This window comes from Equus caballus, chromosome 2, assembly GCF_041296265.1.
Source record: "Equus caballus isolate H_3958 breed thoroughbred chromosome 2, TB-T2T, whole genome shotgun sequence".
Classification (NCBI taxonomy): Eukaryota; Metazoa; Chordata; class Mammalia; order Perissodactyla; family Equidae; genus Equus; species Equus caballus.
This window is the reverse complement of record NC_091685.1, coordinates 120829991-120902079: the sequence shown is the minus strand read 5'-3', so window position 1 is coordinate 120902079 and position 72089 is coordinate 120829991. Positions and strand designations below refer to the sequence as shown.

Below are 72089 nucleotides of genomic sequence, written 5' to 3'. Positions count from 1 at the left end.
GAAAGAAAGAAAGAAAGAAAGAAAGAAAACAAACAAACTTTGGGTTTGGTTAGATATCATTTCTAAGGATGTAACTTGTATTTATGTAATGGGTATGAAATTATGAAATAAATAAAACTGAGCGGCAAGAAAACTATCTGGGTGAGTTTCATGTCCTCTAAATGGGTTTGTTTAAAAATGCTCTCTATTATGGTTGCTTTAAATTAGGTTTGCTTTTTGGGCTTCAAAGAATGGTTTCATATATGAGGACTCTAGTTTTTATTTTGCATATTCTGTAGTAATATCATTTATATCAATATAAACATCATGTGGTTCTCAAAATCAATAGTTAACTTCTTCATACTGATTTGTAATTTCAGAAAACAATGCATCGGAGTTAATGTATACACAAGGTTTTAGGCTTAAAATATATGCATAATGCTTAGTATGAAAAGACTGGTTTCCACCACAATCGGTAAGAAAAGAGTTCAATGGAAAAAATAGAACTGTTTGAAAAATGAGCAAAATACTCATTCACCATAAATAATATGCATTTTTTAAGATAAGCTCAAATATTTATGTTTGGTAGTTTTGACATCTGTGAGAGAGACTATATGAAGATTGCCAGGGCAGTAATTTTCAGGCTATGGGTAATTACTTTTTTTACACTTTGTTTTAACATGTTTGTCTTATTTCGGGATGATTTTCTATTTCTGAAATTATTGATGAGTGTTATTATTACAGTCATTAAATGGGCTGCAGGTATTTTCTTGATTAAAAAAATACAGTGACGGGTTTTTGTAGTACAGCCTGTTCTTTAAGGGATAAAGATATTTATATGTTACTTTCTGCCAACATAACCTTTTCTACACTGAGTTCCGTTGTATCCCATTACAAGTTCATTCAAAAGCAAGAAAACCTCAGCAAATCTGTCTAAAAGAGCATCTGTTGGCTTTAGGAATTTTTAGCACCAGAAAAAATGGAAGCTTCCATTGTTTTCCTTTGGTGAAGACTACTTTGAGACAAGAAATATCTGTGGTCCAGAAGAGAAGAAAGGAAATAAACCTTTATATATAAGAGACTTGTTTTCACTGAAAAAAATTAAAATAATTGTGAGGCCTCTTTATTGCCAGCAAGAAGAGGATGATCATAAGGAGGAAGGGAGGACATTCCTTGAAGTTTGACAGTCCTCTGGGAAAAGCGCAAAATGATCGAGGATTTCTGCCTTATCAATTTCTTTGTTTAAGCGTTAAAGTTAGGAGACACTTGACATTGTTTAAAGAAACATTCTTTCTTGCAATGAAATGGAAAATTGTAGTTTAAAAATTAATTTCTTGGTTATAAATATATGACAAATATTTTCCCTTTGGATGTTATTGCTAAATTGAATATTCTATATTTTAATTAAGTAATTGAATAGGAACATAAACAAAAATAAAAAATATATATAGTAAAAAAGGGCTAAATATTTTCTTATTATTAGATTATTATTTGTGTAGAAGAAAATGACTTCAATATTTCAGTTCTTATCCTTGCACTTTAGTAATTTACCATTTTAAAATAACAGGGAGTAATAACTGGGAGAATGCTATTACCATTGGGTATTGGCTGATTATACATGATGATCTAGGCAAAGTGCTTGACACCATGCCTGGCGCATTGTTAGAGCTCAGTGTCAGCAATAACCCATTAGTAGTGAAGGAATTTTGTCTTGTCGCTAATGCATCGTGTTGTCTCGAGTCCATCATTTATCTTTTAAGTCCTCATTTTCTTTATCTGGAAAATATGAGGAAGCTTTTAAACAGATGATCTCCATGTTTCTTTAAGCTATAATGATTAAATAATTCTCTTATACAGTGTTCCAAAGGCGGATGACTCCCAGGGTCTTGGGGCTTGGTTTTGATGGTATAGCACTTGTTATATAAATATATTGGCTATTCTTCATATAGGATACTGCTTAAGTATATCTTTTTCTTCCCTAGAAATGTAATTGGCTGCCGCTAATTAACTTTTATAAAGAACTTTGAAGATGAAAAGTGGCACATAAGTGGTGGTTCCTCAAGCATGAGGATTGCAAGTTCAACACGACGCCATGTACAGTCAGATTCTGGAGAGGAGAGTAAATTATAAGGATTTTGAATGGCACCAATGAAAAGCACGAATCCCTTTTTTGAAGGAAAACGTTGCGTAAAAGTATATATATGTGTAATAAATCCCTGAACATCTTATTAAATACTTTTACAATGACAAAAATGCTATATTTGACATTTTTAATTCAAAATTTTCTGAAATGGACATTAACTCTAACTTACTGAAATACAGGGAACATTACTTTTGGAAGATTTTTAAGAATAAATTGTTCGCTATTTATGATGTGCATATTGGTGACTAAAGCCTTTTGGCTAACAAAGATGTCAAGTTCTCTATAGAATTACATTTCAAGAGAGAATTTGATTCATAATGTCTCTAAGTCCATGGAACAATGAACCGTGCAAAGATGCAGTGCAGTCATGCAGTGGGACCTAAAAGGGTTAAGATATTTAAGCACATACTAGACTTTGACTATACAGTTCATTAATTAACAGTATATTATAAATGTGCTTTTACTTTAACATTTTATTGATCTTATACATTATCTATTTTTGGAAGCTCATTGCTAAAACGTACTCCTAATATAAAAGTCTACTTCTCATATGAAATACTGCTTACATAATTGTATGTCCTAGGATGTTTATTTGGAGGATAGAGAAGCAAGGGAAAAGCAATCTATAACTCCAACCTATTCCTATCTAATGTAGTCTCCTAGAGAGGGGGATTGCTAACATAATATAATATTCTGTAATATTTCTTCCCTTTTGTCCTAAGAAGAATGCCTGATATTCATTGTAGTGTTGCCACAATTTAAATATATGTATATAAAAATATATAATCCAGAATATACTTGAATTAAAATTATTATAGTGGCATGTTCATGTTTATAATCTTCCATTTTGGTACATTAAAAAAAAGTAATTTGGTTTCACGTTATAGGTGACATAAATTTTTTGATATAAATTTTGTACTAATTCTAATAATTTTTCATGGCTCTTTGTAGAAAAATACCCATCAGCTAATCCAAGTGTTTTTTAAACTTAAATGTTTGGAAAAAAATATTGGCAAAAGAATTATCATCATCTTACAATAAAAACACACACAAAATGAGGATATGCTTTGTGTAAATATTTCACCATTTTGTATGGCCAACCTTAATTTCTCGTAGCACATATTTTTCCTTCACAGTAATCCAATGTTTGTGTATTTAACAGAGTAAAGCTGAGAGATTTTGAGTCTCATAAACTTCTTGGCATCATAATTTGCCTCTTAACTTTTAGTCCTAATTGGTTCATTTATTTAAAGATGAAAAAACAAAAATGTTATAACTTGCTGGTATTTTGCCTTCCATATTATTGCTCTTTCTTAAACATTAGAATACAGTGTTCAAGAAAATTTGTTGTAAGAATGTTTCTGAAGATATTTCCCCAAGGCAATATTCGGTTTCAAATTATGGTGATGATTTTGATAAAAAAATTGGTACTATAAGATGAATTTTTATAGGTCAGTGAACGGACCATTCTGTGACAATGTTTATTTTCCTAAGACCTTACCAGGTCTGTGAGAAAAGTCAATGAAAAAAGGGATAGATAAACTAGATGCCAAGCATTAATGTATCAACACATAATATATTTCAAGTTTTTTCCCCGTGTAATTTGAAAGTTAGGATAAAAAAGAATAATTTCTGAAACTTTTAAAATAATTTCCTGAATATTTTGTAAAGATTCATTTCCATAAAACATTCTCAAGCTAAGTACAATAATACCATTCTTCAGAGTTGTAATGCATGAAGGAACACATGATTTTAGTGGGAGGATCCTACAATAACTAGTTAAAAAGTGAAAATTCTGTGAGGCAACTATTTATGATACATGTAGCCTTAGTTATGGCTCCAATCTCATTGAGACCTTACAAAAAAACAGGTATCTCTTTCTTTGGTTTTGAGTATTAGACCGTAGTCTGCTGTTTCAGACACCTGTCTCTAGGCTAGACCAAATTTCTTCTCTTCACCTTATCGTCAAAACTCTTGGAAAGAGGGTGTGATGGAGGAGGGGGTAGTTCCATGGGAAGAGAAAGAAAATAAAGGCAGTTAAAGAGAAGAATGCAATAGCTTGACACAGAGAACTCTAAACATATTTTCACATCTATCCATCCATCTATCTATCCATCTATCTCTCTGTCAACCATCTCTCTAATCCACTTATCTGTCAATCACACTTCGGAGGCTCATCTTTTAGTTCTGCTTTAGCTCATCTTTAGTTCCATTGGAATGATTCTGCCTCCTTGTGATAGCTGCTGTTCCAGGGCTTGTTGTCCTTACCACTTTCCACATCCCCGTACACAGCAAAAAAGACACGATGACCAGGTGCGGTCACCTTGAATAGTGTGGCTTCTTCTATTTGATCTTGACTTGGCTCACCAACCATCTTTCTCCCACTACCTCATTTTATGAAAAGATTTCCAAAATAAGACCTTTTAAGTTTACACATGAAATTACAGTAATTTTGAAATGTTTAAATTATCTAGACTTTTCCATTCCAGCCATTATTTTAAACCTAAAATTGTTTTGCTAATGTCTATTTAAATATTGAAACAGTTGACATCAATGTGTCATTAATGTTCGTTAAGGGCAAGTTTTTCCAGATACTCAATAATAATTTAAATTGCCTAGTAGATGTTTCCTAAGAAGGAGCCAAAGTTCAATATTCAAATATCCAGGTAGGAAGGAATTTTCATTAAAATATTGGACATATTGGAACCAAAACAGGCAATATTATTAGAAAAGAATTAAATCATGATGAAATTATATAAATTTCTTAGCTTATCAAGTATTTCTTTTACTTCTTAAAATGAGTGTACTATCAGCAGGGTTAAAAGCTAGTGATTTGTTAGCTAAACTTTAGAGATATTTATTGTAATGATTTTTGGTATGATGGAATTTTATCTTCAAATCAGAAATAACATCCCCTGAAATTTTTCCTAAATCTAAACTTCTTAAACCAATTGGAGCAATCATCTACTCTTTTTGTTTCATTCAAAGTAAATATCAATATTTGTCTGATGTTTGATGTATTGATTAAAAAACAAATAATGCCACCATTTTATTCTTATGTGAAATGCACTTTCCCTCCCCTTTTTTTTACTGAATAGACAAGAAAAAGGCATATTTTTAAGATAAAAACATAAAGTATTCTTTAGAAAAACCTATCATAATTGCTGATTTCACTTGCAGCTGAGTTGTCACTCAGTTTTCCACTGCTTGTGTCGCTGATTCAGAGACACACAAATTTTAACCTACCTTTAACATACCTATATTGCTTTCAAAGAATGATTCAGTGCAAAATGCAACAGTTCTGATGTAGCATAGAACAAGACTGGTACTGAAACGACAAATACTTCCCTCTGTTTGTAAAAGATGTATTATCATTTTTTGAAGTTGGTCCTCAGCTAGAGACATAGAAAGAAGTACATTTAATAATATGTCTTATTTTGTACAAGCCAATTAAGAAGGTGGTACAAATAAGATTGTTTGAAATATAGAGTTTTTGTGAGAAAGAAATACTCTTGCTTTATAAATGCCATGTTTATTTTTAAAAGTTTCGAAGTTTATTTGGAAATATTTTATTTTCATACCTTTCAATGAGTCCTATTTTAACATATGCATCATATCATTAAAAACTATTTGAAATGGTTTTGTTTCGTAAATAGTAAATGTATCTTTTCAAAATATCAGTTTTAAATACTCAAACAGAGCACTATGTTTTTGAGATGTATTTTTAAAATCATCAAATTAACAAATTAAATAAAATTCTTTGTATCTTTAGAGTTGCTCTTTTTAAAAATTTCTTTGCCAATATGCCAAAGAATAAATAATTTCTTTAACAAATTACTGAAGTGGTTTTGAGCGACCACCCAGAACACCCAGGCTTGGCGGGCGCTGGTGGGAGGCACGGAGATATGAGCTTGCAGGCCCTGGGAATCTGTCTCTTCCCACAGGTACACGTACCCACTTCATGAAATTCAGCACATTCTCAGGAATACAGCCCTAAGGAGAACCCAGGACCCTCAGTATTAATTGTGAGCTTTCCAGAATGCTATATTACATAAAGCAGTCATTGTAAATTTATGCTAAAACAAACAGCAAAACCAAAACAAACTGAAATAGACTGTGTCCCCTGATACATTGCTTATTTTTTTAAATGAGCACTAAACTGTTACTTTATCTCACGTACAATCTAACCAGAATGGGTACCCATGTCTTAAGAAGACAAATCCCTGTGTGGCCATCAATGCATTGGTCAAATTTTTTTAATCTATCATCCCAATTTAAGCATTTCCTAAATATTCAAGGTATGTTAATACTCTACGTGCTTATGCCTAGTATTAGGATGAGAAACAAATGTATTTAGAAGCTTAAACACTTGATTTATGAGCCTAAAATATAATTGATTTGTTTTATTATCCTGAAACTAGTGTCTCAAATAAAATTTCATTCAAAAATCCACATTTTTAATACTTATATGATTTTGGAGTTTGTGCCTTCTTAGCAGTTAAATATATAATGCTTGTTTTGAATTTGCTGACACACTGCTCCTCGTATGGAATGCTCAGATTGTGATGGAATGTTGAGATGAAATGGTGTTGAAATAAAGGAACTACGCTAAAAGAGTCGGAAGGAAGATTGAGAATGTTATGAATTGTTTTCTGGCTTTGAAGTGTACCACCGTTAATACACTTGTTTGTCTTATATTGTCTTTCTAGGGTCTTACACTTTGACTTAGTGGTTTCTGCCAAATCCTTCTCTCTTTTTTTCTGAAATGATTTAGCTGTAATAAGAAACTTGTTTTTCTTCTCTCTCTTTTACACTTTTTCTGCACAACTTTGCTTTATTCTTAACCCCTCCTCCTCAAATCCAAATGAAGTATCACGACTTAGACTTCAAAGCAATTTTTTATAAGTCCAGTTACTTGAAAGAAGGGGAAACTCTCTTCTACACTATATGTGATCTTTTTTCTTCTAAATAAGATGCTTCAGCAATTTGAATTTATTTCTAAAATGTGGGTGGAAAATTGATTTAAAATACTTTAAAATTAATGGTGCATTAAAAGTCCTCCTTGTCTAGTTTATTTAGATTTGTTTCAGAGCCCTAGATAAGACTTGGGTGCTAAGATCAAAGTTTGTTATAGAAATAAAGCACTAAAAGTTTTTGGACTTATTTTGGAAATCTAACAAGGTTTCCAAGTTTGTCATCAGGATACTGTGTAGAGAATGAATAATTATTGCATAGGGTAAAATATGAGCTAATACGGGTAAACTCCTGGAAAGCACAATCTGTATATGTTTTATTGCCCAACTGTCTAGCATAGTATTAGGCATGCTGGAAGCCATCACTATATCCTTCTGGAGACTGAGGATGGTTGAGCAACGTCTCAATCGTTGCAAAACCTCTCACGTTTTAAGACTTGTTTTCCTTGTATTAAAGAAGCCTCAGAGAACCTAACCATTGAAATTTATCCACCATTAATTTTTCAGTAAAATTTTAATTTTATTCATTAATCCTCAAGAGGTTGTCATCAACAGTTAATAAATAAAAGATAATGCTTGCCTTGACAATAAACCAAGAGGATATTTCGTAGGAATTTGGATATTTTCATCTTTATTTCTCTCTCCCCAATATGCGTTTTTCTTTTCTTTCAAAATTTAATAAGAGGAGGAACACCGATTGAAGTCAAAGCTTTCCCCACGTCCTTTTACATTTACCAGCTAATAGCACATGGCTTTACTGGTTTGGGACCCACCAATTATCTTCAAAATCAAAACAAAGATATTATTCTTGTACATAATCCTTTGTAATTTAGTATTTTTAAATAGTAAATCTATAAACATACTAATGACCACATTATTAAAAAAAACCCTTAAAATTATATTTTATCTCTGTAATGACTAGCACTTTGTTTTTTCTTTAGTGTTTAGCAAAATGTCTTGTCCACTGTAAGAATTCAGTAAGTTTGCTGTGGTAAGAAGAATACGGTTACTTTGTACAAGAGAGTTAGGCATGTGACAATTACTCCACTATAAAGCCCAAAAGAAATTTCATTTATTCTATCATTGGAGGTATTTTAACACAATATACACTCAAAAAAGAAAAACTGTGAGTCATTTTTAAAATCTCTAAAATAAACTAAGGAAATGCAGCTCTATGTTCAAGCTGCCTCTTTAGGTATGTATATGTGTGTGTCTGTGTGTATATGTGCACACACATTTAATGTGTACACATAAGCATGTGTACTTAGAGTGTGAGTGTGTGTGTGTACACATAGGCAGTAAGTACATGCATGAAGTATATACATGCATGTGAAGCAAATCATATTTTCTGTTTCACACGCTGTTCTGTGGATGCTTTATTTTATTCATTTTTGATTGATCTCCAATTGGCAGTGTCTCCCAGCACTTGAGCTCTAGGTTTTTCTACCCCGGTAGCCTCTTTGTCAAGTAGCTAATGATCTGTAAACAAACACTTAAATTCCCTATTTACAGGAAGCCATCTGTGAATTCTTTTGTGATATGAAGAATCGCATCCTAATTTATCTGTTTTCTAAGTTATCTGGCTTCTTAAAGAAAGTCTGTCTTGTTCTTTCAGAAAATGAAAACAAAGAAAATTGATCACACAGGTACTCCTGGTCTTTGAAAATCTTGAAGGAAATTCTACAAGATTTAAAAACGCATTTGATGAAGTAAGAAACATGTAATTAACAAAACAGAATCTTTAGTTAGGACCATACAGATCAAGGCCAATGAGGAAATTCAAAGCTAGGAACTGCTTGGTATGCAATAATGTATAGCAAGTCTCATAATTCATGGTAATTTGTTATGAAGATATAGATAAATGAGAAATGCTCCATATTTCTGAGTAAAATAAAACCAGTATTATTTGAGGAATTTATTTCTTCCCTTTCCTCCCACATCACTTTGTGTTTATGTAAATACGCTTATTCTTAAAAATATTGTGTAATTGAACCCTAAATATATATATTTAGTGTGATTTATTTCACTGTTAAGTTTTAGGGGTGGAAATCACCAGCCAGGCTTACAAAAGCCTTTATAGAGACTAATGGTTAGAGTCACTGCGGCTTAGAAATACCTGAAGTGGTTTCTATGGAAACCATGAAAGTTAAGCAATGAGATATTTTAGATGGTATTTAATTTTTGTATCTATCTCCTCTATAAGAAAAATAGCAACCTAAATTTTTCAGGTAATTATAATTTTTCTTTTCCAAAACGCCGAATTTTAAAATCCATTGAAAAATATAGATAAAAATACAAATTAAAATGGAAAGCATGAGATCAATGAAGAAAAGGGACCACATCTCATTTCTTCACACAGATATAGACAATTTTGTTCAGAAGCTGTATGAACCTGAAACCCAAAGTACACTGGTTAAACATTGCAATAAAATTTGGAGGAAAAATGCAGAATTGTGTTAAAATGCTAAATTATTGATGCATTGAATAAAAATATTACATAAATTCTATATGGTATCTAATTAAAACTAATACTTTTATTTATCTGTATTTGGCTAAAGTTTCATTTTTTGGTTGGAAAGGGTTTGGTTGTAGAACATAGTTCCTTGCTCCATGACAGTAAAAATTGTCTTATGAACCAGTATCAATGTCTTGTTTCAAGTGAACGGAAGTGTGCCTATTTAGACATTTTGATGCACAGAAAATCCACGCACGTTGCTTGAAGGCCCTATGAAGCTGAAAGTGTAAGTTTTTTGCTAGAGCTTCTATTAAAGTCTCAAGCATACGTTTTAAAATAAGATGATTTCTTATTTTCTTAGCACACTTGTTCTTGCATGTATAGTTCTTGGAGCTTTCCTGGAAAGACGAAAAGATCTCCAGTTTTTATTTTATAAAGTTGTATGATATCTTAAAATATGAAATTTATCAAAGATGTTTAAACTAGCATCTCAAAATTTAGTTTATAATTTGAAGCAAATACTCATAGAACATTCAGCTGTCTTCCTTAAAACGAGATAAAATACTTTGAGTAGGAAATTTAAGACATACTTAATGCTGTAGCATTATTTTAGCAGTGTGTTTTTCTCTATCTTTTTTGCGCAATCATAAATTTTATAAGCAAGAGTTTGCATTTCAGATATCATCTTAGAAATTTGCTCTCCTATTTGAGCAATATTAGGGGTGTCTACAAGGACCTGAAAAATAGGATTTTGTTGGAGAGAATTCACTGTAATCCCAATTCAGAAATCGAGGGGGGAAATGGTCACAGCAATAAATTATTCTCTCATTCATTCTTGTTACCTTGATGCCACCAATTTACTTTAAATCCCCTGATTAGGGTAACTGTTCTCTGAGCCATTCAAAAAATATCGTTTAACTAAAAAGACAGGGAAATATCAAGTAAACAAATTAGGTCAACAATTTTGATTTGGTTCTAGAATTTTAAAAGTCATTTAAAAAATTGTTTTATAGTAGGATTATAAATATGTCGTGAACCAATAGCTGTCAATTTCCTGTTATAAATTGCACAAGAAGGCCAAAAGGTTTAGAATATGGCTCCATATTCCAACCTTACAACGCTCGGTAATAAAGTGGGTAATGTTTTACTTTCTTCTATTCAGTGCATAATAAATTTAATGCCTTCAAAAGTGATTACTTATTTGGGGATACAATACAGACTGTGCTTTATAGTTACATTTTGCATGCCCCTCTGTAAAGAACAGAATGGTTATCTAGGATTAGTGTAGCTAGTTTTAATTAAAAAATCTATCAAGTTTAAAAAAATGTTAATATATTGCACGTGGTGTATGGTATCTTCCTTAGTACTCAAAAAGTTTCAGAAACAGTGACAAGGAGAATATTGCTGGAGAGCTCAGTGCTCCACCAGAATGCAGCGGCTCTAATGGTAATAATGTCAGTCCACACGTTTTAACATTAAAACTGAACCTGTCGTTCCTGTTTAGCATATTGGAAGTTACAAAGCCTTCCCATGCACTGTTGCTGCAGATTAGATCAGTGATATAAAGTTTCCTTCTCATCTTTTACAAACACCTTGTTTCCATTTTTTGTGAACATAGCAACACCTCTGGGGGCAGGGGCTTCCCATCCCAGGACTTTATTTTCTGGGGAGTTGGAACCTGATGACCAGGTCTTTGCATTGCCGTGTCCCAGTGCAGGTCACTGAATGTGAGACCCTCCGGTTAGGATATTTTTACTTTATAGTGAGACTCTATAGAAGTTCTGAATTTCCTGGATTCAATTAAATTTCATTTCATTATATTTTATTTATTTTGTCTCATGAAAATAAATATTTTCAAATTTTATAAAATTTCTAAATTTCTCAAATTCGAAAAACACAAGAAGAAAAATACGAATTTCATGAAAACATGTTATTTCTTAGCATCATGCATTCACAGATTATCAAATACTTTGATGTGTGTATTAGCAGTGCTTTGACTTGTTTAAAAATGTAGTCATTTAGTAATATGAATTTCACTGCTAACAATAAAAATTCACTATGGAATATGATAATATTTGTTTCTGATCCGATATACAAAACGAAAGCTTTGCTTATTTATTTGATTAAAACGCAAAAGTGTAAGTGCCTTGAGGTTTGTGTTGTCTAGAATAGAACTTACTTTATCAGTCACTTTCATAACCTTTAAAGAGCCTTAAATAGTACATATGAAAAACACATTCATATCAGCTTCCCCTTGGGGATTTTTTCTTTGGTTTAAGAAAATTTTATTAAAAATCGGCATTGCAAATAACATTTTTCATAACTATATGTAGACCTGTTAAAATTTTTATTAAAACTGGAGTTCGGCCTGTTCTTTTTCATCATTCTATCAGATATTAAACTCTCGCAGCAGCTGTAGGAAATAGAGAAAGGGATTTTCAAAGGGATTTGGGTCTCCCTGTCTCTGTGCCGTTAGTGATCATATTATCATAACTATCACACATCACAAAGCTCTAAATCTGTAATTCAGATAAAGTAGTCAGGACTCTGAAATACAAAAATCCAAACATATGCCGTAACATTTTTTTGCAATGCTGGCTCCTTTAACATGGATTTGGTAAACTTGGAGAGGCATTCAAGAGATTTTGTGTACGAACACAAACTAAACAACATCGTTAGCCGTGTGTTTGACAGAGAGTTAATTAGAGATGTGTTCATACATCCAAGCAGTTCCATTCATGCTTTAGCAAATTATGATCAAACCTCTAAAGGTTAATAAAAACGCAACTGGAAGCTTGTTTTGAAGCAAGGTCTATATGAATCTGTGTTTAACTCTCCAACGGGGTCTGAGTTCTCTCTCAAGAGAGCAACATTCCTTAAATGCAGTGTTACAAATGGTAAGTGTGACCACATAATTCTTTTATGAATTAAGTAAGTTAAAAATGAGGGTAATAAAATTGTGAATGGGCTGAAATAGAAATGAAAATTACACAAAAAAGAATTGTATGAGTTTTTTTCTTTACATTTATAGGACAAATTCATAACTTAGTGTCTACATGAAAAGAAGATTTGTGCTGTGAAAAGTTGGTGAAACTCTCATCAGAATTTCCAACCAGTTTGTAAATGAGCAGCCGAATGTATATATTTATTGTAACAGTGCCTTCTGCTGGTCACACCTTATTTATGATGTAAGTGAATATATTAAATAGTAATGAAAACTTGCTTTATCTGAAATCATTCTTGGGTATATTTATTGCTTTGGTAAAAGTATTTCTGTGAATTGCAACTTATGTGCATGAAAAATATGGTGTGTCAGAGATTACCCCATTTTATTTCTGTTATGCTTTAACAATAATGGGATCTTTCTCAAAGTTTCACCTAAGGAGAAAAGTCTTTCCTAAATAATACAATCTGAAATGCGGAATATTTCCACCTGTTTATTTTTATTGTCTTTCTGGTTTTAAAATTGATCTTATACTTACCGGCATTTTTCTTTATTGCTTTCAGTCATACTGTGTCTAATTAAAACTGGTAGAATCTTCTTATATATCAACATCTATAAAAGTCGTGGATCATGAAATTTATTTGTAAATTGAGAAATACAGCAGAATTTAAAATATAATTTAACCAACTTAAAATATTTAATAATATTTAGTGAAAATTATGTAAGGTTCATCTAAATATGAAGGTATAACAAAGATGACTGGTTTTAAATCTGCTTTGAAAAAGAATCAAAAAGAGAAGTATGCATAATCATGAAGAAAAGTTGTACTTTTCAGAAAAATATTATAGCTAGTGTGACCTTAAGTATTTAATTCATCCTTAGTATACAATAAAGATGCCAATAAAATCCGTTTATGAACCCAGGTTATTTCAGTTTTACTTTTAAATAATATTTAACAAAGAATATACATAGATGATTATAGTACAATTGTTTTTCCACCAAAAAATGCTCCAATTAATTTTATATAAGTATATTTTACAGTGAATAGGCTATCTTGCTGGAACAACCTTTTAAAGAAATTCTGAACATGGGCTTTTGACTATCTGTAATAAAATTAAAATCTATATTGTGGAAAAAATATTTTACTTTGGTTTCTTAAGTCGTTAAATCCTGCTTTTATTGCCTGAAGCAACATTTTTAAGAAGCTTCATTACATACAAATTAAAATCCCGAGTATCCGATAAAATTCATTCTATTTCATTAGAAAGAATTACTTCAATCGGGACAATTCTGCTTATGTTAGAAATAATGTAAATCAGAAGGAATTCTAATCATTCCCTATATTACAGATATTGCACACGAGTGCTCAGTAGTGCCTATTTGACTAAAATCGGAGAAACTTCCTGAAGAATACATCCCAACAGGGGCAAACTGTTAGGATGTTCAATTCAGAATTTGCAATAACCCACATGACCATAACATGCAATGGAGAAGACACTGTATTTTTATTTTTCCCAAATGATTTATTTCAAATTATTGTCTTCTCTAGGAGTGAACTGCTGTCATTATAATTATATTTCAACACGCATGGACGAAAGGTAAGGATGAGAAACACAACGCACAACACTTTTAGAATAATATTTCATTGATGTTTCAATCAATGCTGAATTTTTTTTTTAATGGGGGAAAGAGCTAGAAAGAGAGTAGTCAAAGAGGAAAGGGCTCTGTTTCAGTTTTATAGAACAACATCTTCATCCCTTCGTGTGTGAGGAAATGCCTCATTTGCTTTATAATGATGGCATTCGTTTTGTTTGCCATGTGGCATCCATAACAAGGGTGGAGATGGTCCCTGTAAAATTTTTTTTATTGGAATGAAGTATATATATCTTCACGAACAAGTGTCTAGTTGCTATTTATCCGTGGGTGACTATTTTCATACTATACGTGCTCATTTACACTTGCATAGATGCACCCATGAATAATGAACTGTGGAAATGTGTGCACAAGGACATAGACAGAGACAATACATGACAGTGGGCAGTTAATGCACTTTCATTTCCATGAGTTAGGGATAATTGCATAATTCATGAATGGCAGAGAAAAGTCACAAGTGTGAATTGCATATGGGCAACTTAATATATGTTTAATAGTGTCCCACCATGCTAGTTAAAGGATGCATTTAAACTTACGTCAATTGTAGTTTGGAATTAAACCATTTTAAGTGGCATGTTGATAAGAATAATCTCAAAAATCTACTCAATATAATGTAATTATTTCCTAATAGGGATAGAGTGTTTATAATCAGTATATTCTCTTTTTGCTTAATTTGCCAGCACACTGGGTTTTCTAATCTTTGTGTTAACTATGATTCATTCATATTTTATTTTATGCAAGACATTAATATAAACAAAATTGTGTTCTCATTTTTTTGAAATTACCTTGTGCCATCACTTAAGCTGTTAAATTCACTGAAGATATTCAGATCATATTTATACCGTGCTCAGCCAGACATTGTAAGGATGATGTGTATTTTACAGAGAACAGCGATTTTTAGCTAGAACTTCAGATATCTCAGTAGTTTTTGAGACGTATAATAAATACACTTCCCTATGCTTTTGTTTTTCTAAGTTGGTACATTTAAACAATAGCACTCAGTAATTAAATATTCATTGAGAAATATGCTCTAGTATTATTAAAATAGTCCAGGCAAATGAAGTAGTTAAGATGCTTCCATGGGAGGACCAATAGATTAGCAATTTTGAAAGATTTTGCATACGAACTGCTATCCTGTCCAATAAGAACACGGTGTTGCCACGGGGAATGGGTACTTGTATATTTACAGACTTTTACACACTGTATATGAATCCTAAATCCGTATGCCGGTTGACAGACCTAACCTGTCCCTGAGAGTTATAAATTTTCATTGTCACTCGGAGGAGTCGAATTTAACCCTGTGCTTTATAATTAAACTCCAATGTACCAGGAGACTTCAATGCCCTGCTCCATTACTGCTTTTCTGGGCAACTTCATAAACACAAATTTGCAGTTGTTCACGTCAGTTCCCGTGCTCCTGTTGCACCCTGGTGTCACTGTGTACCTGGGTGGAAGCAAAGCATTGACTCTGATTTCTCAAAGACAAGAGCATTCGGTATTTAGACAGAAACCAATGGATATTGGTTTTCCAAGATCCATGATACTTAATGAAATAACGTATTTCCTCATTTAGGGGAAAGAAAAGTATTTGAGGTTCAAAAATATGTTAACTTACATTACAAAATTGTAAAGTGTACTGATATAAAGTATTACAGGGAGAATAATATTTTAAGTCCAATGAATACAATACTGTGCCATTCATGGAATACAGCACAGAATTTCTGTCTCTACCATGAAAATGCCTACAATTGGCCCACATTGTAAAACTCACTTTTCCTCTTCTGCTAACTGGAACAGACTAATTGCACATTTTCAGGGTTATTGGAGATTCAATCAGCGGTGTTATGATAATGATTCTTGGGCATCAGACAGGTATTTAACAGTTTGGTTCAGGTTGTCTAGGACAACAGAAATGTTGCGGTGCTGCATCTCCAAGCCGCTGGGATGAAATCAGTTGTGACAAAGCAGTGAAGATTAAATTTGTAACAGATACAACACCTTTGAAGTACTAGCTTAGGATTTCACAGTGGCATTATAAGTCTTACTGCAGTATTTAAGCAGTTAGAAAGAATGCTGGTTATTAGCAGTTGAATTTTGTAAAATAGGATTTTATTGTCTTTAAACAGCCATGGCACAGTTTGTAGTATCCTAGCACGACATTTTTATTGCCATGTATTAGAGCTGGTGAGTATTGTTTCACGCTCTTCTTTTTCCAGGTAAATTCTTTTATCTACACAACCCTATGTGATATAAATATAGGAATGTATAAACATTTATAAATATAAGCGTATATAATATAGAAAACATAAATATATAAATATACATATATAGTGCATTTTAAAATTTAGTAGTATTTTATAGAAGACCGATGAAGAAACACTGCTTTATTTCTCCAAACAGCATTTTAATGATCGGATATCAAAGTATTTCAGACTTCAGAGAATAGCTTGTACTATAATGTAACTTAAAATATATAATACCATAAAGCTGAACTATTCCCTTGGTACTATTGAAAGTACAGCCTTCGTAATACAGAAAGCAATTATGCTTTGTTGCTAAATCTGATCACCTCTAAATTTCCTGTCTTATCATATGTCGGAAAGAGTCTGGTTCCTAAAAATAATGTCTAGAAATTTTGAGGTATGCAATAAACTGCTTCTTGATGGGGGAATGTGATCTCCACAGATTTTATTAGGGCTGCATCTAAGGTTCAGGCATACAAATCTGAACAGCAAAATTGTACGTAAGTTACTTCATATTCGACTTGTGTAATACCACTTAGTTTTAATGACCGTGTAGACGTCAACGGGTTAACTCTGGACGAGGGTCAGGTTTTAGATGTTTATATTTTCTTAGCCTTGGGCCGGAGAAGTGGGCTTTGCTTGCCCTTGTGCAGTGCCTGACTGGTAGGGTTTCACTCCGTTTGAAAACCTAGCACATCCCAAGAGGTTACCTTGGTGTAGATTTCCTTCTCTCTGTATTAAATCGCTCATTGTCGCAAAGTGACTGGTGCTGCTGGGCTTTGAAAAGAACTTCTAAGAGGTTAAAAAAAGCTTCTGTAGGAAAGGATTTTTTACTTCTGCAGACAGAATACAGTTTGCAGCTGTTTGACTTGCCACAGTGATACGGATCTGATTGTATACAGTATAGCAGGAGCTGTGGATGCAGCTGGAATAGAGGTTATAAATTTAAAAGCGATGCAGATTTTTGCCATTAATTGGCTGCTAATAAAAGCAAACTCAATGGCTTCTAACTGTGGGAGCCTGTGGCTCTGTATCTGATATCAGGAATTCATACACATTACACAGTTTTAGTGATTCAGACCACGACTAATTGAAATATGAGGCATACTGATCAAATTTAGCATTATCAGCATGCACTATGGTTTGGGACTGTATGGTGACAAGGTAGCATTTATTACTTATTCTCCATAACACTGCTTGATTGAAATATCTAGCTATGTTGTCAGCAGAGGCCCAGCTGGGCTTTAGGACAGCTAATTAAGTCATTAAAAGAGAGGTCAAGCAATCTAATTCTTGCATACTAAAGTACAAAAAAGTCTTTTATTATATTTTTTTAATAAGTTAAGATTTGAATTTTTAAAGAAAATTCTTTTTAATAATAAATGCATTTACTGGTTTATTTATTCAAGTCTTAATTTAAATATATAGAGGTAAGAAATTATGAACTTGTCAATACACAATTTCCAAAGCAGTTTATATGGTTGTCCTTTAATAAGTACATTGTGTATGTGATTTTTGAAAGTTGTTCAGTAAATTAAATGCTGATTTAAGGGGTATAGCTTCTGATACTTTTCCTCTGATTATTTCAGTATGGAGGTCTCTTTTTAGGGAAAATTTCCAAAGATACACATTATTGAGTACGTTGTAGTCAACTTGAGTACTGAGTGCATCCCGCAACTCAAGGCAAATACATACTATGACATTCCTTGTTTCAAAGGTTTTCGGGGTAGTAGTATGAGATTAAAATTGTTCATTTCTTTGTAATTTATCAAATGCCTGTCCAAACTCCTTTCTATTTCTCTGTTTGAGAGAGCACGTGAGCTACTTTGTCCTGAACGAGGCAGTGGGGATGGAAGCGTTAATTTATTTGAGTGGACATGTGTTAACACGGCTCCAAAATTTTTAAAAGTTGTGAGGATTGCTGACATGTTACCAAAAACACCGCCTATTTCAAAGTGTATGAAGGTATAATGATAATCTAATATAATATTTTAAAGGACGACTATTCTGCTTTTCTTTATTATTTCAATATATGTGAACAGTACAATTTACCTTTTCTCTTGAGAGGTTCCCAAGGTAAATATTGAACATAGTCAATGTTCCAGAAATGATTAACTAACAGAAGAAGGAATATCCTGGATGCACAGGATCAATTTCCTTAATAGTTTGGAGAACAATCTAGAACTTCTGTGTCTTTATTCCCGTTCACATGAATTTTCAGTCAGCCATAGTCTCCAAAGCTAAGGTAGATGATAGAGCATGAAGCTAAAATTTGTTCATTTTATTACTGCATATAAATGATCTAGGAAAATGTTTGGGGAAGAAAAATGTTTAAATTGTATGTTGAATTAAATTAACAATGAAATTAATTTCTGCTTCTTATTCCTGATCCTCATTTAGTACACCGCACTAATAATTAGTAGAATTAGTAGATACCATGGATCTTGGTCTTCTTCTTAGAGTATTTATTGTCTTATCAAGAGAATTCAAAAATCAAGTAAGTAATGAGAGTGATTGGAGAAGCTTTGGAAAGTATGAACGAAATTATACAAAATAGTTCAAATTACAAGTGCGGTCTTAGTTAGAAATGGTTTGAAATACCAAATAGGTCTGCTTTAGACAAATCCTAGCAGACAACTATACAGATACGCAGGTCTTAATGTAGCTTTCCTATCTGTTGAGGACCTGCCTTCAGCATGAGATTGACATTGGACAACTGTTACTAATTTTTATACTTTTATTAGGATAGAGCGTGCGGGTCTGCTATTTTGGCAGGAACTGTGCATTTTCAAGTAAAATCTGCACTAACATCAAATATTTTTATGATAATGGCTTTCCAGAGACAGAGAAACTTTCGGCTATTTAAATACAGCTAGTTATTCTCTAGGTGTTATTGCTTAAAGCTTGTGGAAGTAAAATTGTGTGTATAATAAATAGTAAATTTCTTTTATAAGGTCCAAGATGTAGCCGTGCTTGCTAGCGGATTTGATTCTGTTGGAGAATCGTTGCTATTCATGCCTACTGGAGAGCCTCCTGCAATGTAATAAAGATTGGACATTGCAGCACCTGTTGTGGGATGTGGAGTCCAGGAAGCTGCATCTTCATAATCAAGTCATGAAAATAGTCCTCTCCATGATCACTGTATAAGTCCTGTCAAAAGAAGATTCTTGTGGTCACCGCACTAAGAGCTGTTTGGGTCTATTTCATTACTGCTTGTTCAGTCCAGACCTTAGGTATTCGTTTGTAGAGAAGAGTAAAACCATGCCTTACTCAGAATCATACTAATAAATACCAGAATAGTTTATTGTGTTTCAAAGCAAACATTAGAAATTTATTATTCGTACCAAAAAATAGGTTTTTTACCTCTTTTCTTATAAAAATAACTTTTTTCATAGTAAGTTTTGTTAGTAATAATAAATCTTACATGAGACATTTAATTACATACATGATAATTAGACCAAAGAATGATCATGTTCTTTGAAGAGTAGCTCTCCTGTGCTCAGTGAAAAGGCGTTTCTGTAGTTGGAGTGATGGACACGTTCCATGTCGACTCTCCCAGCCAGGAGCCAGGCTCTCCTGGTGTAGCAGCCCTTTTGCTCGTCTCCCAGCCTGCCCCTCCCTGGGAGTCCTGCACGTGGAGTCACACCAGTCAAGGACCCATTACCAATCTCTGGAGAAGAATTAGAACACCCATGAAGAGTTCACGTGTCCCCAGACACGTCTTCAAAAGCTCAATTGTCAACACTGTTTCAAACTGGACTTAAATAGATTCATTTTTAAAGAAATTTCCATCTCTCCCAGGGAAAAACATACTGTTTATAGTTTTTCTTCAAAGCTTTAAAACACGCTTCGTTGTTAGTTATCTATTTAAAGTAAGAATCTCATTTTTGAGGGTTCTAAAAGTTTACAATTTCTTAGCATACATCGATTGTAAGGATGAGGAGCACGGAATATGACTGAAGACCAAAAGTCTGGTCTCAAAGGAATTCTAGCTCAATTTTAAAATCAGAAGTTATGGAAGGTTTTGGGTAAGCCCGCGAATCTCTGGGCACCTGTCCAAAATGAACCTCTAAGTCTTTTGAAGTCTACCCATCACTAATATACACAGTGCAGTCTAATCCAGCTGTCTGCCCCTTTTCCTGTTTCCCTTTCTCTTTCTTCAATCTGTCCTGAGGTACCAGTAGCTACATACTGTGCGAGATGTTTAGGAGAATGAATATTGCCTCTTGGAAATATTCCCATAGTGTATCCAGGGTTTTGGTTGGGGGAGGCTCTGGGGGAGGCTCTGGGGGAGAACAGGTAATACTTTAGTCATTTGTGTTTCTGGTTGACATACATTTATACCATCATAATTCCTACTCAACTTTCAAATTACAAACTATTTTAGCTATCAGTAATAACAATAATATCTTTGCAAGATTTGTTTTCTGTTTCAACAAAAGATCTTACAATTTTAAAGAGCCATACAGATTTATAGATGAAAGTAAACAAATACAATTTTAGAAAATCAAACTAATTAACACTTTTTAAAACCACAAGCGTGTGTATTATATCCTATTAAAATTTTTGCATGGTTTAAGTCAGTGGAATTTTTAACTTTTTTATGTTTTACAGCTGATAGTTTGCTTAGTGACCTTATTATTTTAATATATACTGATTTCAAATTCTTTTTCTTTAAGATACTATTTGGCCAGGGCTAGATTTTGATAAAGATAGAAAAACTAAAATTACAGCAAAGTAAAATCTGAGCATAGTTTCTACGAAATCTTTGTGATATATGCATTGAAAAATTCAGATTGTGGTTAGACGATATTTCAACTAACCAAAATACTTAAAATAGTGCATCTTCTGAGAATCTCTCCTTTCTTGGTCATTTTATACTGTTCATAATTGGATCTTCATTTTTTTGGGACTCTTTCTATTGAACTGCTTCTGAAACGGAAATTCTTTAAATATTTCTATGCGTATCTTCCAAAAACAGTAGCAGAGTCAATTTAAAGAATTTTATGTTTTTATCACAGAACCCCGCACAAGTTAACTAAAAACACAGCGCGAGAGCAGAGAAGCCAGTTTCATCACTGCTCTGACGTGTGTAATAAAGTCTCATTTTATGTAAATAAAAGACTGGTGAGCTAGAGGGAAGAAAGACCACGACTGGAGAAAAGTCTGCAAGTTCAGGTGAAGAAAATTTTAGAGTCTTTCCTTTTTTTCCCTCTATTCACCACGTCCTTCTTGTTTTTCTCTTCTTCTTTATGATCAAAATCACCAAAGCATTGAGTAAATCTTTTGTATAGATTACCATGCCAAGGACTGTGAAGTGCTATTGTTGGAAAAAAGGGATATTCACAATTTTAGAAATAAATAAATGAAAAAACCGAACACACACGCACACACACACACACACACACGCAGGCACGATTTAGAAATCCAAGTTCTTGTCTCAGCCCTCCCCTATGGTATTGAGCAAGTTACTAAATGTTTCTAATATATATATATTTTTTTATCTCTAATGGAATAGCGACCCATTTACCTTTTTGGGTTTGTTGGGAGAATGAGATGGGAAAACATTTGTTAAGGAACTCTGAAGATTCAGTTTCATTTATATTTCCACCAGGAGTTTGTGGGAAGATTACAAGCTGATCTTAAAATTCATATGGAAAAGAAAAGCACAAAGAATAACCAAGACACTTTCTGTAGATTAAGAAGGAGGAAATATTGGTGCCATTAGGCTATTGTAATCATGATGAAGTGTTATTGAAACAGAAGTAGACAGCAGATCCGAATAGAGAGCCGAGATAGAGACCCCTTCATAAATGGAGAGTGGGGACAGAACAAAGACTGCTCCATCGGTCTGTGGGGAAACGATCTATTACTCAAAAAATGACACTAGGACAAGTAGTTAAGCCACAGGGGAAAAAAAGCAACATAAAATTCTTGGTGAATTAAGTATCTTAATGTGAAAAGCTAAAGTTTAAATCTTTTAGAAGAAAATATTGGAGAAAATATAATATCAGGATAAAAGCATTTCTTAAGACCCAAACCCACAAATCATAAAGAGAAAGGTTGATATATTTGATTATATTAAGATAATAAGAATTTCTGTATATTAAAGGATTCTATAAAAGATAAAGTAGGACTGGGAGAAGATATTTGTGGTGTGTATAAGTAATAAAGAATTAACATACAACATATATAAAGAATTTCTCCAAATCAAGAAGAAAAATACACATGACCCAATAGAAAAATGGGCAAAGGATATGAACAAGGACTTCTCAGAAGAGGCAAACTAATATATCAAAAAACAGATGACAGATACTTAGAACTATGAAACGTAGATTACAAGAATGGTAAGATATTATTAATGTCTATTGAGTTGGCAGAAATTAAAAGTCTGGAAAATATCAAGTCTTGATAAGAATGTGGAGAAGTAGGAACTTTTACGTTCTGCTTGTGTGAAAATAATTTGGAACAATAACCTTACAGAATACGTGGCACTCTAGTAAATTGGAGAGTGCACATACTTTCAGGAAAGGTTAGGAAAGGGAGATAGTGATGAGAGGACAAAAGAAATGTTCTACTCTGCCACAGTATACAAGGCAACATACAGACATTTATTCCAGCACTCTTTGCAATAGGAAAAAATGAGACATCTTAAATTTCCATCAGTGACCATTTGTTATGTAAACTGCAGCATTATCATGCAATAGAATATTATAAAATCAATTCAGGTAAATAAATTAGGGGTAGACGTACCAACAGGGATAAAACTAGAAAACCTAGTGATAAATGAAAATGTAGGTTGTGGAATCATACAGAGTATGATATCATTTTATAGAGTTTGGAAAAACAAAAACATTATTTATTGTTTATAGATAACTATATAGGTAGTTAAAAACACGGATGTGAAATATATACTCCAACTTCCGGATATTGATTAACTTTTTGGAGGGAGGAAAAGAGGGAAATGTAATCGGGGGTTTATTCAAAAGGGCTTCAACTCTTTTTGTGTTTTCTCTCTTAAAAAATGCAAACATAGCAACATGTTAAGAATTCTTTACACTCATATTCTATGCATTTTTATGTTTGAAATATTTAAATTTTCAAGAAATTTTTGAAGGAGTTGTTAGAAATTGCCCATGTTTATTAAAAATAATTACTATAAATTAAATTACAATCAAATGAATTTTATTAAGAGGTTGAGATTATTGCAGTTTAGAAGCTGGAGGAAGAGCCATGCAGAGGTGGAAAGGGACCTCAAAGGAGGGGACTCTATCTGGCTGGAGGTGGTGTCTTCGAGGGTAACAATGAGGCTGGACAAGGAGTATGGAAAAAGTACCAACTGGAGACACCTCCTGCTGCTGGGATAAACATCCACTGCCAGGTTGAACAAGCATTGCTGAGGTCCAGCTAGAGAATCAGGAAGGACAAAGTCCCTTCTCCCTCTTCCAGCCTTCCAGTCTCCCTCTGGTGTCCCCTAATGTCAGAGCTTAACAGGGAGCAGCTGGCAAAGCTACAATGTAGTTTGCAGTCCTAGCCCCAGAACCACAAAACAGAGCATAGAAGGGTGGTTTAAAACTGAGAGACAATAACTTGATAACAGGCATACTTCTCAACCACATCACAGAACATCTACTTTCTGTCTTCACCCAAAACTCCAGAATATCACTTTATTTAATGGTAACAGTAGGGGCTACCTATTCTTCCATGGTCCATCCTATACAGCCCAGTGAGAAGTCAGCGTTATTCCAGCCTCCTCTTGCTGTTCCTTGCAGGCAATCCCATTTCCATCCTCACGTAAACCCACGTCCACTAACAAGCCCTCTAATACTCTTGTTTGGGCCTTCCCCAGATTTCATTCCCACACACAAAGACTTTGGCAAATGATTCGGCCTTTCTCTGTACCTAAACCCTTGCCCGTGATCTTGAAGGATGACAGTGTTTATGTGAAAACCTATGAGAGACCCACACCTCAGAGTTCCTCCATCTATAGACTTGAATACCTCCATTTTGACTTCACAAAAGCAACCCAGCCTCACCACTCCACCTTAGATTTTGAGATTCCCTGAATGTCCTCCCATTGTCAAACCTTCATCTCTTTATTTTTAGAATAAAATATTTATTTTTAGAATAACCACATAACCATCTCTCTCTCCCAGAATCTTCCTTCCATTTTACTTTTTTTCCGACTTTATGAAATCGCTGACGTCTTCCCTTAACTCTTCGCTATTCCTCCTTGTCCATCAGTACCTTTCTGGGTTTACTCTTCATCCTACCTTTCTTAGAGTCTAAGAACAACACCTTAATAATATGATCTTAAGTACTTTACTTTCCCTTCAGCCTTATTTTCCCATTGTAGACACCTTGCAGACCACCAATCCTGGATTAACACAGGGGCCTAGGTTCTTGACTCCTGTACCAGGAATGGTACTGGGGCCCCTGCAGATTCTTGCCTTTTCAGCCAAAATTCTTGCAAGTATAGTCTGCTCTTGCCATCTCCATGTCTTCATCTCTACCCATTGCAGTCTTTCCACTACTTTGCCGAATCTTCTCTTGTTTAGGGTAAGGATGACATGATAATTTTAGAATCAGTGAAAATTTTCCACTTGTTATCACACTTGGTGTCTCAGTGTATTTAACACTATTGAGTTTTTCCTTCTTTAAACTCCACCCACATTTGATTTCTGTGTTATTATTTTATTCACCTGGAATAACTTCTCCCTCCACCTTTTCCATTCCCACTTAGTCTGCTTGGAAGCTTCCAACTTCTCTTCTTAGCCTTTAAGTCTCAGATTCAGCATTCTCTCCTCTGTGGAGCCTGTGGAGGGTCATGATAATCATGAGAACATGGGACTTGGTGTCACTCATATGTGGTTTTTAAACCTGGCTCTGCCCTGATATAGTGCATAAGTAATCTTGATGAGCCTTTAAAGTTCAATGATAATATGAACTTTTCAGACTTATTAGGTAGGATTACATGTGATAAATGATGAAAGAGGTGAATGAGATAAAACACCCAGACAGTTCTGGGCATCTGGTAGACATTCGATCAGTAGTTGCTATCATTATTGTGACCACGAATATTAATGAAAGAGTGATATTATTAACAGTAACATTCTAGGTACTCTCATGCAGAGTTAGATACTCCATCCTATAGATCCTATATAGCTCTATATAGCCCATCTAAATTTTATATATGTCCCTCTTCCCCTCAAGACTGTGAGCTTCTCTAAAACACTGGCCTCTTAGTTATGAATTAATTCAAATATGCCAGACTTCGTTACCGAGAAGACGTGAAGCAGTTTACAAAAAGAGATATATAACAATGGAATAAATTGTATAGGTATAAGAACTATGATAAAAGGGAAATACAGGTAGGAAAATAAAATAAAAACAGAGTAAATTAGTTCATAAAAATGTGTGTATTTAGTCCTGTGCAGTTCTCGGGATAGGTAACAGATTTATCTGTGAGCTTCCTAGTGGCCGAGGCAAAGAGGGAAACAAAATTTACAACATCTACAGGGGAAATATCAACCAGTTATTGAAGATAAGCATAGCTTTTCCTGAATGTGAGAAATTTTGTTAATACATTCATCAAAAAGTGACATTGTGGTGTACTGTGGAAACTAGCTACTCAAATTGTGGTTCTTGGTCCAAGATCATACATGAACTTGTCAGACACGTAGAATCTCAGGCCCCACCCAAACCTCAAATTCACATTTATTTATTTTCCTTTTTGGTGAGGAAGATTGCCCCTGAGCTAACATCTGTGCCAGTCTTCCTCTATTTTGTATGTGGACGCTGCTACAGCATGGCTCGATGAGGGATGCGTAGTTCTGCACCTGGGATCTGAACCCGTGAACCCTGGGCAGCTGTAACAGAGCTTTCGAACTTAACCACTATGCAACCGAGGCGGCCCCCTGAGATCCACATCTTAACAAGATCTCCTAGTGATTTGTACCCATAGTAAAGCTTGACAAGTGCTGCTACGGAGGGCAATATTTTCAATAACTTCCCTCAAATACATTAGGAAGCTTTGTATGATAGTCTCTTTATGTGTTTAAGTTTTGGATTCTAAATTCCAGGTATATGGAAAAGTATTGTAGAAAATATCTAGTGCCCAGATTTGATATATTTTTGATGTCTTTCCAAATATGTTTTAAACCTCTTTTTAAATGAAGAAATAAAACATTTTAGATACAGTTGTGTTTCTTTCCCACTCATTTTTCCTCCCTCCCTCGTGGGAAGTAATCGCTATTGTGAGGTTGGGGAGCGTCTGTCCCACGCTAGCTTTTACGGTTTACTACTTATGTGTGTATCCATAGAAGAGCGTTATTTAAGTAACTACTTCTTTTGAAGATGCTCAGTGGAAACCCTGTACAGAGCATGACAACAATCCGTAAGAGCAATGAACACAAAGTACAGAATCTCTGTGAGGAAATCACTTTCTGGCTTAATCTGAGAAAAGAATTTAGATTTTAGAACTATGAGAATGGGTGGAAAAATAAAAAAAGAATGGCTGGGCGACGTATTGCTTTGGTAATGCCTCAGGAGAAGAACTGGACACGGGAGAATTCAATTTTACATTTAGTGGCTGCAATATTGGAGCAAAATGGTAGTACTGGTGTGTCAGAGTAAATTCCAGTACTTTTTTTCCCTTTCTTTTTTCAGGAAGAGATGTTTACCAGTTTTCACCGCCTTATGTCTTTAGACACTGCTCCACCTGAGAGAGAGGCAAGTCCTGGGTGGGAGGGCCACCGAGCCGGGGAAAAGGTTCTGATTAAAGGATGTTATCCTCTGGGAAAGTGGCAAGGGCCAAAGAGAATGGAGCCAGCCCTGGAAGAAGAAAGAACAAAGCGAGATTAAGGAAATCTAGATGAGGGCAAGGGGAGGGCATCGGCCCTGCTGTCACTGGCCCACCCTCTCCTCCACGCTCATCCCCTGATTTGCCTATCCTGCTGTTCTCCCACGCTCTGGAAAATTCTTCCTCCCTTTCTCTCATTCTATGATGACTCCATCAGGATTTTCTGGACGATGCCCAAACCAGTTCTGGAGAAAACACAAATGACTAGTAAATGTAGAAATATAGCAAAAGTGGAAACGTTCAAATTTACTAGAAAGCCAAGAAAAGATAGTTAAAATGACCATAAAACACCTTGCAAGAGTTTTAAACCTCAGGGGAAGTGGTCGGAATACTTTAAAAATGAGTGTAACTTTGTTCAACTCTAAACAGCTTTAACTCTCTAGGTACATTTTAAGCATAAATTACTCTGACTCGAGGCAATTTTTAAATACCAAAAGTAACAGTCCTGCACAAAAAAGTGAGTGCTTTGGCACTTAAAAACAGGACAGAATCCCGGACTTCCGAGAGCCGATGATGCAGTCACTAATTATATTTTCTCGTAAGAACCTGAAATGCAGCTATTTTAGTACATGCAAAGCCAGAATTGTTCCTCCACTGGGTATAGTCAGCTTCTGAAAGAGCATCATGAAAATTGTACATTTACTTATCATAAAACTATGCATTATAACAAAAATATAAGCATTAAAAATTTGGTGACTGGAATAATCTGTACGCCTTCTGTGTTGTCCTTGTCTATCTTTAAGTGCCGTCTTTTGCTGATCAAGTCCGACTCCTTGTGGAGGGCACTAGAGGAATTCAGCGGTGGTGGGGGAAGGAAAGTGAACCGAAAGATTTCTTAGGGAGGCTGCTCTGGACCAGTAGACTTGAATATTCTCCAAGTCTTCGGTAAGCTTGCCCCATCTCTCTTCCATAAATTCTCACTTGCATGGAGCCCTTGTCAGAGGCTGTCTATGCCTGTGTCAAGGTGGCCGATGAATTGCACTGACCTACGAGGTTTATTATTATTATTAATTATTATTATTTTGCCTTTCAGAGCCTTTACTTTTGACATAGTCAGAATTGCCAAGGGTAAACGTTAGACATTTCAGGCTTTCACGACCTTCTCTTCTTCCTCTTTTCGACCACTGTCCCACAGAACCTCCCTAGAAAAGCGAAACTAAATACAATTAAAGAAACAAAACTCAGAAAATGTTCGGGATTTTTATGGGGAAACGAGACTAACTTTCTCATTTCCGCTGTGGTTCCTACGGAGAGCGGATTAGCGCCGTGCGGCCCCGCGAAGCTCCCTCCGCGTCCATTTGGTAGGCGCAGTCCTGTTTGATGTAAGGCCTGTGTGATACTGGAAAGTCACAACTTGTCCTAAGCTGCGTTTAGGCTCTAAATCTCTCTTTTAAATCTCTGTTTATTTTCATTAAGCCTCCTCGTTTTAACTCAGGTGCTGCATTTGTGTTTAGAAATGTATAATGTTGGCTGCCTTGGCTCTTTTCCCCTCGTGCAGATCTTACGCTGGTAAATGTGCACTAACGGGCATTTGTGTAATTGCCCGTTCCGTCTGGAAACTCTGTGCACTCTGCGTGCGCCTCAGCACAGCTCCCAGCCCAGGTATTAACTGTGTTTTTTGATGAGTTGGTTAGGTTGATATTGACGGTGATGAAAAGAAAATGAGAATAAAATTAGAAACGTGAGATTTAGGAACAGAGCTGAAGTATATCTTTACACAAAGTGCTTTGCAGGAAAAGATCAGTTTTATGCTTTGACCAAAATAGAATATCGGTGGCATTTATGCTGTAAATACACAAGGCTGTTTGCTTGTTGGCTTAAAACAGGCACAGACTTGAGTCTTGATGCTAGTTTTGTAGCTATTTGTTTCTATAAGATGAGAGAAGATCATCTTTTTGTATCATTTGGTAATTTAAAATGAAATAATTTGTTATAATTCATAGTTTATAAGGGGGCACTAGAGATTATTTAGCTCTGTTTTTGGATGGACCAGTCTATATTATCCCAAATAGAACAGAAATATATTTTGTTTTTAAAATTCTATAAGAAAGGTTACTTTCAGCTATTCCAGGATACAAATGTTACCAAACAAGTTCCTTGATTTTACTGTTTTGGGTTTTGGTATAGAAATTATCATAAACAATTGTGCAGCTCTTTTCTCTGTATGTTCCTTAACGTATCACAGTATTGCTCCTTGTTCCAAAAATGTTCCATGAAGACTTTTAAATGTTGTTGCTGTATATTGTAGGTTAGTTTCTACCTTTTCTTTACCCTGCCGTGATTCCTGGTCTATTGGCCCTGCTATTTAGGTCTGCAGTATCTGTTTTTTTTCCTTCTAGCTCCCCATTTTGTGGACTAGCACCCAGCCTAAGACCTGGAAAGGCAGGCTGAGTCTCTGGACGGGTTGGCCTGGTTTCTTCCTAGCTTTTTCTGTTTCTTGCTACGAGACCTTGCTCAAGAGTGAAACATCTACATCTGAATCACATGTGGTGACTGCAAAAAGTGGAAAGTATCGGGGCCCTGCCATAGATATGCTTGAATCAGAATGTGTGGTGGTGGGGCCAGGAAATATACATTTTAACAAATTCCCTAGGTGACTCATACATGTTAATGTGAACAACTGCTGAATTGGTAACCCCTCTGTACTGCTTTCACAACCTTCCATTTTGATCACAAAAGTACAGTTGATCATTAGCACAGCTTCTCAGACTCTAGCCAATCCTTGAGTAGGAAAACTTGAATAGCAATATTGTGCTAGATTGGACTGGAGTTTGCTAAGCTCTCTTGAGGTTCGTGTTACGTGACACCTGAGGCCTTTCTGGGGTGGTGGGGGACTGGAGCTAACATGGCAGCCTTTCTACTTACAGTCTCTTGGCCCCAGCCTCCAACTAGATGTAGTTTGGCTTATTCCTTACTTGTTCTTTCTAACTCCAATGGGAAGTCATCAGAATGTTCTGGGTCTACTCAATATCAGTCTCAGAAAGGAATATGACACTTTCTCTGAGGAATGAGGGCAATGATGTTAAAGCAATGACAATATAGAGAATATATTAGCTCTTCAGCTTCCTTCCATCCAAGCTAGACATTTAGGTGCATCTACATTCATTCTGTCTTTTTTCCCTCTCCTTAAAATGGAAGAAGTGACACTGTCCACTCCCTCTCATCTCGGGCTCTTCCCTCCCTCTGTGCCCTGGATCCCATTTCTCCCATTCTCTAAATGACTTTGATTTATTGATTATCCTCACTTCCTGGATCATCAATTACTTCTTATTGGCTCCTTCCCCTCAGATTTTTACCATGCTCAAATCTTCCTCATCTTTTTGGAATCTAACTTCCTCCTCTAACACCTCTATTTTTCTCTTCTCCTTAGTGGTCCAACTTAATGAAAGCCTTATCTACACTCTTGTCTCACTTCCTCATTCTCTACTTTCCCCCAACCCACTATAGTTGGATTTGGGGCCATCACCCTACTAAAATTACTGGCAAGTTGCCAAAGGCCCCTTATGCTAAGTCCAGTAGACACTTCTCAGTCTTTTTCTTACTTGGCGTCTTGGCAGGATGTGATATCCTTGGCCATTTCCTCTGTCCTGAAATATTTCCTTCTTACTTGAGTGGCCTCCTGAGCCCTCCCTCATCTGCCCCTCTACTTCTCATTCTGGCCACACTGTCCATAATTCAGTTCTTTGGGTGGCACAGGCTCACTCGCATCTGAGCCTTCTGGTTTGCACATCCATCGATCTGGAACTGTTTTCTTCCTCTTCACTTTGATGTCTCCAACCTTCCTCTAATTCCTCTTCTGTATTACTTTCTCTGTTTCTTCAAGTCTGGGTAAGTAACTCCTCCCATTCACTCCCGCAGACCTCCTTACATGGCATGTTTTCGCTGAATGTTATCCATTTGTCTATATTCCTCACTAAAGTATAAACTACATAAGGCTAAGGATTGAATCCACTGTTCTCACTGACTTTTCTCCAGTGTCTAGAAACCTATGATAGAGACTGCATGAGTGTCAGATAGGAGCATAATCAATAGACATTGGACAAATGAATAGAAATACGCATGCACATGTACGTGCACTTGCAAACACACATGCACACACATATACACATTTGCGGTCCTATGGATACTGTGGGAAATCTAGTTGAGTATGTGACAACATTTCATCTCTAGGCCATAGTTTTTAATTGGGAAGATATGTTCACAAAAGGGTGCAATAAAGGACAGCTAATGCTTGGGAAAAAATGGATGATGCAAACAACATAATGTTAAGCAAAGGGCAAATGCACACTCAGCTGAAGTGAGCAGTACACAGAGAAAAAAATTCTTTTAAAGCTTCACCTTAAAGTGTGATATGAGTTTCGATAGGGAGAAATAGGAAGAAGGTGTTTCCTGAGAGAAGTGACAGTGCAGTAAAAAACACAAAGCAAACTGAGAGAGAGCCACAAGTTAGGCATTCAGCTGGAGCAGACAGGATCTGAGCAAGAATACAAGAAAAGACTGGGAAGGTTGACGGGTTGTGGAAGTTCGTAAAAAGAAAAAATAGAGTTCAAACTTTATTTCTTTAGGAAGTGGAACCACTAAAATGTTGAACTTCACGTTTTTCCCCACATGCTAACATAATGTATAAAATTATTAATCATATTTGCTTTTTCCCTTTACCATGCAGTCGTTAATGCAGCCAGCTTCAGCTAATATGTGAGACCAACTCTATCAGACATGGTGTAGCTCAGAATTCCCTCTCAATGTAAGTGATTACATGCTTCTGCTGTATATGAAATGATTGTCCTGGATGATTCATTGTTTTGCTATTTTAAAATTTCAATTAAAATTTAAAAAATTTTTACTGTGATATCTAACCACTGCAGGTATTCCTGCAATAGTTTCGGTTTTAACTGACTGTTGCTTAGCATTACCAGGGAATTGAATTAACAGGAAACACATCATTCCAGATAATTGGTGAATTGTTGAGTGAGTAGAGATCTAATTTCAATTCCTTCAACACATACAAACATTCTCCTTGGGTACCTCATACTAGACCATGAATTTTTGCCATCCCTCCACAGGTTTTTAGTTCATATTCAAGCCTGTTTGAATTCACTTTGTAATATAATTTATATGTCAACTGAGTGATTTACTGAACTTTGATATATGCTTAAACATTAATTATCTTTCCATAATTGATTTAAATGTGATTTTAAAACACAGGCTTAATTGCTTTGCACATTTTTATTATATGGGTTGGTGGTGCTGATATTCTATTCATGAAGCATAGCCTCAAGTGCAGCCTGAGGATTTTTATTCCTTTTCTGTTCGTCTACGGTCTAATTCCAAGAGTAGTTGATCGCTTAGTCAACGCTAGAGCTCTAAGCCATCTCCTTAGTCCTCGGGTTCTCAATCCCACAATCATTTGTCTGCACTCTAAGCAGATGCACTTCTACGTTACTGAGAAACACAGCACACATGTTCTCCCGGGGCCTCCCAGAGAACCCCACAAGTGTGCTTCTTGAAAGCCCAGCCTTTGGACGCTTGCCATGGCAGTGCCGGCCAGTATTAGCCAAGAAAGCACTACAAACTGCACCAGCAAAGTGAAAATACATTTTCTCCCCTTTCTTAAAAATTTCCCTTCCCCTGCCCCAGCTCTGAGATACACAGAAGTGGGAAGGAGAGAAGGTCAGGAAATCAGAAAAAGAGCTGTCAGTTTCTTTTCCCAGAGCCACTGCTCAGGCTGGTGCCCTGGGGGGGGGAGATGATTTAGACTGCATGTTAAATTAAAGTTTTACATTAAATTCATTTGAAATTCAAAAAATCCAAAGTGAGCCTTACCTTCCAAAATGGTTGTTATTTTAGTTGGAAATGCTTGGATAGCTACTGGCGTATGCCAAAACATAGCCAAAGAAAGAGAGATTTGAAAGAGCATCTTGAAGACAGTGGTGGGAGAAAAATAAAGCCTTTTCTGTTTGTACTCCATCCAGTTCAGTCCATTCAATTTATCAGCAATGATACTTATGTTTGGTAGATTTGAATTATCTTTGTAATTATGTAACTGAAAAAGAAATCAGCCTCCAATCATCTTAATTCTTCCCTCCGTCTTCTGGTTCCTCCATGTTTTCCTTCCTTCCTTCCTTCCTTCTCTCTTTCTTTCCATCCTTCCAAAAATATGGAGACCATACTCTATGTCAGGCACTGTACTAGATGTTAGGGAACCACAGGGGAAAAAGAAAGAAATAATCTTTGTCCTCGTGGAGTTTACATTCTAGTATCAGAAAATAAACAATTAATAATGGCTTTGAGGTGAGACTGAATGAATTGAAGGACCATGCAATGGAAACATTTGGTAAAGAGCGATCCATGTAGAGGGAAAAGTAAATGTAAAGACTCTTAAGCAAGAGTGTGAGCAGCAGCCTTGAGGAAGAGCAGAAGCCCAAAGAGATATGGAGAAAGTGGTAGGAGATAAAATCAGGAAACTGGGGCTGGGGGCAGATGATTTAGGACCTTGGGTCTTTAGGTTTTATTTTAAGTGTGATGGAAAGCCATTGGATGGTTCCAATAAGTGATATAATTTGGGTTCTAAATATAGGTAGAACATAGGGAGATGAGTGGAAGCCAGATGACCTGTTTGGAAGCTATGCAAATAGCCCAGGCAAGAGGTGATAGCTGCTTTTGCTGACGAAGTAGAGGTAGATATGCGACACGATTGGATTCCTAGTAGAATTTGAAGATGGAGCTGACAGAATTTCCTGACGGACTGGCTGTAAGATATGCAAAATTGATGGATGATTCCCATGTTTATTTGTTTTTTTGTTTGATTTCCAGAGTAATTGGCAGAACCCTGGTGTCATTTAGAGTGATACAAAAGACCACAGAAAGAGTTGATTTGGGGGAAAAATCAAGAGTTCAGTTTTTGCTGTATTCCATTTGAGATGCCTATTAAACATGCTACTTGAGGTATGTGAGGCTGGAGTTCAGAGGAGAGGCAGGATGGGAGATGTAAATATGGGAGTCACTAGTTTACTGTTGGTATTTAAAGCCAAGTGATCGCAGCTGACCATCTAGGGAGCCAGGAGACACAGAAGAGAAGAGGTTGAAGAACTGAGCCTGTCTTACTCCAGCAGTTAGAGAACGGGAAAGGAGAAGTATCCATCAATGGAGGCTGAGAAGGGGGGTCCAGTGACTTCCTAAAAGCCAAATAAAGAATATGTCTCAAAAAAGGTGAACATGATCACTTGTTAAATGCCATTAAGAGATTAAGTTAGATGAAGACTAACTGGATACCATTGGATTTGTAAACATGGACATCACTGGTGACTTTAATGAAAGAGCTTTCAGTGCAATGGTAGAGTTGAAAGCTTGCCTGAAGCCTGTTCAGGGGGGAATGGGAAGATAGGAAGCAGGGAGAGCAAACAGACAATCTTTAGAGGAGGTTTGCTGGAAACAGGAGCAAAGAAATGGGGCAGTAACCACAGCTCATGAGGGATCGAAAGAGGATTTGTTTTTAGATGGGTAACATGACAAGACACTTGTGTGCTGGTGGGAGTGATCCAACAGAATGGGGGAAAAAATCAGGCATAGGAGAGGAAGGGACAATCACAGGAACAAAGTAGGTAAAAAAGGTGAAAAGGGGATGAGATACAATGAATAGGTTGGCCTTTGATATGAGCAATGACATCAGTTGTGTCCTGCATAAACAGAAAGAATAATACTGACTCTGTATCAGTATAGATACTGTTAGAGTATCAGGTCATGTAGACCATGGGAAACTTCTTGTAACTGTAAAGGCTTTTATTTAGTTGAGTTAAATTTACTGATCAGATGGTCGTGTCACCTACCTGACAGATCCGTTAGCACATGGAGATCAGACACAGCAGGGGGAAGGTGGCAGGAGCCTGCATTCCTATGTATTTATTGGAAAGTATAGCTTTTATATAATTGGATCAGCAACAATTATTGGAGCATCTTTGATGGGCCAGGTGTTGATTTGGGCTCTGGGGATATAGTGATGAAAAAGACAAAGTCACTGCCTGAAGGATCTTACATTCTAGTAAGGGAGACAATGGGTAGAAAGGTGAATAAATAAATGACACATTTTCTGGTGACACTTGTTTGAAAAAAGCATAGGGAAATATGATAAAGAGACACCAAGCTCATTTCTTTGAGAGTGAATTTATTAAATATGGGGCCTGTGTGCCCCAGAGACACAAAATGTATTCTGATCCTTATGACAGCAATTCTCTCTCACTCTCACAAACTTGGGAGACAGATGAAGAGACAGAAATAATTCCTACTTTTCAGATGACAAAGTGCAGATGCAGAGAATTGGGTACAGTTGTAAAAGGAACTTGTAAAAGGAAGACTCAAATACGGAGATCTTGGCTTCAAGTTTGTTCTTGCTCTCTTTATGATAACAGGAAAATGTGTGCATAATAAATTGCATATGCTTATTATCCACTTCAAAAATTGCCCTATGTATTCAAAAACAAGCCCAATTATAAACGTACAAGGACTAACATCTTTTAGATTTCAATAGACTCTAGAAAGTTTAGGCTTGCGCTTTTGGAGAAAAATGTAGAGCTTTGTAGTATCGATCAATCTTCTGTAATGACAGTCTTTTAGGCTGTGAAAAATTTGTCTTTTAATGTCATATTTTCAATGATCTCATTTTACTACTTTCACTCTTTATTTTCTATCTTAAACATTAATGTTTACTGAGGGATAAGTCTTTTACAAAGTGTTTTTTTTCCCCCAAGACTATACAGAGAGATTTTCCTAAATAGAGAGATAAATATTTTAAACTAATACCCTCTAAAATTTCACTTTGGAAACATAAAACCGTTTGGAGAATATAAATGTGCCGTACAAGGCTGTTGGCTGAGCAACCCTAAGCCACAGATTCCTTGTTACCAAAGGCTAAAGCAACGGATAAAAAAAGCATGATGACTTTAAGACTCTCTCTTCCCTTGTACTTACGTAGGCAACAGTTTGGATCTGAAAGACAATTTTATCTTTTAAGCTCCTGAAAATTTTGAGTCATTGGTATTTGTGCCCCTAATTAGATGCAATAGAATTTTGAAATTTATTTTCCCAACCTTCTGGTTGTGGTAAAATGTACTGTTTCTGAAAAGGACATGGTGTAATATTCTAGGCTGTCTTTCTTCATCCCGGTGCAAGCTTTGTGTTTTTAAATGCTTTGACAGATGTTAAAATGTATAGTATTTATGATGATGATGGAGAGCAATATAGTAATTTTATGAACATGAAGGAATTGAGAATCAAGAATCCACTGGCTTAATATTGACTTTTGTTTTGGGGTTCCAGACTTTTGGTAATCTTAAGCATAAACTCTGGGGAAGTCGAATATCACAGGGATTGTCTAAAATCTTTGCCTGAAAGTCTTTTGTTCTTAACTGTCAGAGAGTATAAAAAATCAGCTGTGGTATTTTCAGAACTATCCGATTTCAAATGCCCTTTTATTCAGGGTTTTATGACCAGTTGCTCGACAACATATAGATATAGTTACTTCATGTGAATGTTCTGGCACTGTTGCTGTTGGCCTGTTTTTCTGGACACGCTGACATACAGTAGTTCCCAACCTACAAGAGTTTAAACGGGCTTCACATTTTGCACTTTCACAAATTTGAGAGATTTTTTGTAACTAAAATATTTTCCACTGCATACTCTCTGAAATGTATTTTGAGCCAAATTTTAGTTAGTAGATGTGTAATGTATTAGGTGTGCTTTAACAGAGATTGGCATTCATTAGACATTAAACACACTATATGCAAACAAGGTGTTAAAAATTTCTGTTCCTGTGTGAATCTGAATATTTCAGAGTGATTTTTTGTCGTTATAAATAGGTTGAATTTTCAAAATATAGGCAATTTAAAGTAGCTTATTTTTTATTAAATCTATATAATTTCAGAACAGACATATATTTCAATAGTAACTATGACCTTTAATCTCTTCTGTTGGCTTTTATATCCATTGTGTTAGCTCAGGCAGTGTTAGGGATGTATATCTACAGACTTGAGTCATTCCTCCACATTTATAAATTCATAGAAGATATTTTATACACATAGATGAGAACATACTCATAATATGGTCACACAATGTGTCCAATGTTTGGAGCACATTGGAGAAAGATGCCCATATAAATATTTTTTCATCATATTTTTCTTATTATGTGATCTTAATTATTACGGGAGAGAATAGATTAATAATACAATAGATCAAGAATGGAAGAGAAAATGTAGGATTAACTCAACTCAAAAAGTTACGTAAATGATTGAATTTAAAATAACCACTTACTAGATCTTCTAGGTTTTGCAAATACTTTAAAGCCAAATGTTTAGACTATTAACTTGGCGGAGAGAGTGACTTAGAAGACGGTTCCAGGTTAAAACAGTTGTATGTTTGAACTCAAAACAATGTGCGTGGGGGTCCTAAGCAATTCTAAGGGATTATTTTTTCCTTTTAAGAAAAACATCTCCTTGTGGATCACCAAGTCCAGATTTGTACAAAGAAACACTAGTTCAGGGCTGAGCCCGAGAGCTGATACATTTCAAGGAGGACCGGCCGGCTGCATTTGTGAGCGGTGACAGATCTTTGTGAAATATAATCCTGATTAAAAATGCATGTGTGAAACCTCTTCGAATAGAGCGCTGTGTCCAACAGCACTCTTTGAGCTCTTGCGTGTGGGAAGGGCGAGGAATGTCGCTACTCTTGTACTCTTTACCCCATCTTTTGCTGGCTGTTTTACATTTCTGAAATTGTCTCTATCTGTGACTTTGAACTAAGTAGAATTGTAATGTTTTGTAAACAAAAAAAGTCACTGATACTAGTGAATTTGGAAATTCAGCGCACACACATACACACCCAGCCTTTTTATAAATATGTCTTAATTAAACTAATATGCTAAGTGAAGGAAAGCTGTGATTTAGATGAACGTCCACAACTTGATATTTAGGCCTTCACCTCTGCTAAGTCATGTCAAATAAAAAGAGGCACATGAGTGCAGCTACTTCGCACAGATTAGCACCTCCGTTGTTGCAACTCTGTTACTCTAACGGTGCGGAAGCTTTAATCAACTATTGAACAATTTTGCGTGTGTGTGTAAACCAATTTTCTTCATTTGGGGTCCAGATTTGAGGGAATTCAGGTATAAAGCTTGAGAGGTTTTTAAAATAGAAATGAGGTAAATCTGACTAGTGAAAAATAACAACAATGAATGTGAATATGGAGGCTCCTGGTGAGATCTGAGCGAGCAAGTCGCCTTTGTGCCCCTGTGTTCCAGTTCCTACAGCTCTGTGGTTTTGATCCTGTGGTTCTGGCCTAGAATGCTTAATTGTGGCCATGTCTTCTGCTGGGATCTAAAAGATGGGCATAAACGAAGCAGATATTCACTTCTTTACAACCTTAGGAAATAAAGAACTGGGGAGAAAATCAACTGAATGACTCAGTGGAGTAACATAGAGGGGGATGGATGTTTGTCTGGAATTGAACACATCTCTAGTTAGTAATTGTGTAATTGTGGTGTAATTGTGACACACAGACAGATGTGTATGCAGATGTGCACACACACACACACAAACATATATGTATATGAAACATTTACTGAGCTTCTTCTGTGGTTTTACAATAGGTACAGCTTTCTAGACTCCCCTGAATATCTATTTTTAGTGGCTATTTTAAAAGATGGAGTGTTTTATTCGATATCATTTAGAAAAAAATGGTGATCTGAAGTTTCCTACATTATAAGAACTCCCAACTGAGAACATTTTAATGTAATTTCTCTAAGTAAAATGTGATTTTCTGAATCTGCATTTTGTAAAACGTGTGTGGAAGTCGTGGCCTATGTGGGTTTCTTTGTCTCGCCTCCTCTTGCTGCCTCTGTCTAGTACTTTGTTCCTAGCTGGCTGTCTACAGTTCTTCACAGGAAAAACTGAAAACTAATGTGCAAATGCAATGCATTCAAAATTGGCACTGAGTTTCTTCTTAATCATCAAAGTATTCAATATTGTAAGAGTTCCAATTTTATACAACCAAGTGGGCAGATGAGAGGAATGTATTCACCTTCTTTTAGGCCTCAGAGCTGAAAGTATTATTAAGTTCACAGATACCTTCTCTTTTCTACTTACTCAATGCACCTGTAATGAATACTTACTGGTAACACAACTGCATCTGCAGATACTCAATTTTAATTGGATTATTAAAATGAGTGTAGTTTGAGGGATAAGTAACAGTACTTATTTGCCTTAGTTTGAGATTTAAATTTATTATGTCTTAAATTTTATGTCCTTCTCTAATATTTGTTTATATTTTCAATAATACCTATTTGTCCTTATAGAACTAATCCACTATAAAGGCTTCTTTAAAGTGCATACACTTAATTGTGTATATTATTATATATTTATTATATATTTTGATTTTCCTAAAATATATGTCATTACTTTTTGCGAGGTATAGTATATCTAGTTTCATGTCAATATCTAGAACATGAAATAGTGGATGAAATTCAACCACAAAACATGTTGCGAGTACCAACCCATGAATAAAAATTACTATCATTGAGAACAACAACAACAAAAAGCTCTCTAAAACCCTTAAGACCTTGAATATTTTTTCTAATCCCTTGGTACCTTTTAACAAGTGAAACTATTTTTTTTATAAAATTGTCAATGGCTTTTCTTTAGATTTATTGGGGGTCCTACTTAAATGGAATATCTGTCCTTTGTGTTTCAACAATATATGAAGCTTTCTCGTGTATTCCTTTTGTGGTGCACATGCACACACGCACACAGGCTTGCAGAGAAGTTGGTCAGAGTGAAAGGCAGATCACCTTCCTGTCAGATGAGATCTCTGTGTCTGGAGCAAACAGAAAATGAGTAAAGCACACAAGCATTTTTTTCTTTGCTGATATCCTCTTAGTAATGAATGCTTAGATATTAGAAGCAAAATGTAATTTATCTTTATCATCCTGTATATTTTACTTTATTTGCAATTAATTCTCTTGCTATATTACATCTGTGTTAATACATGTTTTCTTAGAAATTCTAAGGAGAATACAGCCTCTAATTTCCTTTCCATCCTGCGGTTGGTTTAAGCGGGGATTTAATACCAGTGATCTCCTTTCTCAGTAACAAATAGACACAGTGAGTGTTCTGAGATTTATGTATGAACCTAGAATTCGGAAATGGGCTTTTCTCACTGCTTTTGATTTGAAATTAATTACCAATTATTAATTTAAAAATTCACGATGAGAATTAGTAGTCTCAGGTTGCTGTTTAGTTCATTCCTGCAATTCTAAAACTTTAAGTTGCTATTGATATTAATATCAATGTTTTTGAGCAACCTTTTCTAGTATAAAAAGGTTATCTAATATTCATAGTTGGTCTGAAGTCACCGTGTGTGTATATGTGTGTGTGAATAATTTAATTTCTTTTTTGATGTAGAGAAATTAAAGAAAAAAATGTAGTCTAAATGTTAACAAAAAATATTTGTTTATCATGATGTCAAATCTAGAGTCTTATAAAGACAATAATTTTCATATATATTAAAATGCAGTTGCTTTTAGTTACAGTTTCAAAAACAAAAATTATGAGGCTAGAAATCACTCAATGGAGTCATTGATAAGAATTGTCATTAAACTTTATTAAATATCAGGTATTTCAAATGTCAATGTTCATCCACTTGAAAAAGACAATCTGTAAAACAAATGTGTTTAGGAAACAAAAAGCCATAACTTTTAAACCAATTCTAGCTCAATGGAAATAAAAATCTATCATAATTATAAAGCAGTTACACGGATGACAGGGAGATAGAAGAAAGAGAAGAGAAAATGTTGCAGGCATTGGGAACTGCTTTATCTCAGTGCTTATGCTCATACATGTGGAGCACTTCATTTTGAAGTCAATTTGAAATAATGACTCTTGTGACAATTTGGAATGGAAGCTCCCTCTCTATTGCAGGCCTGGGGAGAGAATGCCTGGTCTTTCCCAAATACAGTCTTTATATAATGTATGAAACTGAAAGTCTTTCCAAGAAAGAGTTTGAGGTTTCCTGTTTAAATCCTTACCCAGTGATATTTTGTTTATCTTAGAGTACAGTAGCATATAGCATCTTCAGCATATGGAATGTAAAAAATTCAAGAAGCCCTACGTGTAAGAATGTGGATGCTGCCCCTCGTTTCTGGTTGACCTGGTTGATATATGTTCCAGATCAGCAGCTGTGAGCCTTGAAAGGCGTTTAGTGACTGTTATTTGAATAAAAAATTTAGAATCCAAAGAAATATGTTTCTTCTTAACATTAACACACAGGTACAGCGATGGCAATGCCCCTCCTGGCCCAGAGTCCTTAGTTAAATCATCAGTTTGTTAACTGCTGTTTGCAAGGTAAACCCTCCCTCTGGAATGAACTTCTTTAAAGCAAAATGAAATAAAATAAAGGTAAGTAAAAGTAAATAGATTTTCCTATTGAAAGTTATTACTTGAGGAATGAAGAAGATGGATATTGATCGGCACCATCCTTTGCCATTACTGTCAGGTCCACGTAGATGGCTAAGACACTTTATTCTAAGCAAACAGCCATTTTCGCTTCTGACATGGGATTCCAGTGAGAATTGAAAAAAGTAAAAGGTTTGTAAAAACATTTTTCTGTCCTTCTTACAGGGACAATTTATGTTGAAGTAACAGTTTCTGAGACACTTGCACCTGTTATTGATTTATCTCTTCTTTGTCATGAACAATCTCCTGTTTTATAAGACAGTTACCCTTGTAAACTGCTCTTAGGCAGTAATTTAGAAATAATTTTCATTGCAACAATGTCCTAAGGGGCTAAAAATATAGGAAGTATATGAATTAACAAACTAAACATCTGTACACATTTTTTTGGATGCTCTTGGGTACATATTGATAATCATGATATTTGCTTTTAGCACTAGTAAAAGCAGGATATCTTGATGAGCTATAGTCATATCATTGCAAGTGGAATTCTAAATCCACGAAGTCCCCATGGCTTCTGGTCAAATAACCCTTCCATATGACCTTGTGAATCCACGGAGTGGAAAACAGAAAAGAGTGCAAATAACATAAACTTAATGTACTCGAGGTATAATTTACTATCGCCAAAGATGGGCTAAGTCTTTATTGATAAGAAAACAAATCTGAGTCAAAAATCCAGTTAAATCTGAAGAAAAACTTTTGTTTAAATCAATGAACGCCTTTGATATGCAACTATAAATTTGCACACCAGTACACGTATAAGCATCCACTTTATCCGTGTGTCCACCAATACAGTACACAATTGTTTCCTCCTAAAAAAATCAATATGGCTGTGATTTCTCTATGGTTCATTCACTGTTTATGGATAGGGATTAATGTTTGACCTTCCCTTGCCTTCTTGACTTGAACCAATTACTTTAGAATAATTTTTCTGGTTTAACTTTTTATCACATCTTCTGACATTTTAGTGAATAATATTTGACAGCTATGAACATTTGCAAAAGTTATTATTATCATAACTTGAGCTCAATGGTACTACCGTCAGTGATGCTCTGAAGATTAAATTGCACTACAGAGAAGGAACATACTCACGTTGAAAAAAATTGTTGGATTTCTTAGTAGGAATCTTTGCTTAGTTTGCTTTAACTATCGCAGACTGTTCCAAAATTTAAAAAATGACACCTGGAGGTGGAAAGCACATTTGTATTCTATACAGGGGAAGCCTCAAAGCATTTATTTTTCATTTCAGAATTTTATGCATTATTTTCATGCATAAAACGGCTTTTAATCTTCTCTCTCTCTATATTTTTCTTAAATGAATAAAACAAAAATCTTTGGAAACGTTAGTACTCCAAACCAACTTTATGCATCATAGGTTTGCAAGTGATGTCTGATAAAAGTATTTCATTTTAGTGTCCTTATTTCTTATTCAGCATGCACCCAGGGAAACTGGCATATTGCATTCTGCTTGAAGAAAGCAATAGAGAGAGAAAATGCAGAAAGCCATTTATGTGCATATAACAATATAAATCGCAAAGATTAAGGGGAATCTTTTTGGGGAGCACCACAATTTTGCAGCCAAAGGCACTTAAATAATTACCTTTTTAAGCAACTTTTATTGACTATGCAGAAGGATAAAGAGTAATCTTACTTGTTTTAAATGGCATAAAGCAACCAAATACCATTAACGGAGTGCTACATTTCTTATTTCACTAAGATTGTTGAAGCTTACCAGAAAGAGATAAAAAATGTATAAATTCAGGAACACTGGCTAGTAATATCCCAAACCATTGTCAGTGGACTCCTACTTTCTCCTGCCAAAATATGTGGAAGCATGCATGGATTGTACTAGATTAGTAAGAAGGGCTCGTTTCCGTGGCATTAGCCAGGTATCTTAGCAACAGGACCATACCAGATTCTAGCAGTGCTCTGTGGTGGTGCATGTAATATCCTGGACATAATCTGTCTTTTAATTTTCTTTGGATTGTAGTGATATTACAGATACATGTGTTCAGTTATAGATCTTTATTTAATAAGAAGAATGCCTTAGCTGAAGATTTGTACTGTGCCGGGAGTGGGCAACTCACAATAATGTTGCTGGCAGTTTAGTCCAGGTACTGCCTTGTCTCACATTTCAGATTGACAGGAAAACTTACTCCCTTCATTAAGATGTGCCTCATAGTTCATATCTTTATGCTGTAGAGATGAGGATGCTGCTGGAATTCATAATACTGAGAACGTTATTTAATGTCAGATAGAATGCAAATTGCTCGTACAATTGAAATGTCATCTAAAACATGCCACCGTATGCAACACCGCTTTATTATAAGTCACTGAGAGCAATATCTTAAATTTGGAATTGCACTAATCCTTCATCTGCTTTGTTTACTTTTCATCTATAATAGAGATGTCGAATTTCCTCCAAACTGGATTTGCATGTTTTAACTGCTTGCTCACACGGCTCAAGATGTGTGGGAGAACCATATAGGGGGACTTCCTTTGATTTTCTTGTCTTTTTGTTGTTTGTTTAATGCAAATTAACAGCAAAAGATAGCTTTCAAATACAAGACAAAATGCCATGTCAACCCTTTTGGGGAAATAATCTAAAGCTTATGGAAGAACATTTGATTATTTAAAGGACGAATTATTATACAAATATGCTGTCGGTTTATTGGTAATTGATTTTCTTGGTAATTTAGTGTCATGCAGTATTTTCTTGCATTTAATTGAAACAATAATAATTTTGTAAGATTAGTTTTGTTCACAGTAAAATTACATATAAACCATTTAAGACTTTTGTCATGCTTGCTTGGAGCAAGTGTCCAGCACAATTGCCTTCTGAAATAAAGCTTTCCTGACATAAAATATAGTGTTTGTATGTGAGTTCTTGAAATTGGTTTCTAAATATTCATCCAAGACAGTAAGCTTATCTTTTATAGATCAGTTTTCATGACCAAAGAAGGCCCAGGACCTTAAAGAATTAGTATATTAGAAAGTTTTCCATAAAGAATTACAATTTTTACAGACAGGGGAGTTATGTGACGGAAAATAGAGAGAAAGAAGAGAGTCTTAAAATGGCTCTCCTTGCCTCTGTCCTGTGCTATTCAACATCCCCTCTCTCCCACAGCTTTTCTCGAAGAATTGCAGCGGTTAAGTTATGCTTCGTGTCCTCTGAGGAGCAGCACTGGAGATTTTGTTTTGCTTTGTTTGATGGTATATAGTGTTGTCATTGTTCATGACAGAGTATTGCTCAACACACACTAGTAGAGCTTAAGAACTCTACCACAAGAGGTTATTTCTTCATTGATATTATAGATAGAAAACTTACATAGGAGTGCAAGGAGTTCTCAAATTAAAACTTTTGGGGTTGGATATATATCTTATATCGTTTGGTGTAAGATTCTGAATAAGACTTTTACAAAATTTATTTCTATTTGTGAGGACATGCTTTGACTCCTTCTAAAAAATGGCCTAAAGTAGCCACTTTAATATGAATTGTACCATGGTGTTGTGTCATGCACTCTGGTTTTTAAAGCTCTCTAGAACCAGGTAGAACAGCTTCTCAAAGAGTTGTCTGAAGACCTCATGTCTTAGAATTACTTGGTATATTTGTGGAAAATTCAGATTCCTGGGGTTTTGCCCAGACTTATTGTGTAAGGCTCTTAAGATTCTAGAAATATCTTTGGCACATTAGAGTTTGAGAACCACTGATTTAAAATGATAAATGACAATCAAAGGAAAGTCTAATTTTCATAACAAGGGTTGGTTTTGACCAATTAGACCATATTATGTGAGATACATATATGTTATATTAATATATATAAACAGCTCAAGATTTTACTTAAAAAACCCTTAAAACAAAGGACTTGGAATTTTTTTAAACTAGTTAAAATTATGCAATTCATCATTATGGGCTATTTTTTGCATAGGTCTTTTAAGTGAGAATATTAACTGGAAGTTCCATGATATCTTTTAAAATCACGTGGGAAAGAGGGAACATTGCTTTTCATAGACAGGAATTTTATTTGAAAATTTCTCTCAAAATATGAAAACTTGAAAATGTGTTTTTGTAAATACATAATATGGAAAAATGATTTGTTAAATTCCCTGATGTAAAAAAGAGGAATAAAGTCAAAATCAAGAACTAATACTTTTTAATTCAATGGCAACTGTGTTTTTTTTCATTTCTCCTAATGTTTCATCCTCTTTGGTCTGAGTACCAGCTTTGGAGTTACATTTTCATTCCTCCTTGCATTATTCTTGGTGACCAATAATGATCTTGCATTTACCAGCATCTTGGGCCCAGAAGCATCCCTGAGTTTGGGATAGACTAAATACAGAAATCAATTTAGCCAGCTGTGAAGTGTGATCATCTATCGGGTATAAAATGACATCTGGTTAATGGTGAGCTGAATTATACAGCAGCACTACAGAGACAGTGAAACACAGAAAGTCAAAATAAAGAGAAATTCAGAGTCCACATGTACGCAGTGGATCTCTGAGGTTTATGGTATACGACTGATTCCCACCTGGACCACCAGCAAATGGTTTCCTAATAGATGCTCACAATTCCAGAGACTGACAAGTTGGGAGCTGCTGTCAGGCCCGGAGAGGTGGGAGCAGTTATTCTATGATACCTCTTTGCATCTCTTTGCACATGTGATGTACCAAAACAGAATCGAATAAGGAACTGTTTCTAACACTCACCGCCGAAGCGTAAACATTACTTAGAACGATGTATCTGACATATAACTTGGTAGTCTATCATAAAACAGTCTTTTTAGAATTAGAGCAATTACTGTTTCATGACTCCCAAACATTCATTTACAACCTTGACCTTTTTCTTACACAATAGTTTAATCTCTACCTTCCTATCCTTAGATACTCTGCCATCATCTTAAATTCAGCCTTTCTAAAATCAAAATTAATGTTTTCCTCTGAACACAAGATCGTATTCCTGACTTCTCTATTTCTGTTGCTGGTGCCACCATTTCCCTTCTTACCTGTATTCAAAGCGTCTCAGGAATCTGAATTAGGTTCAGTGCATATACTAAGATTTCTAGTTAGTATTGCACTTTTCAAGTCAGTTTTGGTGCCACTGTGAAGCAGGTTTATTTTGATAACAGGCCATAAGTTGAAAAAAACACCTTTCATTGAAGATGTCAAATCAGATTTATCAACACTTAGTAAAATGACACTCCTTATTTCTAATCAAGTAAAATGAGAGAATGTGAAACTTTGGGAGTGATGTTTGATCATATGACTAAAACTAACAGAAAGGAAAAGGAGAAATAGTAGAATTTTTGCCTGAAAAATTCAAGAGCCCATTTATCTCTTGATGAAGAAAGAGTTGCCAATTTTCTCCAAATCATTAGTTTATACACAAAAAGAATATTTTACCTTTTAAACCTTTGTGCATCAAGGTGAATTGAGTATTGTTCTGAAAATGTGGCGTGATGCTCATGATCTTATTTTTCTTCCCTTGTTCCTGATGCTTTCCCTGGGCGCAGCCACACCGAGGACAGGGTAACAGAAGCAGATATTGGTGACGCAACCTGAGGGGGAGACTCAGCATAATGGCACACAACGACGCAAATTAGGAGACGGAGAAGAAGTTAATGAGGTGCTGGAGAGGGGACCAAGTGATCAGAGTGCCAGCTCCCTAATTTTAAGAACCTTTGCTACATGAGCTGAGGAGGAGAAGCGGGAGGATTTGAAGACTAGAACGCACAGCTAACCTTCTCCTGCTCCGTCTCAGACTTTGTAGGGTTGGAAGACATAATTAAATCTAAATAATAAAGGCTGTTTTATAGATGCATCTGGATTCTGGCTAACCGTAGTTTGGCTTAAGAATGGACTATGCCACTCTTCTACACCAAAGACATAGCACGAGAGCTATAGTATTCTTCAGGATGGAGGCTTGGAGGACTCTTTCTCTAAGGCAGCATCACATTTTAAGTCATGCCTACTATAGAAATGTTGACAAAATTGCTCACAGAAGAAACTTCTCAGAAATATGAAGTAAGGAAGATCCAGCCCTTGACAGGACTGGTGTTTACCCCCTACTGTCATCATGAATTTGAATATTGCTACTATACTTTTTTCCAGCTGTAATTACTAACACTGTGATTTTACAAGGTAGCAGGGCCAGACTGTTGGAAAGCAGTGAAACAGGATGAAAATAGGCGTAGCCACCATTTCAGAGGCCGTCCCAGCTGCAGCGGTCTCTTTTGTACACGTCTTCTCCTACGCTGCAAAGTAGCTGGTCCTTTCTGACTTACTATCCCTCTGATGTGTAAATGGATGGGAGAGAGTTAGAGATAATCAGAAAATTAGTGAGAGTCCAGCCACTAGAGAATTCATTATAGTCCGTCTACTACTAGAGAACTGAGAAATCCCAAAAACCAGCCAGTGAAAATTACCACTGAATCCTGAGCACTTTCTACAGGCTACGGACTTTGCCAAGGGTTAGGTGTGACTTATGTCTTTCAAGCCTCGTGACAACCCTATGAGGGGGAGACTGTTATTATCCCATTTTAAGGATGAAGAAATTAATTTGATGAGGTTAAATAACTTTGATAAAATCCAGTCAGCTATTAATAATCATCATAGTAATAATACTTACAATGATAAAGCAAACACTTGCACAGTACTTCCTGTGAGCCTGGTACTGCTAAGTACCAGTACATATATTGGTACTTACTATATATATTAATATATATTAACCAATTTTAACCCACAACAACCCTATGAGGTAGCTACTGTAATTATTCTCATTTTTATAGATAATTGAATCAAGGCACAGAAAGATTAATTACTTTCCCAAGTCACACATCTAGTAAGTGGCAGAATCAGGCTTCAAAACCAGGCATTCCAACCTCAGAATCTATGCTCTTGAGTACTAAGCTATGCTAATACATTGTAGAGCCAAGGTTGGAATCGTTGCCTCTAAAAATCCAAGCTTTTACCGTCAATGTCTAAGTGGCACCCTTGAAACATAGTTATTGAGATGAACACACAGTTTTACCTTTTTACAGTTTTCATATGTGAATTTAGATATTGGGTGTATTCCACTGATATGCTAAATATCTTTTCAACAGCAAAGGACTGTGCTTAAAGCAATGGAAAATAAGAAGAGAAATATTTGAGCAAATAAGCAGTTTGAGATGTTCATCTCTCTATAATATTCAACTTTCAGGTGAACTTTATTTGAATGTGTTTATAGATTAGCAAATTAAGTGAACTGTAGAAAATGACATTGTTGGCCGCTTTTTGTGGTTCTGCTGCTTAACAAGTAAGTTATTTAAAAGAAAAGCAGTGCGATGTGAAAGCATAGAGTGATGAGTGAGTTCATGTGCACTTACCATTAGTGGACAATAATGAATATGCTGTTAATCTCTAGAAATTACTTGTACCTTATTCCAGTAAGCACTCAGCGCAACGCTGCAGACTTCTTTCGTAATTTGATCTTTACTTTTAATCTGAAATTGATTTTATATTTGTAATTATTGGTCTACTATGTGGGGGATTTTTTGCCTTTAGTAGCTGTGCAAACAATAGCTTGAGAGTAGTGGACACTTTATCTTACTTTTTATATAGTCACTGAATGGTAAAAATATGTCACTACTTTTATGATGTCATTTTAAACTTGAATAAGCTTAGACCTCTTATTGAAAAACCCTGAGTAATTTTAAATTGATGTTGACATTAAAGAGGCTTGCCTGTAATGATAACGCCTTGTAACTTTAAGGAGCAGTCTGAAGTAAATCTAGCAATAATTATGGTTACATCTTGATCACTCGCCTTTTCCTGTTTATTAACTTTGTAAAGAAACGTATTGTTAGAGTCATCTTTAATTCACATGAAAAATTAATCCCCTTTCCCTTCCATCTCAGACCTTAAAACAAGGATGGAGAATGTAAGTTCAGTGCTTGAACTTTTTTCCTGGAGGGATTCCCACATGGAAAACTGAAGCCATGCTACTAAAAGCTAAGTACCTTGATCACACAGCAGCTTTCGTGCTTTCTGTCACCGGCCCTTCATGAAAGAGTCCCAACATGCTGGACCAGTGTTATCCCAGGGCCCGCTGGAACCAGCTAGTGGCTGAGCTGTCAAGACCAGCCCATTTGAAAAGAAAATAATGAAAGACAAACTCACCAGCTAACCTGAATTGCTGATCCCTGGAGGGTACTCTAAGGAAAGTTGGAAAAGATTTTGTAAAATAGCTCGCATATGTTAGGCAGGAAAAATTACTTATTGCCTCTAAACAGGAAGACTGTAAACAAGTTCCCCCGTTTTTGCAAAAAAGAAAGATCAGCTGCCTGCGATGCTGCCTTCAAACATAGCTTTCATAAAGGGCCATCGGGTTTAGCTCACCCTCTTACTAAGTCTAAAAGAGAAGGGGAGAAATGGGAGAGACTTCTCTCTCATTTCTGAGCCTGCTTCTGTGTTGGGCAGAGCCTGAAGCCTAAGCAGGTAGGATGCTTATCTGAAACCCACACATCTGTCTTCTCATCCTAAACGCGAAACCAGTTTGGCAGTGCGGTAGTCAAAGAAACAGGAACGTATTTTGCAAAGATTTGACACTGAAGATGCGGCCAAGTCGTTATTTATTTACTCTTCACCTCTCCTTACTATTAAGAATATGCATTATATGCATAAGTTTAATTTGTGTAATTCATACTTGACTTATTTTAAACCTAGAAATAAACTAATAAGATTTACATTTAAGCCAATGCTGTTAATAAATTTAACTATGTTAAAATTTGATGCTTTGGATATGCAAATGTTACAGATAAAATGAATGAAATTTAAAGTACATATAATCTCTATGTAGTAATTGTGTATATTTTTATTACGTTTGTTAAAAGTTGCTAAATAAGCATGATAATTTGCATTTGTTTGATTCTTTCAAATCCTACCTTCCCAAGTCCCACCATTGTCAGGCACCCTTTCCTGACCACTCCATCTCCTTCAAGCTCCTCTTTGTAAGAAACTCAAAGAACAGTAGTTTCTAAATACTTGCTACTATTAAGGAAGTTAGCTCCCATCCCTCTGGACCAGGTGTTTCCAGATTTTATTTACCCGAAATGAATTTGCTTGACAATTTGTTCTTCACTCACTATTTATAGGCGCTCTCAACAGACAACAGCGGCATTGATCTGCCAGATTTGGGGAGAGGCGCCAGGCCCGGGATTGGGACTGAGCGAACGCGGGCAGATGTGGTACAGGTGCTACGGAGGCTGCAGTCCTGCGACTCCTTAAGCAGCACAGCATGGCGTGGATTAAAGGACTTGGACAGAATCAGTGAGAGAGCTGAGGACTGGAAATGTGTGATTGCCGGAATACTGCACTAAGCCAGAAGTGGGTCAGGAGCTGGATAACCTAATGTCAACACAGGATCTGATCGCAGTCGAGAGGCAAATAGCCCAAGAATAAGTAAATAGAGAAAAACAAAGGGCAGTCACATACGTACTATATATGCCATATACCCCAAGCCGGTTCCACTCAGTGAGAGGGCCGCTGTTGCCGCCCTCCCTGCCTCACACCTGGAGCGACATTCCTTCTTGGGTATTCAAGGGATCCTATATAACTTCTGAAATAAGTGCAACTAAGTATTTTGCCTCTGGTAAAGGCATATTAGCTTTTTTAAATATTAAAAATGTTAAACATTTCTGAAGAAACACTGTGCTGCCTCTCCCTGTAGGAGGGCTGTGCCTCCCAGGCCCAATTTCCCTTGGCCAAGGAAAATATAAGTGGAAACTACAAGCGCTGTTTCTGAACAAAGGTTTTAAGAACTCTGTGTGGTTCCACCATGCCCTTTTTTCCATTTATTATAAGACAAATCCCTTCAGGTAGGGAATGAAGGAACGTGGAACAGATGTCATTCCTGACCTCAAGTGGACATGTAATGTGAGTGAAAAATAAACCTTTGTTTTGTGAGTCACTGAGATTTTTGAGGTTGTTTGTTATCACAGCATTAGCTAGCCCAAGTTGACTGATATGCGCTGGCATTGACATGACCGTCTGTACTGGAGTTCTGTAAATATTTGTATGCCCTTTGATATTTCCTATATTACTGTTTTTAAATCTTAATTATTTCAGTTATATGTTCTTTGAGAATAACTTCAGTGTCTTTGTTTATTTGATCCACCATATAAACTGCAAACCTCTAAAATAAAATATCTAAAAATATGTCAAGATGAATAAATACTTAACATATGTTCCATTGTTGTAACTATGAGTGATATGAGCATATCAAAGAAAGTGACATTAAGATAAGTATTTCCATATTGAGAGGTCTCTGATATCTTTCAATTGATTTGACTGTTTCTGGTGGTAAATCAGATGATCCTTCACTTTTTTAACGAGGCATCTGAGAGTGCAGTATGCGCTGAAAAGCTCTTTATGACCAGATTGCTAAAATTATATTGTAAAAATAAAATACTGCACATTTAACTTGCGCTACTAAAGACTATATTATGTGGCAATTATTGCACACATTTTCATAAAACAAAGAAAAATTTACTTTAAAACTGAAGCAGGGGGAGTTCCAAGTGCAGAGCTGTGCTGATAACCTCAGGAAAGTCACTACCATTCTGAGTCGGACCCTCAACTCTGTGATGTTAGAAAATTAGGTTTCATCACCATACTACTGGCTGAGACAGTGGAAGGAGTTACAACCACAGCCAGTTTAGATATGACCGAGAATGCCACCTCACTTAGTTACAGGAGAGGAGAGCTGTTTCCAGGGTCCTAACTGCTGGTGCTCGTATTCAGGGCAAGCAGGGACTAGAGGCTAGAGTCTAGAGTACCTGAAGCTTCAACTAGTTGTTTGAGGTTTACTTGGCAAGAGGTACATAATCCCATGACCTTTTTGTCCAGGCCTCAGTTGAAAGTGATGAACGTCTTTGCCCTTGATCAGAAAATAAGGCTCTACTGATCTCATCTGTTTCTAGAATTCAGCACCATTCTTACGTTTTCCATCAACATTATTATCCAGAATTCATGTTCAAAGTAGCCACCCTCTCCTGTTTGTATATGCATATGTAGTTTTTTCTTCAGGTGGACTCCTGGTCCTGATAAGTTAGAGAATGTGTTCTAACAGTCAGATGGTAGGATTGCCTAACTGTGTGCTTTAATTTAATGAAATGATGTCTTGGAGATATCCTTTTCTCATGTTGTGCTGTTTGTAGGAAGTGCTCCTCATGGCTAACATCTGCTGCTTCTGAATGCAAATGTGAGAAGAAAGTACTTGGCTATTAAGCTAGAAGCTGGGTTCTAGATCAGGATTTGGATTTTATTACCTGTCTGACCTTGATCAAGTCACTTCATTTTTTCTCATCTGTGAAATGGGAGTTACGATATCTTCCTCATCGAATTGTAACGATGATTAAATAACATGTAAGTACGAGGTAGCTTCAACACAGACGTGGCGGAGGCCTCAGGGAGCATCCCCAGAGCTGTGCGCATTCTCAGACATCTCCAGCAGCCGTGACACCAGAGCGGTGCCTGACCCAGGGGATTGAGGGGCTCTGACTGCTCCCGATAAGGTCTTGCACTTCCTCCCACCCCTACCGGTTCATAGCCTCCCACCACCGTTTGATCAAAAGACCTTAGGAGTAATTTGGTCATGGCCTACATTTTGTTTACTTCAGTCAACATAAGGTGCCCCAAACTCTTAAGTCATTTCTGGTCACTCAGCCTCCCATCCCCATATGAGTCTGTATCTCCTCTAGTTTGATTCACTCAAATTGTTTCTTGGTCAGCCATTAGCAAAATCTTCTATAGCAGGAGTTGACAAAAAAAAAAAGTTTTTTTAAAGGGTCAGATGGTAAATATTTGTGGGCCAAGAGACAAAACCAAGGATATCATGGATATACTTACGTAACCATTTAAAATGTAACTATTTAACTATATAAAACTTATTCTCAGCTCCAGGGCATAAAAAACAGAAGGCTGGCTGAGTGTGGCCATAGTCTGTGAACCCCCTGCTCTGTAGCTTCAGCTTCCTCACAAAACCTTCTCTTCAGCCTCCTGGTCTCAGTGGAACGTGGCTGTCGTCTGGGCATGCCCCTTTCCATTGCCCTTTCTAGCCATGCCTGTTCCTTCACCCAGAACATCATACCACTGCTCCTGCTGGTAGTGGTAGGGGCCTTCCTTGCTCTCGTTGTTGCCTCCAGACATTATAACATTAACACCACCTTCCCCTTTAAAACATTCCTACTCAGAAACTTATACCATTAGATTCTACCCCCTTCTACTCTTTCTTGCCAGGATCATCAACAGACTCTTGAGACACTATTCCCTCATTTTATCAACATACAATCCTAAGTAAATCCTATCCATGAACTCAGCATTGATCTCTCTCCAACACAACTCCTGTCATAAATCTGGATGATTTCAATATTTACGCAGACAAATCCTTCCAGTATCCAAACCACTCAGGTCCTTGACCTCCTCGTGTCTCATGAGTTTGCCTTCCACCCCACGATAGTAACTCTAGCCATATCCTGGATTTTGCCATTCCAATTTCAAGCACCCCAATCTCAGACCACTTCCCGCACTCTCCCCCTCTCTCTCTCTCTCTCATTTTCTTTCTTTCTCACTCTCTCCAGTACCCTGACTCCAAAATTCCTTTCTTTCCAATTCCTCACTTTTTTACTATCCCTCATACCCCTCATAACCTCTCTTCCATCCTTGCTCAGCTTGGATGCTGTACTCCATCTTTGGTGGAGCACAGGACTACTTTGTCTACCACCGCAGCTGATTGGCCCATCTCTCCCAACATTATCTTGGCCTTGCAAAACCCAAAGCTTATAAAATTCAACTCTTTACCCACTATGCAGCTGACCAAGCAGCTGACTAGAGCTGAAGAAAAGCACACAGTCTATTCTTGTGTCTCTTTAAGTTCATGACTACCAATCTCAAGCCGGCTCCTAGCACTGCCTGGCAGTCTTCCTTTATCTCCTCAGGTGCTGTTCCCCTCTCGTGCAGGATTATTTCACACATTTTTATCTCCTCTCTAACTGCCTCCAATCAGATGGTGTATAATCTCTCTCTCCTTTCTCCCCCATTCTTTCTTGAACACACTTCATTCAGGTTTCATCCCCACCCCTTCACAGAAACAGCTTCATCATGTCATCAAAGAGCTCCATGTCACAAAATCTGATGGTCACTTTTAAGTCCTTATTTCACTTGCTGAGAGGCAAGTTTTGACGCAGATGATGACTTCTTCCTCTTGAAACACACTTGACCCATGCTACACCACTGTCTTTGGTGATCCCTCTATCTCAGTAGATGCTCCTTCTCAGCTTGTTCCTCTTCATCGTCTTCACATCTGAATATTAGAATGCTTCAGGGCTGAGTCTATGGGCCTTTTCTATTCTCTCTCTATACTCAGTCTTGGTGAACCCATCGACTGCCTTAGCTTTAACTGTGATTTACACACTATTGCCAGAATCAACTCCCTAGAATTTCAGACTCTAATATCCCACTACCTATTCAACATATCCAATTGGATGTCTGATATGAACTTCAAGTCTAATGAGTCCGATCCAAATTATGTATTTCTCCCCAAATTCTACCTCCCAAACCTGTTCCTTCTGCAGTAAGTAGTCCCCATTTCAGTAAACCAGAATTCTATTCATTCAGTGGTTGGGTCAAAAATTTTGAGACTTTCTTGACATCTTTATTTTTCTCACATCCCACATCTAACGTACTTCTGTTGATTTTGCCTTTGTGTTTTGTTTGGAATCTGACCACTTCTCACTAGCTCCACCTCTAGTACTTTAGTCCAGGGTACCATCATCTCTTAGTTGGATGCTTTCAGTTGCTTAAGTGGCTTCCTTGTTTCGACCTTCATTTCTCTCTAGTCTATTTGCTACCGAAGCCAGAAATAGCCTAATAAAATGCAAGTCGTAAGTGGTGTCCCTCTGCTCAAAATCCTAATGGTTTCAGCAGTCTATTATTTCTTTGAGAATTTCTATCTTTATTAGTGTGGTGCTAGAAATCTTGGATTGTCTCTTCATATTTTGTTTGTTTTCTCTTATATTTAGTATCTTTGTATTTTCCCCTATAATCTTAGATGTTTCTTTGATTTATTTACCTGTCTTTTAATTGAAAATGTTAATTTCAGAGACTATGCTTTCACTCTCCACAAGCTTTCTCTTATAATTGTATAGTTTCTTTTGTGTAGCATCCTATTGTTTTGTGACTGTAACATTTTCTTGAACCTCCATGAGTGTGTTAATTATAATTCTTTAAAAGTTACTTGTTCATTCTAAGATCACTTTTTTCTGTTAACTTATATAGATCTTTCTCTTCCATGCTGTTCTGTTTCCTTGTTTGTCTGAAAACCCTTGGTTGTCTGTTTATATTTAAGAAAGAAGTATTGGTTAGCTAGTGTGCGTTTCCTCTGCTAATAGGTAAACAGCTTGGTATGAGACTGGACATAGATTATTGATTGACAGGCTTAGCTTTAAGTTCAGTGAGCAGAGAGCAGCTATCTGGCCTCAGGTCCCTCAAAAGCGCAAACACAAGAGGGTCTTATTCACGGTAGTAACACTAGAAACCTTGACTTAACCGAGGAGCTCCATTCAAACTTGTCAGAGAAGAATGCCCTGGGGATTTCACCTAGAGAAGATATACTCTGAATTTTCGAATTCTGCCAATTGGAGGTTAAGATTTCTTCCATATATGGATCTTCATTTAACATCCCTGTTTTCACCCTCCTCATTGTTTGTTCTTAACATGAACTTCTGAGGTTCCCAATGGCCGATAGCTCCCACCTCTCTTTTATTACAATCCTTCACAGCATATCTTGGGCTCAAATTTTCTCGTATAGTTTCAGCCATCCATTAGCTTTTATCACTCTTTGACTTTCAGAAATGAACTAAAATCTCTTGTTCACTGGTGACTCCACTTCCTCACTTTCATTCTCTTTCTGGCTATGAGATTTCTGTTTGTATTTTTGATGGTTCTACAACATACAATGCATGGCTAGGTTCGTCACATGGAAGAAACAGCTCTACCTGTTTATATTTTTGCAGAGTTTGTCACTATTATAACTACTGAGGCCATCATTTTTTCTTTGTGGTTTTCCATTTTGGTGAAGATGATTGATTCCCTTGGGTTTTCCCCAAAACTCTGGAAGGGATATTCATATCTATCTATATCACTTACAAGAACAATGTCTCTTTTGTGTAACGGAAATTTGTTTTCATGAAAAAAAATAGTATTAAAATCTGTATGAGGATGAAATTGGAGGGCCAGGATTTTAGTCCAACAGTATTTGGTGAAAATGTTCTTTCTCTATGGAACATGACACAATGTGCTAAGTAAATAAAGGGTCTTGTTTTCCTTTATTGGCATCATGATGATTACTTACTATGGGGCATTTTCATATTACTTACACATGTTTGTTGCTTTTTGATTTGTTAAGTGTATATGATTCAGCATCATTTTCTCTAATACGAGATGACGAGAAAACCCTCAAACCACAATCGTTTCTGCTGGGATATCCTCTCAAAGTATTTGCATTTGTCAACCAACTGTGGTATACTAAAAAAAAAGTAGGAGAGACTTTTGCCCATAATAAAGTAGAAATAACTCATAAGTATTCTCAAAAAAATAAAAACCCTACCAAAATTCAGTTTTCTGTTGAAAGGTTTTTGTGAAGCTGAAGGAAATTTCCTTCATTTCTGTATTTTTTCCATCTTGTAACTTTAAAACCATCAGCATATTTTAATATTTTCCGTGGGGAAATTGCATTCAGTTATTTCACTACCAATTTGAATTTATAGCATAGGTTTACACTAATTACAAATTACTTTTCTAATCTAAACATCAGTGATTCTCACATTCTCAGCACCAAGAAAGGTAGAGAAAACAAAATGAATTTGAATGTTTGGATGTAGGTTAACATTCTCTGACACTGTTTCAATATTATTTAGATGACTAAGACTTTTAAATTATCTTAATTCCAAGTTTCCATAATGTTCATTAATATGGTTTTTTACATAGAGTAAAAGCTAGTCTAGCTTTATATTATGTAAGTTACTAGTTGAGTATGTAATATATTTCCTATCTATAAAGGAATTGTTTGAGGATGCAGGAATACTAAGTTAGAACACAAGTGAATTTGGATGCTTTAATTTGAAACACATTGAGCAGTCCACGTTCACACAGGGCTAATTGGACTGCCATTTGAAGTAAGGAAAGTCTCTGAAAGCTGTGTTCTAAAGTCATGTATTAAGCACAAAAAGTAAGAAAGCAGTTTTACAAAGCTAAATTTTGAAGGGATAAATTCTTTTCTTTTTCCTCTTTTTAGCACAATTCGCTATTTCATAACTTCTCTGTGATCCTCACCTGGCTCCAGCCTCCCTTCAGCATCCCCCTGGCACCCTCTAGACAGGCTCGTCACCCTCTTCTGCTACCCTGCTCTCCTCTCCTCTGTAAGACCTAGCACACCTGGTCTGACATTTACTACCCCTGCTACGAACAATTTTTGTCCTGTCTCTCCTTGCCACAAAACTTACATAATTACCCAGGGTCCCCAAATTTTTGTTCATACAACTCATCAATAAAAAATTTTGAGCATTCAACACCAAAATATCATTTTTGATTACTTTTAAATTATACACATGCTTGTCTGTACTAATATATGTGCATTGTAAAACATATACAAAAATAGAGATTAAGGATGACTAAAAAAATGTTAGTGAAATTTTGTTCCCGTACTCCAACAGAAGTCAGTCCTTCCAATGGGGTGCACCCACCCTCTTTTGGAGATAATTGTGTAGCCCATTCTTTTCAATATAGCCATGTGGTTGAAAATCAAATAAGCTATTTCTTATAGGACATTAATGAGAGCCATTGACTTAATGTGATTCAAGACATGGTCGTATTTCAGTAAGAGTCTTTCTACTAAAGAGGTGACAAATTGTGGTATTACATTCTATGTGACAACTCTGAGGATGGAAATTTTTGAGGGGAAGTATATCCTTAGAATTGACCATGGAGACAGACATTTTTATAAGAAGATATAAATTTGAGAAAGAAGATGCTACCAAAGTGGGGATGTTGGAAAATGTGAACACTTTGAGGGGAGGCTCTCTAATAACAGTCTTGGGTTGGCGTGGCAGTTGTAATTGACAACAAGGATTATTTTCTTATTTGTGTATTCTCTTTAAATTGCAGAATGGCTATAGTGTACAGTGTGTGTTGAATTTACAATTTCAATACGGTTGCTACTTAAATACTTATAGAATTGTAAATTTTTTTTCATGCGGAAAAGAACTTTGGCTATCATCTCTTCATCATCCAAACTCTTCATTTTGCAGTGGAGGAAAATGAGGTTGAGTGAGGTTAGTGCCACTGCCAAGGTCACGGAGGTAGTGACCGCACTAAGACTACGTAATTCAGTTCTTCTTATTGTGGCACCAGTGGGCTTTCTGTTCTTGATCAGTGGGATTATGAATGCATCCTATCTGGAAAGTGCTCCAACCTATATACGCTTCTGCCTGCATTAGACTCGTTAAGAGGAGTGTCAACTGTAGATCTCAGATTTTTCAATCTTATTCATGATAGAGTTATAGTGGCTTGGATTTATAACCAATAAAGTAATTTCCCTAATCAACTACAGTGAGGGCAGCAGGAACGAGACATGAAAATGTAGAGACTAAAGATTACACGTAATAGAACCCAAGCATACAGAACATTGGGAAAGTTTAAGCAGTCTGTAGAAAAATGTGTAACTAGTTTTATGAATTTCTTTTGCAAGAGTAAGATTTAGAGAAAGTTTAGATACTTCAAATTTTCTAAACCAGAATGATATTCAGATAAGAGGGAGTCCAGGTACTGTGGTGAAGAGAAAAGAAGAAGTATGCATGGAAATACGCTAACTCTGAATAACTGATTATGAAGTTGAGTGAAACTTTGCAGGACTCCAAATACTTATTTAAAGGATGGAAACAGAATAAGGAGGAATGTTTCCCACTGAGGATGTTCCATAAACTGTGCCCTTGAGGCACATTGATTGAGCATCCCTTAATATGCCGTCTTTGGGATAAGGCTCTCTCAAAGTGCAACTGTATGCTGCAATCTAACATAACCATATATGTGTTATTTCTTGTTCTTTATTTCTCCCTTTAAAATATCATCTCCCTCATAGATACATACCCAAGAGAAATGAAAGGATATGCCTGCACAAAAACCCATTCAAAAATTTTCACAGTAGCATTTTTCATGATAGTTAAAAAGTAGAAACAAGACAAAGTCCATCACCTGATGAACAGGTAAACAAAACACGGTATATCCTTACAATGGAATATTATTTGGCAATAAAAGGGATGGAGAACTGATACATGCTGCCACATGATTAAATCTTGAGAATATTATGCTAAGTGAAAGCAGTCATTCACAAGAGAATACGTATTGTATGATTCTGTGTGTTATCTTGCTGGGGCTGCCATAACATAACACCACAGAATGGGTGCCTTAACCAACAGAAATGTATCTCTCACAGTTCCGGAGGCTGGAGGTCCAAGATCAAGGCATTGGCAGCTTTGGTTTCTCCAGAGGCCTCTCTCCTTGGCTTGCACCTGGTGCCCTTCCCACTGAGTCCTCACACAGCTTTCCTCTGTGCACCCACACCCCTGATTTTGCTTCCTCTTCTTATAAGGACGTTAGTCTTATTGGACTAGGACCCCACCCTAATTTCATCTTAATTAACTCCTTGAAGGCCCATCTCCAAATACAATCACATTGGAGGTTATGCCTTTAACATAAGAATTTTAGGGGAACACAATTCAGTGTCTTACAATGAAATACTAAGAATAGGCAACTCTGTAGAAACAGAAGGTAGATTAGTGGTTGCCAGGGGCTAGGGAGAGGGGAAAATGGAGAGTGACTACTCATGGGTCCCTGGGGAGATGGAAATATTCTGGAATTAGGTAGTGGTGATAGCTGCACAATTCTGTGCATGTGCTAAATACTATTCAACTGTACAGTGTAAACGAGTGAATTTTATGATATGTAAATTATATCTCAATAAAGTTGTTTAAAAACGTGATCTCCAGCAACTGGCATAGCAGTTAAGTGCATGCACTCACTTTAGCGGCCTGGGGTTCGCCAGTTTGGATCTCAGGTGTGGGCCTACACACTGCTTGTCACCATGCTGTGGCAGGTGTCCTACATATAAAATAGAGGAAGATGGGCATGGATGTCATCTCAGGGCTAATCTTCCTGAAAAAAAAAAAGTTATCTCCATGTGGTAGAGGCCCATCTGGAGATAGAAAGCACATTGGTTACTTTAACAAAGAAAATTTGATCAGGACTGAAGAACTGAAAGGACAAAAAGACTTTAAGTTACCAAAGAAATCACAACTGCAGGAAGAGCAAACGCCACCTTTAGGGCTGGAGGAACAAAGGGAAGAAGCTGGAATTATTAAAAGTTAGCCATTGGGAGGAGATGAAATTCAGACCTCTGGGAAGAGGCGCTACTTGCCTCATGCTGGTGTCTCTGAGGAAGTATGAGATGGATTCTGCGAGTGTTGGAAAAACTGCAAAATAGAATCAATTGATGCTAGCAGAACAAGCTACTCTGTTGGGGTAAAGAAACATTGTGAGTGTTGCTGTCAGATACAGGAAGCAAACAGGAAGCAATCAGGAGGGAGTGCATCCTTCCTGTGTCCTCTTGCCTTCACTTCCTTCTGGAGCCCCCTATTGGTAGATCCTAATAGGGAGCTCCTGGCAAAGGAGAAATGTGATTCGTAGGGTCCCAGCTCCAGCATCAGAAAGCTGATTATACAAGAGTGAGTTTGAAACTCAGAGACCATCACTAACTAGTGACCCAAATGTGGGGCTTCAAAGGTGGGGCTTCACATATACTGGAGAATCCTGGTGGCCTTTTCCAGCCCCAGTCATTGCAAGATCAAACAAAGGGTTCACATCAGAACACTGATGGCCAAACCCTAGTCCACCTTCAACCCAGAACAGTTGGTGATGAAGTGTTCACCCAGTCTGAGGTCTCTCTCAGACTCCTCTCATATTCAGAGTGTTCCTTGCCAGGTGGTCAGTTCTCTAAGTCCCGCAGAAGCCTGGCTAACCTGGCCACCCGGACACCTGCCTGCCTGGGCTACTTTCTACCTCCCCAGACTGGGAGATGCCAGGCATGCTTGGGATGCCTGGGAAGTTGCAATCCCTTTGTTCTCCAAAATGTTACAGATTCAGTAAAATGGTTTTAAGACTCTTGTTTTTGTTTTCAATAGCCCAGCCTTATATAACCACGTTTTAGACATTGAAACAACAGAAGTTCAAGAACAAGCTGAACATTTGACCTTCACTTTATATTACCTTGTATAATATATGATACATGTTGACTGACTTTATAAGTAAACATTTACCCTGAACACAATGTCTGTATTGTTAAGTTGTCATTTTTCTGCATTCATATATTTTTTTGTGGCTGTGAGGAAGATTGGCCTTGAGCTAACATCTGTGCCTATCTTCCTCTATTTTGTATGTGGGATGCTGCCACAGCATGGCTTGATGAGTGGTACATAGGTCCGTGCCCCAGATCTGAACCTGCAAACCCTGGGCTGCCAAAGCAGAGCACATGAACCCAATCACTACGCCACCGGCCGGCCCCTACATTCATATTTTTAAGGCATCATTTTTGAGGGAAGAGAGAATATATGTCTATCTTCTTTGGGAAGGACAAAGCTTTGTTCTAATGTTATGTTCTTAATTTGAGGAGTTAAAATGTTGACTGTTTTGTTTATGAAAGCATGGTGAGGGTAGATGGCAGTTTTAATTTTTGTTTGTTTTAATGATATTTTGCGACAATGTCAAAAATAGCAACTCTATATCAGACTCTCTCTCTTTCTTTTCCTTTGTCATTTGCCAACATGGCAAACTGTGCATATCCTAGTAGCCAAACCCCAAGTGAGTTGTCCAGTCTTCTGCTTGCTCCCTCCTTCCCTTGATTTTCCCCCACAGCTCCGAAGGACAGATGTGAGACAGCCCCCTATTGATCTTGAGTCCTTGTTTGGGCCCAGATCTATGTATCACATCTGATGGTACCCAGCCACTCCAGTGTCAGGTGGACAGGGGACCTGGGACGAATTTTGTAACGTAGGGTTTCTTCACATTTTTTTTTTGTAGAATCCCCCAATTCCACTCATTGTTTTCTCTGCCTTTCATATTTTGTCTTCTTACCCTTTTCTTTCTCTTTCCTTTGAAGAGCCCCAGAATATCAGGAAAGCAATTCTGACTCTATCATAGTGCTAGATTCCTACCCAGGGTTTTGTTTATCTTCTAGATGAGTCACTGTTGGACTTCTAGGAGTCAAATTTATTACTGTAAGTATAAAATATTTATAGTTAAAGTTTTCATTTTGAAAAATTCTATTAATACAAAGAGTGATTTTTTACATTCAAATTCAAAGTGATCAAAATATGACAGCACTACAGCTTACGAAAACCTACTCAACTTCACATTCAGTTGATGAGCTATGAGACAACCCAGTGTCTGATCATTAGCTAGGACTTTGATCTACAGTACAAAATCTGATTTGAGAACTCTTGTGCCAATAAATCCATTCTGAGGTCTTTGCATATAAGATTTTGGCCTTGAATTGTGTCCTCTGCTTTCTCATCAGCCCGAATTCTTAAGTGGTTGGTTTATTGTATTTTGCACCAGTGGAAGCTTCTGGGTGGTGGGCCAAAGGAGACATCGGCAAAACTCCTTGCAACAGGTCACAAAGGCGTGGGAAATTGAGGCTAAGGGCCACAGAAACGAGGCAAGGTCATAACATGATTGTGAAACACAGACATAAAAAGTATTTTCTTTTGAAAATCCAGGAGCATCTGGTGTCTGAAGCACCAATCACAATCTGTAAACCCCATAGGAAAAGAGAAAATCCATTCTCTCAGTTAGGGTGCCTGGATCCCTGGACCCCACCATTGCCTGCCCAGCTATCTTGGCAGTTCCTCACTCTGGAAACTGAGGAAGATTTGTATCAGGTGTGTTGAGCTAGTCTTCCACAAAATCAGCACAAAGGAAGTTATCAACTCGCATACATTGTTTATCCATTTCGTTTTCCATTTCCGTTATATAATAGAGGGATTAAAAATATAGTTTCCTTTTGGGGGGCAACAATTACTACTCAGAAAAAGTAAGTGATTGCTTCTTAAGAGAGAGTTTATTCTCTAGACTTTAAGAAAAGTGCCTTCTCTATTTTTTTTCATAGCAGTGATAAATTTCTGAGGATTTCCCCAGGTAAATAATGCCAAATGGGGCAGGTAGCAGGCTTGTGCGGGTGATGCCGACATCTATGTATCTATCATTTCTCTCTTGTAAGGAAGGTCTGTTATATTAAGTAGCTGATGAAAAAGGCATGGCTTTCTCTTTTTAAAACAATGGCAGTATCAGCGGCTCCCTGAGATAACTGCATTATTATCAATAAAAACAGCACCTCATTCCTTACCTTCATCTCAGTCTCTTAACTGAGATACATCACCAAATGTAAGGATGGGATTTCAGCCACAAAGAGACCAAAAGCTTAATGTTTTCAGAGACTTAAAATACAAATGCTTTTTGGTACGTGACATGTTTATTTAAAAAAATGAACCAGATTTTAACAAATGAATTCCTGGACTAGATGATCTCTCATAATGTTTCCAGGCCCTCAATTTTATGTGTTTATGTGACATTATTAATATGGCTTTTTATGTATCTCTGATGTAAAAGTATCTTGTTAAGACTATGAGTATTTTTAAAAGTATGTGATTGCCCCAGAGTGGTCATATCAGTTTTTTAAATAAACCACCCAGCAACCAAAATTTACATTTTGCTGGTAAATTTGCCAGGAAGGCAATTTCATTTGTTTATATTATGTCATAATCCCTGTTCTTCCTCATTCACAGCTTATTACAAAATATAACTTCAGAGTCATTTGTATGAGGTACCGGAATCAGTGGATATTATTGTGCTCAGCTAATACTTCTAGCCTCTCTGCCAGACTTTGGAAATCAATGTTCATTTCACACTGCCCCCCGGCCCCCCCATTACTGCTCAACAAATACCAATGCCTGGAGAGATGACCCCTTTTAATTCCTTAATATAGGCCACAGTTCTCTTTGATTTATAGAAGACTGCTAGTCTATTTATAAAATATGTATCTGCAAGACGCAGTTTATGAGAAACTTGGCTTTTGGGACACATTAATTCTAACTGCAGATGCAACTTTCATGTTTTATAATATAACCCTGACAGCTGTAATTTCAGATTAAAGATTTTTCATTCACATTCCCATCCTGATTGCTCTGCACGGTCCTTATATTACCTTATTGTCAATAGCAAGTGTTCACTCTATTGGGAGTCATTTAATAACCAGCTGCCATTTAAAGTGTGGACAGAACATTTGTCTCAGCCTGGCCATCTCAAGTAGAGTTCCTCAGCACGCGGAGCTGGGACCTCTTCAAGAAAAACAACAGCTGGCCTTCACTATTGTCCCGACTTTTCCTTTTTTGTGGTGGCTAGTTAAAATAAACATGGACACTCTTGGTGAATTTCTCAATGCATTTGCGGGTTTGTTATTTTAGTAACCAAATCGTCCCTCAGTCAGTCCTTCATCCCCAATCTCTTATCCCACCCTGACCCCAATCCACTTTATGGGTCAGGCTTTCATTCTTTTCTGAATTCTATAAATGTATATTCCTCTTAAAGTCACTTGTATTAGTTACTAGGAACTGAGCAACGTGAACATTGTAGGGTTAGTGGATCTCATAAAACATCTGCTTTTTGGGAGGCTGATATATCTGTTTTTACAGATTATGTTTCTAAATGATGAGATTGTAATTAAAATAATATTAATTACAAAAGTTCGACAACCTTCTTCATGTGATTATAAATCCCAGTCTGTCTATAAAATCTTTGAGATCCGTGGTCGATGTATGAAAATGTATTCACGATTGGTAATGTTTTTATTTAGTGTCTACCTTTAAATTTCCTTAACTTGACAGCTGGGGATTAGCTCCCACAGCAGGCAGCGGTAAAAGGAAATAAAAACGAAAAGTAAAGGAAAGCTTCAAAAAGATGGACTCTTTCATGGCTAATTAAACCAGAATACAAATCAATCATTGGAAATAAGTGACGAATTTTTTATGCTCCTAAGCGCACTGTAGGCTGTAGGGTTTGCTCTACACGGAGACCACAATTCCCATCGGCTTATCGGGAAATCGTTTACCTTGAGCTTTACCTTTATCTGTCCTATTGATCAAGACTCTCAGGGAAGGAGTGGAAGGGCAGTGGTCCCAATAAGTGTGGAGAGTAAAAGCGTCTCAGCTAGGGAACATCGGAACCTCTGCCTTGTAGACTAAAACTGTATTTTGTTCTCATGTCAGCTCTTAGGAAAGTCCCTCAGTCCTAAGTCCTCAGGTGGTTTTAATCATGGTAAGCAGGAGAGGAGGAGGTGGGCCTTACAGAAGCCACGTGGTGGACTGAGTGACCGACTTTCCATTGACTGTGTCACCTTGACATGCTCCCTTGCTTAATGCCGGCTAAGGGTTAGGTTTTGGATTGTAGCATCAACCGTCTGGGAAATGGTTGCAGTGTTAGAGTCATACTACAATCTTAAGATTTTAAGATTGAAATCCTTTGTTTCTGATTATTTTCTAATATTTGAGTTCTCAGCCACTTCTATGCATAATGTTTTTTCTGGGTAGAGTAGAATAACAAATTCTTTCCTTGAGTGTCAGGCAAACTTTTCACATAATGACAGGGTTTTTCTTTCTACAAATGTCACATGAATATTATGAGGGATCACTTCGACCTCTAAATTGGCTCTTGATTTTTGCACTGAAAGAATATGATAGCACATAACATGTCCAAAATAAAAATATATTGAATTTATAAATATTTCTATGGAAGTAAATAAATATCTCAAAATTTTGTAAAATGAAGATTGTGTACTCTTTCATAGACACAGGTAAGATGTAAGGAAGTGCCTGACTAAAACCAAATGATTGGCAATAAAACCTAAAATCTGTTTGCATCCACTTAGGAAAAGAAAATTGCTGACCTAAATTTTCCCTCTTGCCAATGTGGGATTCACAGACTGGCTCCTACAAGTAAATATTACTTCTTCTCTAAGGATAATGCCATAACCAAACTGTTGAACTCTCAACCCTGTGAGAGACTCAGATCTCTGATCCAGCTTGGTGACCTTGCCCGTGGGGTGGCCAGGGCTTTGCTTGGCTGTCTTAATGCACCTCATACATTAACCACTCCCAGAGAGCAAGAGCATCATCCACAGCATGGCCCAGCTCTCCTGTGTGTCATCATCTGAGGGCAGCAATAAAGAATTAGGCCAGCTGCATCCACTAGCCGAGCCTGTGGCTTGAAACATCTGCATTTCAAATACAGCTCAAGATGAATAATAAATCGAGATGTCTCTGCCTTCAATTGGAGAAGAGGTCCCACGACTAATCATGCCTGGTATGATTAGAGCGCTAGTATGAGAGTTTAGGGAAAAATTCAGGCATCTTCATTTTCTACCTCTGTGCTTTGGTGCTTACCTGCAGATGCTTAAATACAATCGAGAAAGCAGTTGTTTTGAGAAAAACCACAGATATTTACCTTTAATTTTTTCCCCTTGTTTTATTAAAAAGAGAAAAGTAAAACAAGTTATTATTAAAAAATGTAAAGCAGAAATGGTGCAGCACAGAAAAATCCCATAAAAAGGCAGACATACCAAATCTCAGTGAAATAAAAAATTCGGAAGGTCTGGGCCTCCGGGTGCTGTCTGTCTCACTATTTACTACAAACAAAGGACAGAGACCTTTGCAGGCTAATGGGGCTGGTCATTGGTGTTTACTCATCCCGACAGGATCTGGTTTCTGATAATCTGGGACTCCTGTGTATTGCTGAGTGTAGTCTGGGGGTGAACTAGCAGGGCCCACTTAAGGGTAGAGGAGAGGGGCTTGTAAGCGCTTTGTGGCTCAGTTGAGCTGAAAGACTGTTTATTTAGAATTCCTCCCCAGTCCTCTAGGACCATAGCAAGGGCTGCCGAAGCCAAATTCCCCAAAGCCTGTGTATCTTTGTAGAAGTATCTGGTTGGTGAAAGACTAAATAAGAAATCTACGACATTCTTGAAAGGAACCCAGGCATTCTGTCTGATATTTGTTGTTCCTTCTAAACAGTGATTTTCAGTGGAAAATCATTTAACCACAAGCTATGTCTAGTTGAACATGGATAAGTACAGCTTTTCACATTTGCTCTAATAGTAAATTTCCCAGAAAAAAAAGGTAATCCATGTTTTAATGATATTTTAATATTCTTTGCTTTCATGGGCCTTTTAGGTTTAAGGTTTTATTTTACCCTCAGTTTTACTAAGATAAGATTGACATATAACCCTGTATTAGTTTAAGGTCTATAACATAACGAATTGATATGTGTATATTGCAAAACGATTACTATAATAATTTAGTTAATATCCATCACTCCACACAGTTACGATTTATTTTTCTGCAATGAGCACTTTTAAGATCTACTGTGTTAGCAACTTTTGAATATACGATACAGTATTCTTATCTATAGTCATGATGTTGTATGTTATATCCCCAGGACTTATTTATCTTAGAACTGAATGTTTGTACATTTTGACCATATTCACCCATTTCACCCACCCTCACCCCCTGCCTCTGGCAACCACCAATGTATTCTCTGTTTCTATGAGTTCGCGTTTTTTTTTACATTTCACATATAAAATCTTCAAAGTGTTAGATTTAAGCAGATACCAAGACTATTTTGAGAAGTTCTGCTGGAGCAAATGGATCTTACTTGGTTATTAGGGAACTCCCATGCAAAGGGTTATTCCTTGTGATTTCTAACCCAAGGTTCTAACCATGTGGTTGTTCTGGATAAGAAACACAACTCTGGATGCTGAACCCAATGATTCCAACCTTTTGTGATCTACAACCATTTATTATATGACTCAGTCTTAGAACCTTGACGATAGCATAGGCGATAATGATGTTGCATAAACTCATGACACTACAGTTGGACCCACAGTGAGTGATAATATCGGGCAGCTATTTGACCTTGTGAGAACCATTTCTTTTCTGCCTTCAACTGAATTACCATCAGTCTGCTTCTCCACCAAAATAAATAAGACACTGACTTTCCGTTTATTAAATTAGGCTTTGCTGAGGATCACATTTTGGTTGAAATGCAAAATTTGAAAACAGACTGATTTGTCATAATTTCACTAACTTCAATGCATATATTTTAAGCTTGCTGTGATTTGGAGAAAGATATCTCACATTCCTTATCATTTTGTTATTATATTTTTATTAGCAAACATTGAAGATCCGTAGTGAAGTTTACTATATTATTTCTATTCCAGAATATCTGTTTTTAAAAAGATTATATCTTAAAAGATGATCGTGTGCAAGCAGTGTGAGACTATCACAGATCTCTCAATCTGTCTCTAATTCTTCACTCCAGAATGACGTTTTATGATTCTCAGATACACAGATCAGCATCCCTTCTTAGTCAATGTTAGTTTGTTAGCATTGATAGAAATGGACAAAGGTAAACCAGTCATTTAAAGAAGCAAATTGTTTGCTGATAGTATAAAAATATGTAAATCTTATATCTAGTAATCTATCCAGAAGTGTTTTTTGAGTACCTACCGTATACTTAATACAGTGAAAGATATTGTGCAAGGCACAGGAGAAAAATGGAGTATTCTTAGTTCTTTCAAGGGAATTATAATCACAAGAAGTAGACATGACATACAGGGAGCAGCTGGAGAATAGAGACAAGCACGTAAGTGTGTGCTGGGATATGCAGTGAGCTGATGGGCAGGGTGGGAATTCAGAGGTGAACGTGGACTGAAGAGGAGCTGTTTGGAAGGAGGGGAGCTTGAAATGAACCTTAAAGGAAGGCCTGAAGTCAGACAGAGGAGAGAGAGAGGCGAAGTAAGGGTCACATAAGGTGTGTGTTCAGAGGCCAGTAAGAGAATTAGCCTGAAGAGAGGAGCTGGTTTTAAGGAAAAGCGTTTGGATAGCTAGAAGGATTGAAATCCAAGAACAGAATTTTGATTCCATGTGGTAAGGGTGAGGGAGCCATTGGTGGCTTTTGGGAAGACAAGGGAAATTCCATAAAATATGCAAAATAATTGGATAAGGAAAAATCTAGGGCCAGTGAACAGGAAGTCAGGATGGGCAATGAAGACTCAGAGAAAATGACTGGTATTATTTCCCCATTTACATGTGAGTTTTAGTTATGCTGTTAAATATTTATTTTAAAGAACTGTATTTTGCTATGTTTTCCTCTTCTATAGATTTTTTTCCAGAAAGCTTTCTAATAATATTCCAAAACTACATTAATATATTTTTTAAAGCTTTACATTTATGTTGTAAGAATGATGGATGTACACTGAAGAGCTTTTTAAAAATGTTGAACCAGCAAAAAGAAGAAAATTAAAATCATGTAAAATTTCACTTTACTTTGAAATCATTGCCATTAATATTGTAGCATACAATTTTTCAATTACCTCTATACTCACATTTTTGTTGTTGCAAAAATAGCATTACACGATACACTTATTCTCTAATCTCCTTTTGTTCACTTGAGTATATAATGAAAATTTTTCCCCCATGACATTCAGACAGTCTTCCGTAATAACACTATGAGTGGCTCTACTGTCCTGTATGGCAGGGGCAGACCATGTTTATTTCCCTAGGGTCCTACTATTGGACTTTAGGTGGTTCCCAAGTTTCTCTATGATAAAAGTGATTACATAAACGTCCTTGTAACTAGATCTTTGGGTGCATACAAGATAATTGGTTACTTTATAGTGGAATCAAAATTATTTATAACATTTTTGGCTTAAATATAAACACACCAGTAGCTTACATTTTTAGCAAGTTAACAGAGTTCCCATCATGTATGCTTTGCACTGCTAGGTACATGTAAAATGAGAAGTTATATAAGATAAGACCTGTACTATTATATAATACCTGATAGGATGTACATGTATGCGTGTCTGTATGTCTATAGGATGTATATACACACACATATATGAGATATATATATATATATATACACCATTTATATATGGTCTATATTTGTATATGGTATATGATGGTATATATATATCTATATGTATCTATATACATCATATATCAGTATGCTTTCATAAACACAACAGGTACAGAGTGAGGAGGAATTTCTTACTTAAACTGTGGGAGGTAACATTTGAGGCGAGCTTTAAAGAATAGGGACAAATGTTCATTTCAAAGAAGAGAAATTCCATGAACAGAACTGAAGTTGCCCAATTCATGCTCTAACAATGGGAAATTTTGGTTTCAGGGAACATTAAGAAATGTATGCACTAAGAAACGAACTAGGAGGGTGGTTTGGGGTCAGACAGAGGAAGGTGTGAAATGTAGGCTAAGAAGTTTATACCTGATTCAAACAATTAAGGTGTTTTGTTTTTTTCTGAATAGATTTTGATACACAAAAGAGCTTTACAGTGGAGTGACGGAGGCTTATGGATTGAAGTGAAAGAAAGAATGTTTGCATCTCGGGAGGCAAGATGGAAGGTTCCTGCAATTTTCCAGGTCTCATTGCGTGGGGTGGGTGATCTTGGGGTGATGGAGAGATACAAACTGTCAAAATAGTAGAGGCGGGTAGTTACTGGATATCGTTCATTGCAATTACTCATAGAATACCTCCAATTTTCACTAGTGTTATTGTCTACTTGGTAACGTACTTTCCCACTTTCTTCGCACTTCCATCGGTAGTAACCATTCATATTATAGGATCAATAAGCAATCACACCTTCAAGAACTTTGCCCTTTCCATGAAGCTCCTAGATAAGCATTTTTTTCCTCCTCTTTAAGGGTGGAGAAACAATGTCCTTGTATTAAATTAAACCCCAACATTTAAAAAAGAACTTCTTGCTAATGTGACTCTCAGTTTTCTTTCTCTGGCAAGACTGGAGCCAAAGACATAATCAGCAATGACAAGAAGAAAGCTGGGCTGAGGGAGGAAGTCCTGGATCTGCAGTCAGTTGTAACTGGAGGTCCAAGATTGTCTCCAAAACTAAGACTCGAATAATGAGATGAGATGAGTATTTGCTTTGTAAGATGTTCTAAACTCCTCAAACCATAAAGGAAGTTGAATGAAGGAAAAAAATAAAACATGAAAATAGAATTACTGAAGAGCAAATTATGATATTAGGAAAGGTCTAAAATAATTCATTTTTATATAATTTACATGCCCTTGAATTGCTTACTATTTTAATAAACAAACTCATTCCACATTAAGCATT

The 72089-nt window shown here is 36.4% G+C and overlaps 1 long non-coding RNA gene across 2 annotated transcripts; it reads left to right on the top strand.

The window, feature by feature from the left end:
* Nucleotides 1–27883: 27883 nt before the first annotated feature.
* LOC138923102 (uncharacterized) lies at nucleotides 27884–51949 on the top strand. 2 transcript variants are annotated; one of them, XR_011436309.1, is made up of 4 exons: nucleotides 27884–28136; nucleotides 31918–31995; nucleotides 47254–47764; nucleotides 49639–51949. It is a non-coding gene; the product is annotated as an uncharacterized lncRNA (long non-coding RNA). The 2 variants fall into 2 exon arrangements; XR_011436308.1 differs by lacking the exon at nucleotides 27884–28136 and adding an exon at nucleotides 30815–31079.
* Nucleotides 51950–72089: the final 20140 nt, after the last annotated feature.